Raw genomic sequence first — 62,111 nt, 5'->3', positions numbered from 1 at the left:
TCTTCCATTTTCTCAATATGTTCCTAACTGTGGAAACAGACAGCTTAAATCTCTGAGACAGCTTTCTGTATCCTTCCCCTAAACCATGATGGTGAACAATCTTTGTCTTCAGGTCATTTGAGAGTTGTTTTGAGACCCCCATGTTGCTACTCGTCAGAGAAAATTAAAAGAGGAGGGAAACTTACAATTGACCCCCTTAATTACTCTTTCTCATTATTGGATTCACCTGTGTATGTAGGTCAGGGGTCGCTGAGCTTACCAAGTCAATTTGAGTTCCAATAATTAGCTCTAAAGGTTTTGGAATCAATAAAATGACAGCAGTGCCTAAATTTATGCACCTGCCTGATTTTGTTTAAACAATTATTGCACACTTTCTGCAAATCCAAAATACTTCATTTCACTTCTCAAATATCACTGTGTGTGTCTCATATATGATATATTTAACTGACATTTTTTATTGTAACAACCAACGATTTATACAGGAAAATAATGACTATTAACAAGGCTGCCCAAACTTTTGCATCCTACTGTATATTCATGACTTACAGCTGTGTTCTCATCAGATCTGAACTATCAGACAATTCGTAGACACCTGTCTTAGTTAATTGTATAAATATCCTAAAACGTTTTCAAATGCTAGCAAAGAATGAGAAGTGCTCTTTCTGATGTGCACAATAACAAACTAAACCCAAGTAAATGAGAAAAACTGAGAAGAACTATTTGATGAAAGTGCACCAGACGTGATTTGTGTGGCCAGTAGTTTAAAAAGAAAATCAATATTCTCACATTAATGTGATCATTTCTAAACACATTCTTTTCCCTGACTGCTTTTTTAACCTTCAGAAGCACTTTAATGTTTTCTGTGCTTACTTCTGTACATCTGAACAGAGCGGAGCACTTAGGCTCTTCTGTCTCCGTTTATATAAGGAGATGTTTATTTATCAACCAATGACTTAGAGCACTTCAGCTCTCTTGTTTCTGCCTCACTCGGGAGCAAATTTTGAGCTTCTGGGTGAACACCGTTCTGCTGCACGGCCAACTCATCCTTGACGCTAATACGCTTCTAATCTCGGTGTTTAGCCGATGCTTGCTACTGTCACTGTGCTAAAAGGGTTCTCCGTTTTTTGTTTCTCTTTTCTTTTTGCATAACTGGTCATGTGTCATCTAGCAGTGTTAAATATTACTCAGTGCTAGGCAACTAATAACTTACCCAAGTTACATAGCAGTAGTTTTGTTGTACCTCGATTGAAGTGACTGATATTGAAACAGACTGATCTGATGTGTCGTTGGAGTTTTTCTAAAAGAAAAAAAAGCATTGGATGATTACCTGTATGCTCAAACTATGCTTGTTTTATTGGTGAACCTGTGCCTTTGGACCGTGACTGACAAACCCCTGGTGGTCAGAAGCCAACACACAAGTGCATTAAACCTGCAGTCTTTCTAATGGCCACTAGGGGGTGAAGCCTCTGGTTGCTAGAGGAAGTTTACTTAATAACAGACTACGAGGAAAATCTTCTCATTCATTCATTCGATACACATTTTTCTGATGAGTTCATGGTCTCGGTTGCTAGTTTCAGGGCTTGGTGAATACAACGTGTTGTTCATTTTACGTGAGGGTGAGTGTTCATGTTTCTAAATCATATTAGTTTAAAAACAATGCTGCTTTTCTTGAGGCTTCACAACACGACCTCAGTAACCATGGGTGATGGCGCGCTGTCCGTCTTTTATATACAGTCTAATTCCAGCTAAGTCAAAATCACAGTTTCTGTAACGCAATTACATTTAAAACCACTTTAAAGGTGTTTTTCTTTTGGTTTGTTTTTTAAGAAACAAAAATTCTAATTCTTTTTTTCCCCCCATAAAACAAACAAACAGTGACTGTACCATTACTCAGTTTCATCAAGAACACAAATGAAGCCAAGAAATCTGCAGCGGTTCTCCTTTTAGTACAATAAATCATTAGTCCCACGAGCATTATCCGGTCCATCAAAGCTCCTTGTGCAGCACATTAACTCTATGCTTTTGCTGGTCTGGGAAACAAACCACAATAACTCTTTCATAAATGTTGCAAGAAGAGTAAAACACAACCTGCAGTGCAGCACTTCTTCCCCTCCCCACAAAGTGAAAAGCGTGAGATGAAAGAACTTTTCTTAACATGTCGAAGTCATCGGACCATCACATTCATCACTGGGTCACCCTCCATCAGCAAAGTACTTCCTGCTCCATGGGGAGAAAAATTGATAGCACATTGTCTGTTTGCTCAATGGCTGCCTTCGATTACATGGTAAAACATATAGTTTCTTTTAAAGAGTCATTAAAGCTTCCTCCATGCGGCTCACATTTAAAAGCACCGACGTTTCCTCTTGTTGTACACAGAGTAGAGTAGACATTTCTCAGGTGAGGGATATTTTAATACAAAAATGGAAACGTGGGCCAATTACAGGTTTGGGTGCTTGAAGTGATTTAAAACATGCATGTAATTCATCTTAGGTAGTCTGAAACTTTAGCATCAACACAGATGAAAATGGCATTTTTAATTTCATATATAAGTTAAATAATTGCTAAAACTCCAATGCATTTTTTTGCTGGTTTGAAAAGGTTCATAAACGATTCTACAACTACATGTGGCGACATAAGTGAAGGATTTCAAACTTCACACTTAATTTTTCTAAATAATTTATTTAACATGAACATTTCTTAGCAGTAAGGCGAATCACTTAATTGTCTAAACTTTAACTAAATGCTCCATATGTGCGCCCTAGTCCCTTCTTTCCTTAAGTTTGGTAATATCCAGCTGAGATGCACCTGATACACTTTGGTGGAATACAGCTTTAGTTTAATAATAATTTGATTAGGAGTTTTTGAAAATTCTGGTCACAGATTTTAAATCATTTTTCATCATTTGAGCCTCAGAAACAAATAGATGCTATTTGCAATCTGTTACAGAAACTTTGTTTTGTTTTTAAATGTAAAAAAAAAACAAACAAAAAAACAAAAAAACAAAAAAAAAAACAAAACACCTAAGGTTCAACACTCAAGTTCATACATGACTGAAACTCATTTGCTCTCCAGTATTTAGTCTCTGTCTCCATCTAGTGGCCAGATGATAAACCTAACAATGAATATGTCCTTGGCTGCCTCTGCTTTCAGTTAGAAAAATCCAAACAGGAACATTTTTAGTATTCATTGTCTTTTTATTACTCCTTAATCAATACCAGTTTTTATAAATAACAGACATACGGTTAGAAATTGCTGTGTCAGCCATGGAAAGTAAGATCATAAGAAACTTGACAGAAAACAGGAATCAACAACTGGAATTGCTGCTTGTAAGAATGAAAATCGCAATTTCAAACATTCAATGCAATTTGCATCAAAGTATTTTTTTCCCCAAAGAACTACAATGATAAAACTCATTCCTCCTTAAAAAGGGATGAATGTCAAAGTCCACTGCAGGTCAAAGTCAAACCGGAGCAAAAGAGTCAAATTGTCAATAAAGCCCTAAAAGCTTTTAGCCAGCGAGTTTAATCAGGGCCCTTATTATAGTTTGCCATCAAGAAAAAACTTGTTCTCCAAGAAAAGCAGCAGGATTCAAGTTCAGATATGGCTGTGGAGGCAAAAAAAACCGAACCTAAACCTCTGAGATGCAGATTGAATACATGAACATCATAATGAGGCACAGAGCTGCCACGCTGACAGGAGGACTGACGGCCACAGACGCACACAAGTGTGAAATGATACAATCAAAGCCAAACATGGAAACATTTAGGAGTTCTGATTCTACACTACAAAGACTACAGATTGATGTCTTAAAAATGTAACGTTCACTTCAAAGCCAGTCCCAGGAAGCTTCGACCCTCAACACATCAACAGCATTTTCTCTCGAATGATTTTTGGTTAATGCACGTCTGTATGAGATTGAAACACAGCGAGTTTTACATTAAGTCCAGTAACAATCAAAGCTGCATGTAAAGACTTTATTTACAGTAACACAAGAGACCAGTGAATCATCCTTTTCTCCCTTACTGCAGCTCAACACTGTTCAAACACACCGCCCAGCAACTGTAATTAATACCATAAATAAAAAAAAAAGGTGACACTTATAGTAAAAAAGTTTCCAAACGCCACATATAAAAATCTAAACACTGAAAGTAATGCATCTGAACTGTATAAAATGACGAGCTGATGTATTTAAATGCTTTAAAACAAAAGAAGGCAGGTCGACCCCCTTTGGGAAAAAGTGGGGTCAAGTGTTTCGGGCCTTCCAAGTGCAGTCACCACGCCTGTACCCCTCCTCTGACAGTCTTTTATTATGTGCTCAATCTTTTCAAGTAATTCCATGTATCAGTGGCAAACCCCCCCTCAAAAAAAACCCAACAACTTTCTCTCAGTTTTTTTTTTTGTTTTTTTTTTGATTGTTCCAGTGTTTCCTCTGTCCATCACTGAGAACCAGTGTGTACAAAAAGTGCGAAAATTACAAAGCTCATTGCTGCACAGAACTACAAACCTAACAAAAACATAATCCCAGTTTGGCTCATGAGGAGAGCTTGGAGTAGCTTGGTGGTGAAAATTTGCGCTTCAGGTATTTGATTATGTAGAGAGGAAGACAGCTGACGAGTGTGATGGCGGACACCTTCCACAGGAAAGGCCAAGTCGTGATGAAGGACGAGTCTGGGAGAAGGAAAGAGGACAATCGTCAGAGTTCTGTCATAACTCCACAGGAAATTAGGAAAGGGTAAAGACTTTATCACAGCGACATGATCGCGCTCTAAAATTATGTTGGTGATTGCGTATTGGTCAAAGCATGAAAATAAAAACTTAAAACACGTGAGATGAAAACGACCCACACGACAAAATAAACCCAAGAACATAAGATGATGCAAACATACAGATGCAAGACCAGATACATAATATCAGAGACAGATGAAGGAGAAAGGGGTGTGAATTCACAGGCTGTACACCTACCAAGGAAAGCTCCCAACGACACCCTGCCTATGCCTGTTGCCGACACACAGAAGCAAAAGAAGTGCAGCAGAAACAGTGAGTGCAGTGCAAAAAGTTAGCAGTGAAGAAAGAAATAAAAATAGGACAGACAGAGAGAAGAAAAAGACTGAGGAGGGAATAAAAGCACAGAGCTGAGGGTTTAAACAACAGCGCAACACTTAGGTGCCAAGTAGTGTTACATCAAACTAAACAGAGCGGGCACAGCGAAGAAGAAGGCGGTTCCTTGAAGTACTCAGACCAATCAATACTGGACATATCAAACCACAAGTAAAAGCCTCACATCAACTGTTCAAGCTGTTCACAAGCAGGTTAGTTGACTGTTTAGCAACTGAAAAATAGCATATTAGCATCACTCTTCATGGTTGTTCAGACTAAGGTTTTATTTTAATGACAAAAAAAATTCAGTAGATTAAAGTACAACAATAAGTTCTCATACAAGCTTTCATATAACTATTTGATAGGATTTTTAAATATAAAGATATTCTATTATCTCCTGAAACCTTAAATGTTTAAAAGGTCAGTAAACCAGTAGTGAAAAACTCAGAGGAAAGGTATACCTACCAAAGTACTCGTTGAGGAAGGCGAGTGAGGCGAGGTAGCAACCCAGGCTGAAGAACTCAGCCACCACCATGAGCCAGTGCCAAGTGCGGATCGTCAGCGCCACCATCAGCAGCTCAGTCAGGATGAGCGCCGTGAAGGAGATGGCAACCACGTGAACGAACTCCGACTCAAACAGCACCAGCGCGCCGTACATGAGGATGCCCCCTGGTGGCGCCAAAGGAAACATGCGGACTTTAAAAACTTTTTTGCTCGATTAGGTCTGGTCTAAGTGTCTGGGCTTAACTAAAATTACATTACTCATTATTCATTCAGGACTTGCTGTGCACCAGATCTCCCTTTAAGAAATCACGATTGTTTTCTAAAGATTAACTGGCCCAGTCTATCAGTTTCATCAACAGTGGTCTGGGACACTGAGTTAAGGATTATGGTGTCTGCAGATAAGGACTGATTCAATAACATTATTTATGAGGCTGAAGGATCCACAATGACTTCCAGTGTGTCTCACTCTTGAGTGTCCAGACACACACTCATCTTTGGGCGCCTGCTGTATCTTGATAGCCTTTCATTTTATCATAACACTACACAAATTGAGCTTAATAGCCTATAACTGATCACGTAATTGCTTTTTCATATTGGCTTAATACAGCGCATTCCACCGACTCAACGTCTGTAATAAATTATGCCCGATCAGTTCCTAATATTTTCTTCCTTTCATATTGCTTTTTTTCCTCTCCACATACCGAGTATTGGCCTTTAATTAAAAACCTCGAGCTGTCAGGAAGTCACGCTTGAGCAAGAACATAGATCTTTCTCACTCGCTGCATGGCTTAGCGATTACAGAAATATCGATTTACTGGACAGACAAAAGCTTGCATGTAAAAGCGGATGGCAGTTGGAAACCTTAGATACTGAGAAACGAACTGTGCAAGGGTTTGAAGGGGCCCTGGGACTGTGCTACTAGACAATGCACAAATGATGAAATGGTGGCTGAAGAGTTGCTCTGACAGTTTAAAGATAGAATCACGCTGTAGATGGTTCTGCTATAACTTGAAAGTTGATTTTAGGAAGCAAATGTGAGTGAATGATAAGGAAAAACACACCTTGATAGACACTGATCAAAACCCAAATGAAGAAAGTCTTGAAAGACAATGAACGTCCCTGAAAGAGAGGAAGACATGTTGTTACTTGTTTAAATTCTAACGAAGGAAAGCTGTCAAAAACAAAGATAAAAAAATAAAAAAAAAGGGATTAAACCTTAGTGAGGTCCTTATAAAGCTCTGGGTAGAGCAGGGCCATTTCTGGCTTCACATCTTGGTCCAGGACCAGGGAGAATACAGGAAACATGGTGTAGATAGTCGCATACCTACACACGAAGTATAAAAAATAAAATTAAAAAAAGGGAAAGAAATGAGAGACGAAGACAGCAGAGGCAACAAAACTGAAGGTTATATGATCGAATACTGTAGAAGCTTGCATCAGGGTTATGCTGTTGTGAAGCTGTCCTTACACTGGCCCCATGAGACTTCAGGTACTCACCCGACCATGAGGAAACCCTGGTACAGAGGCACAGAGGCAAAGTAGAAGACGGAGGAGAAGACGGCCTGAGGACAGGACACAAAACTGGTGTCATAAAGTCACCAAATGAGGAATTTTAATGTCCCTGCTGTGGGGAATTTGTAATTTCGTTTTAACCGCAAAACAACTTTCATGATGAAATCATTAGGAACGATCAAAAGCAAAATATAGGCTCAAAATATGTAACAAGAAACATACAGCATTTGTAGTGTTTTGTCTGTGTTTTAATTTAACTATCGCTGTACCTGCATGGTGGAGATGATCATGCCCCTGTGCATGACAAACTGGCCAAGCGCTGCAGAACGCTTGTAGCTGTTCCTGCCGTGAACCATGAGCAGGCGGCCAATGTGCTTAAACTGAGTGATGGAGAAGTCTGCAGCCAGCGACGCCTGCTTCCCTTCCTATGTGAAACAAACAGAATAAAGATGCTAAAGTAGAACAACTGTTTTCTTTTTTCTTCACATTTACAGACATGCCACTTTGTTTTACCAGTTTTATAACTGAGGGATCTGAGTCAAGGTTTTTAGAGTTTTTATGACCAAATTAAGTTACTGGACCTAATCCAGGATAAGACACACAAGGTCTGAACGAAATGCGCAGCAGGCTTTACCTTTCCTTCAATCCCGATGCCACACTCTGCAGCCTGGATCATACTGACATCATTTCCTCCATCACCTGCCACAAAATTACAAATTACATGATGCAGTTTCTAGAAGTAGCAGCTGGAATGGGCATTTTTAAACCTGAGTTTTCACTGCCATCTTGTGGACACATGCAGTAATACTCGGTCTAAGACTACATTAATCTTTCTCTAATCCAACTAAAATCAGTGATGTTAAACCGTCACATCTGGGATGCGACGGTTAAGGGACTGTGAAATTATGCGTTTTTCTCTGAAGCACTTTACAAACCAGTTCAGCTTGTATCCCAAACACGAGTATGAAATCGGTCTGGTTTAATTTGTCTGTTCACCAGAGTTTTATAAATGGTAAACACTTTCCTCTCGAAAAGATGGGGCTAAATTCACACAGATATTTTCTCCCGCTAACAGATTTTCCCAGGCTGTCCGTGGATCGTAGCCAAATGCCTTGTGGGCAAGCAGGTCTGCCGCCCCTATATCTGTCAACGCTTACCTATGGCGCAGGTCCTGTTGGCTGTGTGCTGTTGGAGGAGTCTGACGATCTGAGCTTTCTGAGTTGGAGAGCAGCGACAGCAGACCACCGCCGGACACTGACATGCCAGCTCCACAAACTCGTGCTCATAGTACCTCAGACACACCTGTAGCACCACAAAGGAAGTAGCATACATTAAAAAAAAAAACAACTAACAAAAAAACCAAAAAAACCCCAAAGGTTGTGTGACATAAATTAACTTGTTGACCAGAAAACACAGTGAAAATGTTAAATTCCTGCTTAACTTCTTTTTGTTTGTTTTTTTAAATTCAGCTCAATGTTCCAGTTGTTTTTATTATCTTTCCCTCTCCAACTCCTCCACTTCTTGGGTGAACTCCAAAGTGTTCGTTTTGGCTAAGAAGTACACCCTCAACATCATCGGCTGTGCAAGCGTCACTGCACTGCACTGTGCTGTAGTACCTCTAAGGAGTCTCCTGAGATGACCAGAGCACAGTCATGTTTCCTTCTGAAGGCGTTCAGCTCCAGATGGGCCTCCCCTCTGTTTGAGACCTGCTCGAGAGCCACACAATACAATTATCCACAAGATCATTTAGGCTTTTTGTTGTCGCACATTTAATCTTAGTGAACAGCTATCTGTTTTGGAAAATGCAAAGTGGACAAGACTGCCATAAGCTTTCCATTTACTCTTTGAAGTTTACTTATAGACACATTTCTACTAATCAGGCAGGCAGGCTTCTCTTACATGCAGGTAGACAGTCTGTATAGAGGCAAAATGCAATCGTGAAATGAAGAGCTAACATAATATATATGCTTTTAGAAAAGTGGATAGAAAAGTAGTTTTTAAAACAGCCATACACACCTGCCCACGCCCTTAGGTCTGCCAATCAGCAGCTCTTTAAGGTGCCAAACACCAAGGGTAAATTTAGAGGTAAAGTGCCAAGACACTTCACCTACCGCCTACTGGTGTTGGCCAGAGGGGCCGATATGGCAGCCTCGCTTCTGTCAGTCTGCCCCAGGGCAGCTGTGGCTACAACTGTAGCTTGCCTCCACCAGTGTGTGAATGTGAGAGTGAATGTGAGAGTGAATGAATAGTCAAATTGTAATGTAAAGCACTTTGAGGGTCTCGAAAAGCGCTATATAAATGCAATCCATTATTATTATTATTATTATTACAGCGATTTAAAACAGTAGTTTTATTTTAAACTGCTTTAAAAATAATGGTGGTATGGTAACCATAATCTCTTATCCACCCTCCCTGAAAAACTGAGTTACACCCAGAGTGTGAAGCAGCCAACTAGCCGACAGGTCCTTTTATGCAAACACTTCATGTTTTCAAATAAAACAGCGTACCGGTCTGAAGACGTGGATGTCTTGGTTCCTGGAAACCAAATGAGAGCTTTTAGCGATGCACGTAGCCGTCTCAAGCTTGTCCCCAGTCAGCATCCAGATCTGAGAAGAAAACAACATGAAGAAACACAAAGTGTTACAGAAACAGCACAAAAATGGAGTAAAATTAAACAAATAAGATCTTCAGTTATCTCCAACACTTTATGGTTAATTAACATGAAAATACATCAAATTCTGATTAGGTGTAATATTATAGTTTTCCTGCTTTTTATCCCTCCTGAAGTAATTATTAAGCAACTTTCCTTCAAGGTATCAATATAGTTGTTTAAACATAATGCTAAAAAGCAGCAAAATGAATTTTTCTTCAGTCTCGATTGAGAAAAATTAAGTTGTTGTTTTAATCTTTTAATTATTTCTTCCACCTTTTTCTTTTACTGCCTTGCATTAACACTACCATGTCACTATTACTTTAATCGTTTTGTTGGACTGCAACAAAGTAAATAAATCAAAGTGGAGATGATCTGACGAAAAAAAAAAAAGCATCGGTCTGGCGTCCAGTTTTATTTCTGCACCAACCTTGATGCCAGCATTTCTAAGCAGCTCCAGCGTGGGCCTGACGTCTGCTTGTAGCTGGTCTTCCACACCAGTCAGACACAGAAGCTCCATCTCTCGCTCGAGACTCTCCACCACTGCTGCGACCTTCAGGGTTCGATCGTGGATACTCAGTTTCGCTTGATTGTAGCGATTCTGCACAAAAAAAGGAGAAAGAACAAAAATAACGAATAAAATCGTGAAGCGATTCAGAGCTTCAGAACCGCAAATAGTGGACACGCCTGTTATTCTCCCTTTAGAGTAGTGTGAACTGCAGAGACTACAAAACCAATAAATATATTTACAGGCAAACATGAAAGTGATCTGAGGATTATGATGGGTTTGTGGTTGTTTACTAATGTCAAAGAATTCCTTTTTTTTTTTTAAATGAGTTACTTAAACATTTGTTTCATCTACTCTTCTTTCATTATTTTTTTATGACAGTTATATCAGTAAGTGTAAGTTAAAAGTCCAGAGGAACCACGAACTTCACCCTCAAAAATGACCGTACAGTGAAAACACATATTTAGATTTTCATTTGGAGGGCTGTCAAAGCAGACTGTATTAGATTTAAAGAGGTACACATCGTTCCTTATAAACCAACAACTGATAAACCTGCATACCTCAAAGTCCTGATACTGCTCCTCAGATAAACACTTCTTCGCCACCACCAGAGTCCTCAGGCCCTCTCTGGCCATGTTCCCACACTGAAAGGAAGGAGATCAGAGATCTATTTCAGGGGTGTTTTCAGTCTCAAGTATCTTTCAAAAGCTTCATCGCTCTTGACTGAAGTAGAAGATGTTGTGTATTTACAATAAATGTTTGCGAATGTTTCCCTGAGATGAATTTCAATCAAATCTAGGGCAGATAAGTTCTTTTATTAGAGCAGCTGCTGTGCAAGTACACCGTGCAGACACTACTGTCAATAACAGCATATTGTTACCAACACCAAAAGAAATCAATATTGAATAACATACCCTGTGGTGAAATTCAGAGGACACAGTAAAACAAAGGGATGGATGGCAGTTTATTTTTGATATGAAACACCAATAGGGGCAATCTGTCCACTTGATTGGTTATTGACAAGCTGAGTAACTGCAGCGCGTTGATCTGACAACGGGATATTACGGCCAACAGGACATCATTAGCACCATTGTTCAAGAATATGACATACTGTAATTACTTCAACTTTATCTAGGTCACTAATTAAATCAAAAGCTGCCCCCGGTGCTAAATGACTCAATAATGCCAATATAATTATGAACATATGCGCACAAGACCTTCGACCACCAAACTGGTGTAGGTGGTCTGTTGATCTTTTGATGAAATGTCCCCATTAATAGAGATGCCATAAGCAGCTAAGCTCTCGTATATTTGTTATTCATGTTGGTTATTTTATTACTTCACATAAGTAGAAACAAATGAGAAAAATACTGGCAGAGTTCCCACATGTGACAATGTTTAAGACACTTAAACAGTAGATTCAACATGTATCATCTTTATTATAGAAAGACTACATTTAGTATACATTAAATTAACATGCCTTTTTAAGACATGAAATTGCATAACATATTTTTAAAGTAGGTGTTTTTCAGCATAACTTTTATTTATTTAGTTTGAGTTCAACAACTGTATTTAAAATCTTTTATATTTAAAGCTCCACAATCCCTTAACTATTATGTTATGTGAGAACAGCATGCGTCAACAGTTCACACAAAAATGTTTTGAGGATGCGCACAGACTGATTAGAGCACGATGTTTCTTGTCCCTGCTCCAAAACCTGTAATTATGCTGTCTGCCCATCATTTTACATAGACTGTAATTACAAGTAGCCAAGAAGAAAAACTGGTTACATCAGCCCTAACTCCAATTCTGAGCCAGAGATATTGAGAATTTCGGGCAGTGACAATCTAAAAGATCTACAAATCGGGGACCTATCCGGGAGTCAGTTAAACCAGGTTCCTTCAGCATAAGAAAAGTTATATTCAAGACCTTTTTAATGGTGTTTGGAATGAAACTGAATCTTAGAAAGACCAATCAGGTAACAGTCTTTATCTGGCACTAGCTGAGGCACTAATTTGACAAACTGCACCAATCCAAGCGTGCTGCCTTATAGTAACTGTGTGCAAACACATGGACCACTTAAGAGTGCAGGAATAGTGTCACCAACTCACTGTTGTGATTTTCATCCTGAACCAAAATTTGGTTAAGACTAACTTTAATGGAATTTGCGCTTCTTTGATCCAGTTCTGTCCAAACTATATTTACAGGAAGTATCCAGTAAAATCTTTAATATGACTCAAATTTGTACCTCTTCTTCCAACCAGTCGTTATACTGGACGATGCTCGCCATGGCAACATCAGCACCCTTCATGTAGAAAGTGATATCCCCCGTTGACTCCTCCTAAATAGTTGGAAAATAAAAATAGCTACGTTTCTTCTAAATTTGAAGGCATTACTGTGGAAACTAAGCTAAACAGAAGCAACAATAAACAGAATTACAAGATTAGGTTCAAACCTATCTTAAAAATTAGCCCTCATTATGTGCAGGAATAACAGAAACAGGCATGACTCAGACCACACAACAAGGAGGATATCATTATACACACCCGAACAATGATGCCCATCCTTTTGCTCTCAGAGGTGAAGGGGAAGATCTGCAGGATGTAAAAGGAGAGAATCTGTCCAGAGGGAGTCTTCAGCTGCAGGGAGGTCAGGTCTCTGTTCACCAGGGTCAAACCAACGCTTTCTGTCCACCGCACCAGCGCCACCTGAGGAAGATTCGATGCTTTGACTTTAATAAAACAGCAAGATACAGACAAGATATACTTGTTCACAATGTTTGAGGATCAAATTAAAATACTTAAAATCTTTATTTTAGGATGAATGTTTACTAAAACTAACAGGTTAATGAGAAAATCACTTTATGTAGGAAAGAAAATGATGAAAGTTGACAACATGTAAGCTGATTAAATGTACTTTCACATGCACTTAAAGGATGAGAGTGTGTTACGGCATCTCCAGAGCTGCTGAGCTCTTCCCATTCAGCTCCACATAAGTGTTTTTCTGTTTCTCTTTCCTCTTTTTCCCCTCAGCAGGAACTGCGGCCCCCGAGTGAGTGTTCAGCTGCACACGACTCAATCCTCAATGGGTTCATTTTCAATTTGCTCACTCAAAGGTTGTTATTATACTCTGACCTACAAATTAGAACTTCCTGTTAATACCCCATCATTTCTCCTGCTCCCCCTTTGAGCTCCGTAAAAAGGCTGCCTATATTTACTTAACACACATCTGTGTGCCATTATCCTGTGTGTGTGTGTTCACATAGCTGCACATGGACACACATGAATTGACACACAACATGTGCTGACATTAAACAGAGTCCTTTTAATCTACTTTATCAGCTCTACAAAAACTATTTAAAGCTTTGTCAACTTTGATACAAATTGCATGTGATTCAAACTGCGTGTGTTACAACATTACTAAAAAAAAACAAAAAAAACGACTGCTGCGGACTAGTTTACTGCAATGGCAGACGTTCTTAAACAACACGATCAATCATTTCAACTGTGTTCACTGTGTTTTAGCCGCCATGTAAATCACAATAGCGGCAAGTGGACTCTTAACAGTTAAATTCTTTTTTCTGCTGTAATGTCACTGGTAACATAAAAGGGTGCACCCTGAAGAGCTCAATTTATTTTGGGATCATTTGACACACTTTAGATTTGAAAGAGTAACAGTATCTCAAGACAGAGCAGAAATTGTGCATCTGGATTCATGAGAAACTTCTGTTGGTAACTTGTTTATCCCAAATACAAAACTATAAATCGTCTAGTTTGCGTCTTCTTTTTGCATTTGAGTAAAAGTTCTTGCATAACCAGTTTAACAAACCTTCACAGCCGTCCTGCTATTTGTACACATTTTTAACTGTTATTGATAAGCACACAGGGACACGTGCAAACTTAACGGGAAAGAAAAGTATATTTACTTGATTATCATTGTGGTGTAATCGACACCATTTAATTAGCGAGGAAGCATTGCAGTTTGGTGATTTTAGAACTGAATGAATTGAACCTAAATTCTTTTTTGTAACTTTGGAAATTGGATTTACCTGAGAATCTGCAAAGCTAAATTAAAAAGCAATGTCCCAGCATGTTCATATTGTATCTCACCTTTTTTTGACACAGAGTTATCTTCACAAAGCTTTTGATTTTAGCTCCAAATAAAAATTATCAACACTATGACAGAGTCTAAGAAGTCAAATATTAATAGCCAGTGACCACCAGCTCAGCTGCTTTTCAACTGCAGGAACTGAATGGATCCAACCTGGTGTTTCCCATAACATGAATCTTAGGGGGAATTTCACAAAGATTTCTCTTTTTCTTGGCTTTTCAACAGCATTTTGCAAACTTGGAAGGATGAGGCACTGTCAAATTGATGTGCCTTGCATGTATGCCATTAAAAAAGAAGTAGCAAAAGGAGAAGGAGAATATTAAATGTGAAATAGCAGCTGCTGCAATGCTTTTCTTTTCTTGTATTGGAGATGAAGTGACACAATTTTCCTGATCTTAATGACAGCTGAACAATAATTGTCAACAAACTTCTCAATCCAGAAAGACCAAGTGTGTAATTTAATACGAGCTCCTGAAAGGTGACAAAATGTAGGAAAGAAAAAAAAAGCCACACACATTTAAAGGCGACACTCAAATATTTTTTTCTAATCAGACCACAGGTCGGACGACCTTTGTTCTGATCCCAGTAGCTTCCACTTTATGACTGCTTATGATATCCGAAATGATGAGCGGGCCAAACAAACTAAGAGAAGTATAGCGGCTGAGATCGGATGCTGCATTCAATGAGACGAAGGATTCAAAAGAAGAGGGAAATGAAAGACAGAGAAAGAACAAAGGAGAGAGTGAAAGGGGAAGGGAGAGTTCTACCAACAATCACAGATCTACACCTCTCATCCTCCCAGTGAGAAAATTAAATATTGATCAATCCAAGCAGTGTGAGACAATAGAGGGAGGAGAGACAGAGCAGAAAGAGGGGATATAAATAAATATACCCATCAACTTGGAGGGAGGTAGTGCAGGTAAAACAGAAAAATTAGATTTATCTTTTAATACGCTTTAATCTTTATTTTGATTGCCAAAGGTGGCAGGGGGTAAAAAGAAACTCTGCCAGTCTCACATAGGCTTTACGAACCTTCACATGTCAGTGGTGATAAACATGCCAATAATGCTGCAGTGGGCCTTTAAGGGTAGATTAACTCTCCTCCAATCTGCATTAAACTACTGTTAAAAAAAACAAAACAAAACAAAAGCCTGACTTTTTTGTCGTTTTCCTTCTGTGTTCTCCATGTAATCCAGCTCTCGTGTTACATGGAGAAAGGAAACACTGAGGATCCTCGTGGGGACCGGGCTGCATTCTTCCTTCAGTTACAGCAGTAAATTCTCAGGCAGCTAATATAGACAATTAAAAAGCTTAACCTCTAAAAAGAGTTCACGACCTTTGACTTTCTGCCAGTGAAATGATAATTATGACTAAGCAGGATTATTTAGGATGGCTAATAAATGACACAGAAAGAGATTATAAATATTTTTACAATGAGTGTTTCAAAAGCAAAATCTCATTTTTCTGCATCCTTTTGTTTAGTATATGCATGTTTTCTCCTACAAAAATATTAAAAGGTGCTCAAATAAAGATTTAAGCTGACTTTAAAATATATTATGGGTTTTTCCAAAGACTCTGAATGAGCTGGGAATCACCCAGAAACGTCACCCATGACAAGGGCGGTATTGTGACAATTTGTCACTCACAGATTATTTAAACACATCTGTGTGACTGTAGAAAAAATGGACTCTAAAAGGTAAAGAAAATAATTTTATGTAGTGCACTGTAATGTGTTCAATTCAGACAGTTATTCAATCTTAACAATGTGCTTATTTAATTCATTAGCTTTCTATTTTACGTTCCCTGCCAGCTTCCAACTCCAAATGTAATCTGCATCACAACAAGTTAACCTCTGTTAACCCAAAGTAGTCATAAAATATTGTTTTTGACAAGTGAGGAAAACTGTGACCCACCCAAATTAGATAAGTTTGCTAAATACGAGGTGGAAATAGAGCTATAATCTAATCTTTGACGACCAGGATAACCACTGCGCTTTATATCTACCTCATCTGGGCTGGAGGCTTGATACGTGCGGTTGTCATCACTGAAGTCCTGGTCGGCTTCTGCAGATTCAGTCTCCCCGTTTACTCCGGCATGCGACTCGTACACCGGTGTGACGTTGTGGCACAGGGCGATGGCTTTCACGGCCTCGTGGATCCGGCTGCTAACGCTCTTACGAACCTTTGGGCCTGATGCCTGGGTCTTTCGCGATGGCGTGGCACCAGTGGCACTACCACTGGATGGCTGGGAAGTTGCCTGAAGTAAGAACAAACAGTCTGCAGCTGACAACAGTTTCTGTCCAGACTTGTATTAAATATTTAGTTTTTTAAAAGAACTTTATAGATTTGGGCTCGGCTGTTCCTGTGTTATGGCACTGAGTAATGGAACAATGGCCAGCATAGTGTTGCACAGTTACATGAACCTTTGAGCTGTTGTATACAAAATGTCATCACTTTTTTATCCTTTTAAACATTTTTGTGAAATATTGAAATATCCATGTGAATTCATGAGTTATGGCTAAAAATGTGTTTGCAAGGTACCAGATGCAGTGCCTAAAAGAACTGAATCTGGAGTATATTTATATATATTTATCCCTGCAGACACAGTGAGAAACAGCTAGTTCTTATCAATCTGACACACCTGTTCAAGCTAGATGACACAGCGAGGAGAGGACTGCAGCATAGTCTCCATCATGTTATATTTGGTTTGAGGGCTTTTACATTTTCCTCTCTTTTGACAAGAACCATCAGTTTAAGTGTGCGATTACTGAGCATGACAACAGTCCACAGAGCCAGCTGTAGTTGACAGGAGGACTGCACTCTACTGAGCATTAGACTTTGGTTTATTATTAGACTTGACTCCTGCTGAGCAGAGAAAGGGGCTGACAGGAGTACAGTAAGTACACAAACTTTATCTAAAGGGTCTGAAAGATCTACAGGCAGAGATTATTATGCCATTCAGCCAGATAAACACAGTGTCACAGATATAAATGGAGGATTTCTTCTAAATGTACAACAGATACTTGTAGGCAAAAGTTGTGATTAAATTAAGACCTTTAGGTGGGTTTTTTTTAGACTATATTATAAATGATCCTCTTTAAATTTTACACATCACTGTGACAGTACAGAAAAAAGTATTGTATAGCACAAATGAGAGAGGCACTGCTGATCAGCACTGCTTCAGCTGTTCTGCGCTAAAAAGACTAGTCATTTTTCATTAGCTGAGATTAGACATAAGGGTGCGGGGCAGATGGTTTCAGCCTCGACCAGCTGTTTGGAGCTGGCTGAGAGCGAACAATATAATTCTGTCAAGACTGCAGCCAGATCTGAGCCACCCAGTGAGGAAACACTTGCTTACAGTACAGGGAGTCTCTCAGGGACGCCGCATGATGAATGGACAATATGGGCTTCTTTCCTGGAAAACTTATTCTTAGCTCAATATAAAAATTGATTAAACTGATCCGCAGAGAGGGGCAGGAATAAGCGGGAAAACACTGAGGGAAAAAAAAGTATTAATTTTAACTGGATACACGCCCATGCTGGGCACAAATTTTCAAAAGTCAAGTAAATTGTGTACCCAGTGTCTATCGTTAGGCATATGTGTTATAGTTTTAAAGTAATACTGAGCGAACACTCACACTAAACAATCATTATTCTGAAATTTAGAAAAAAGTCTTTTTTCATAATATGGATGCTAAAAAAATTTGTGCTAAAAATTTCTACATAGATTTTATTTTTAGTGAATTAAAATATTGGACGTTATTTTCATATACACAAATACACTCACACCAATTAATGCACACAAACAAATCAGCATGGAGGTGAGCTGAAGGCAACCAGACTTCTTTTTTAGGTTCATGAAGAGATTTTACCTCTAATCCAAAAGGCTTAAAAGTCCAGATGCCTTTAACTCGGGTGCTTAAGACATACACAGACTAACAGTAGCTGGGTTTTCTCAACCACACGTCATTAAGGTTGCTCACCTGTGCGTATGACTGGACTATATGGCTTTGGATCTCATCCATGGTGTCTGTGCCATAGGATACTGTTCCCAGGTGGAGTCGCTTGAATATCATTTCGTTTTGTGTCAGAGTGCCTGCAGTTCAGAAGATTATTTAGACATTACCATATAAAACAAGCAGAACATCCACAGCACCTGAATCACAATTCAACAAACTCTCACAAGATAATGTTTAAGACCCATCGCAAGTGTAGAATATCAGTACTGTGTTGACTATCATTATGTCATGTGTTTTAACAAGATAAGACATAAATAACATTTTCGGTACAAATCCGCAGTCTTTGTTATTGCTGGTCACAACTGTGATGAAATCCTCCCTGAGAGAAACTGAGCAGCTCCTAATTTGGCATCTCTGAACTCCAGCTTCTTGTATCATCTTACATATACACAGATACCCATCAAGCTACAACAGTATCAGATGCCTTATTTATTGTGCAAGCTCTAATCGCTTCCCAAAATTAATAGCTAAAATCGTCCTTGCTTTAAATGTGCAAGCAATCCCCTTCAAGGTTGACACCTTGTGCTCCCAGCCATCCTGCAAAGTTTGGATCACCACCTAGATCTCCAGAGTCAGGTCTGTGACTACAGCACAGAAAACAATCTGTTTATTTGACTATGCTTCTAAGAACCTTATGTTAGGTTTGTGCTCTATATAAATAAACCATGTCTCCACCTTATATCATCCAGAGTTTTTTATTACACAACTGTATACAATAGCAAAATTAAGAGAAATTCAGCCTTTCTGAAAGCTCTCACACACACACACACACACACACACAGCGGTCGTCTTCATAAGACAGTTTCCAATATATCATGGGACCTGCAGGGTAGTGCATTTGCCTTCTCACTGACCTAATCTCATTACCAGTATGGACTGCGTGTCCTTTCTAACTATCAGACAAGACTGCATACAAAAAGACTGAGCGAATGTTCAGACACTAAAAGCAAAAGAAAAAAGAAAAATCCTTGAAAATGGGGGCAATGGCCTTGTTTAATGGATGTTGGTTGCCAGAACGTGTGCTGATAGAGCGTAAAGCTGATTAGAGGGCATCTAACTTCCAAAAACATTAGAGGCACAGAGTTAACCAATTCTAATGGATTGATTGTTTGTTCTTTTTTCCATGTACTTTAACTACCAACCTGGATAAATAGGCTCTAAAGCTAATCTATTCCTACCTAGATCAGTGGGGGAAGACAAAGAAGCATATTAGGACCCCAGCAGGAGTTTATCACTCTGACACACCGTCTAGAATTAGAAAAGAGCAGCCATTTGTTTATTAGTGAAACACGCCACAATAGGGAAATAAGAAAACTTGAGGACTCCTGAGAAGCACCTGAAAACGCTGGATTTTTCCTCAGTTCTCCGTTTTAACTCACACATGCCCACAGTGTCAAATGTTTCTACTTCAGTTATCATCAAATGTGCTTAATTCATAAAGGAAAAATTAATGTGGCTGCATTAAAGACTCATTCTCAGTTTTTTGTTTTTTTTTTTCCTTTTGGTTAATGTGCTTTGATCAGGTAACATCACTTTCTAATCTGCAAGTAGGGATCTAGACACCTTAAAAATGTTAACATTAAAAACCCATAAATGTGTCACACACTTTGTGTAGACCTTCCACCTTCTTTGGTATGATAAGGCTTCCACAGTCTCTCCCATTTGAAGATGCACAGCCTAAACCAGCATCCAAATCATTTCTCCTCTTGAAGCAAATAATTTCAGTCAAACTCGGATTGTCAGTAAAATCTTAAACACTACCTGTCTTGTCTGTCAGCAGATAGACAAGCCGGCCCAGTTCCTCGGGGATGGTGCTGGTCCTCACAACAGTGCCGGGGATGTTTTCATCTTTCATTATCATCCAACCGTAGGCCGACTTTCCCATGTCCAAGTTTACACGCAAACTAAACAAAAAAAACGAAATTAAATAAAATGACTGTAATCCACCACCAGTAAAACAACAAAACTGTATTAAAGACCAAATAAAAAGAAAAAATGGCTACAAAAAAACAAGAAAAAAAAACAAAAAAAAAACACAAGAAAAGAGAAAGAAAAAGAAAAGGGGGAAAACAGATTATCTCACGAATCACAATAAGGCTACATAAACTATGAAATAGGAAAACACTGGCTAATTCTTTTTTCTTCTTAAATAACTTGTCCTTTTGTCCACTGTTCACTGGTTTTAGTAAACCTTAACTGAAATAAAAAGAGAATACTTTGAATTCAACAACTGAAGCAAAATAAATTCAACATAAAAAAAAATCTATTTAACGTTGAACACAAAGATTTGATAGGAAATCTGTTTTGAATGTACTGTAAGATCAAGCTTCAAAGTATTATTTTTTCTAAAATAATATTATTAAAAATAATATCATCATCATTATATCTATTTTGGTAAGAACATTTACACCTGCCAGTGTGGGAGGATCGTCTTCTGAGGTTTGTATTTGAGACTGTACCTGATGGGGATGATGTAGGAGAAAAGCACAACAAATCGGAAGAGATTGCGGAACCAAGGACCCACAAACCCTTGCAGTGCAACCATCACCACAGAGAGAACCACCTGGGCCAGGAACAGGGCTTTGGTGAGACGGTTCAGCTCCAGGTCCAGCAGGCCAACCTTTGGGGAAAAGATAGACGTCAAAATGGGCCGATTACAACATAGCTGTCATGCTTCATCGATTAGAGAGTAATTTCTGTAAAATCTGATTAAGTGTGGCATTTGTTTTTAGCAATTTTTCTCTACTGTAGGACACTTTTTCAATTAACTTGAAATACAAAGCCAGATAAAACATCTTATTCCTTTTCTGGCAACTTAAAAAGAAAAGAAAAGAAAAGAAAAGAAAAGAAAGGGGTCTTTGCTACTTTCCCATCTGCTACCAAAACCTTACAATATGCGACACATGGGCAAAAACAAAGCCAATCAAACTCTCAGCTGCAGGTTTTTAACATGCAAACTGTGTATACAGCATAAGTAAGTTTATTGGTGCTGCCACTTTGTGCTAAACTTCAAATTGCATTATTGTCATGCTGAAGTATTGTCTTTCAGTGCAACAAATAGAAGGTCAAAAGGCCTCAAAAACAGAGAAAGTTCCCATATTGAGATGGCTCTCAAGAAAAACAGACAAAAAAGGGGGTCAGAATTGTCTTTTATTTTTCGAGTGTATCTCCCAGCCAATGAAGCATGTGGGAAAAAGATGTCAAATAAAGAAGCGCCCTTCCCCTTTCTGGCAGTGCTCGCAGCAAAGCCCTGTACACAGAGGGCTTTCATCTGACGCACCACGCTTACAAAAACAGCAGAACATAACATCTCTCCTCTCTCAAATAAAGGAACTGCTCTGAAAAGGAGGGGAGGGGGCAGGCATATATAAAAAGCAGCAAAATTCCTCCACTGCCTAAACCCCCACCAAAACCATTCCCCTGAGGACTGGGAGAGCTGGGAGACCAGTGTGACTGATTTATCAGTTGGTGTTAAACTCCCAGTAGCAGAGTGGGGAAAGGGGAAGGGGTCCGAGTGAGCGGGTGGGCATCTCCCCACCCCAGTGCCTCACTACATGGTTCATGGTTGAGCTATTGAGAAAAATAGCGGGTTTGGGTGGATTAAAATGAAGAAAAATTAAGACAGAGAGAACAGTGCACGCCTGAAAAGCAAAGGATCGCCTTCTGCTTGAACAATGGCTAGTCTAAATTTTCCAAGCCTTGCCGGGGATCAGATGAAGTCATTATTCATTCAGTCAAGGGGGGAAAAAGGACTCAATTACCTCAACCTAAAGATGCTATCAATGAATAAAAGTGCATATTTTACTCCATTCATCTCCAAGCCATTAAAACTGAAAGGAATGATTCGATCTGCCTGTGTGGCTTGTATTTTAGCATGTGTGTGAAATCTGATGACGGACTGCAGACTTGGGACATGAATATTCATGAAATTAAACCCAAAGAATATCAGAGCTTCAGTCTTAGTGAACGGTTAAAGCTTAGAAATCTGGCCAAGAAGAAAGTCAAGAAAAATAAAATTGATCTTTGAGAAATTAGTAAACAAGTTTAGGTTTCTATTTTTCAAGAGCAACTCGCCCTGAGAGACACACGAGGAGAGCTGAGTATTGGAACTTGGATATAAACTTCAAAGAATCCTTATTGAGAAGTGGCCTCTTGTCAAATGACAATGTTCGGCCTCTTTACTCAGACAGGAGTTTGTAACTATACTGCAACAAAGGGTGAATCTACGCTTGACGTCCTGTCAGATTGATCAAGCGCGGGCATCGTCCTGGTCGGTGTCACAACAGATTATATGAGACCAAAACGTTCTTGTGACTTTAGCCGCACTGTATCGACTTTCTCCCCCAATCTCCAGTCTCCATATTGGCACTTCTGACATCATCTCCTTGAAATATTGAATTCCTCTCAGCTGTCGGGCTTACACAAAACACTGGCCGGCTGTTCGACCGGCCACATCAGCGTTCTAAATAAAAGACACTGGTGTCAAAATGGTGCTGCAGCAGGACGGGGTTATGTTATGCCACGGAGAGCTTTAGTAGGTGACAGCTGGAAGTGACAACTTTGTGTGTTAAAGTCACTGCATGGTAGATTCAGTTTAGCTAGAAAAGGAAAAAAAAAAAAAACCTCTGAGATCTTGTTTATTGCTGCCTCTATCAGATGACCTCTGTCTATCTAGCCAAAACATCTTCCAGGTAAAATCGTATATTTAGCATAAAATTATTCACTTCAATCCGGAGACAAAACGCTCAATGGGGATTCTATGAGATTAACTTGGTGTTGAAAATGTCATTTAAATCCTCAGTTAGTTAATTTCCCTTTTGGTTAATTAGCAAATGGTACTGACCTTTCGCGCTGACAGGCCCAACTTTATCTAGAAAGTCAAGGTTAAAAAACCACCTTGTCGTAGTGATTGATTAGTGATCAGAGGTGAGAGGGAACGAGATGGCATGAGGAGAATTTGGGATAGAAGATACTTTGTTTGAGGTGTTTTATCCACTAGAGCTTTTAAACGTTTATGATGGAAACACCACAAGGGGACTCCATGTTTCTGAGTTATACCTTGTAAGCTGGTTTAAAACCTATAGAGGATATGCTTACAAGAACATTTTATTTTGTCCAAAATTCTGCTGACATCAGCAATGTGACTTTAAAAACAGCCAAAGTAAATCATTATTTGATACAATACAGAAGCACTTAAAACAAAACTGGATCCAGCATTAAAAATTATGATTGTTTCTTCTGCTGCTGGTCTTAATTTTAGTGAGGTAACTAAATCAAATGGGGGAAACAGGAGGATCTTAAGCAAATTTGAGACATTTTTTAACAATAAAGCGTTAAATTGTAACAGTTTAAATATTTATAATTATATTTCTAGTATACGACTTGACATTATTTGTATAGGAAACTAGAAAAAAAAACCCTTAGATTCAAAGCTACAAAAAACAAAAAAAAGCATTCACCTTGTTCTTGGCATAGGACGTGTTCAGTACGCTTCTGGTCTCTTTGCCTGTGTAGATCACCACCCCTATCACCGTGCCTGCCAAAGATAGAGACAAGGAAAGTAATGCTGCTCATTAACTGAACCTCACCCCCACCATCTCACACGCACAGGGACACACAAACACGCACACAACACACACAAATATGCATGCACACACTCATCTTGGTCAAGTAAGACGAACTGCATGAGAGGAAACACAATAAGGCTGAGCTGAGGCAGTTTTGTCTCATTGCCACTCAAGCCAACAGACAGGAGTTTAATATGCTTAGACACTCGGGGCCTTCAGCCACCCTATGGAAGCTCATAAAAGCTGATCAATACTCTGCCATCTTTATTTGCCAATTCATTACAGTGGCCTTATTAAAAAGGATTAATGAGTCATTAATATTAAATGAGCCTAATGGCAGAGCAAAGACACTAATAAACCTAAATACAGGCTCTGAAATCCCCAAACTATAAAAATGGCAAGAAAGTTACAAATGGATAAAAAAAACAAAACAAGGAAAGTAAAGTGCAGGCACAACAGAGACCAGCAGCCACAGGATCAGAGGAGAAAGGTGATGAATTGCTCCTGTTGACTTCTAACTCCAGAAATATTGAGCGGTGTGACAAATGGTCTGTGTGGCTCAGCATGCAGAGGGGCTTCAATCTGAATATGCGAGCAACTAATTCTCCTGTCACAGCTGGACTGAGGCCCGTAACCGTGTGAATACACAGTGATCTGGGCCAGATCAAACGCCCTGAATGCTACTGTAGAGGAGAGAGGTGTCTGTCAGGAAGAGTCTTGTGAGGGACAATGACATTTCTAAGCAGAGATGATGTAACGAGTCCAAGTCAGGCTTTCTGTGCCACTGTGTGTGTTTGCTCTTCTGGTCAAGGTCAGGCCAGAGGGGAGAGCAACACCACAGATCAATGCTGTGGCCATCACTGGGAGCGTCACAAACACTCAACTGACACAACCATTTCTGCCAGAATGGCTTGGCTGAACTGAAGGAGGACCACCTCCACCGTGGGTTTTATTAAGCAAATATCTATTAAATCAAACCGATTGCTCAAGGTTTAAACCCATGAATTCTCTTTGCAAAACTTGAGCACTGCACTCAGGAAGTGTGAGCAACAAATTTAGAAAATGCATAAAATAAGAAAAATGAAATATGAGTCAGTGCATGTTTCTGAAAACATTTACACAGACATGCATTCACATCTTTAGGTTGATGTTTAGCAATAATAAAAAGTGTCAGAAGGTGAAATTAAACTGGACGTTTTTTAAAAAGCAATATTTTTGTGATTCACTTTAATTTTAAAAAAAAAATGAAAAGGCTACAATAGCTTTCATTTACTTACCAGATGCAACTACGGTGCTGGCCCAAAGAGTGTTTTCAATGCTGAGACTCTCATGGATCTGTGGGTCCGTGTCTTCCTGCAAATAAACAAATTGGCATAATTAGGACTTTAAATAACTCTTAACTGGTGGTTTGAAATTAAATTATATTTGGATACAAATTAAATTCTACATATTACTAGTACAAACTTAATATGCTTTTTGTTTCTTCCTTTTTGTGACACTTTGTTGTGTGTGAGAAAAAACAAAGCAAACAAGAATCCTAAGACATGGAAAACTTCAACCAAAGAAGCTTCGAGCTTCAAAGAAATACCTCGACGCAGTGAATTTATTTCTGCAATTAGCCACCTTCTAATTAGTATTTCTCAGTGTGGCCCTCAGGCAAACAAACACAAAAGTAGCACCACAGATGAATTTCACTCCAGTGACTTTAATAGTAAAAGACAATTTACTGCAGTTAAACATTTTATTCTCACCAAAAATAAAATAATGAAGACAAATTTTATTTCAGCTTTTACAAACTGTAAAAAACATTATCGATTTCTAATAATTGAAATCTTTTTTGTTTTGTGCAAGAGGCTCTAAGATCACCACTTTATTTTTTAATAACAATAATGATCTTAGCTTTATTACATAAAAGTGTGTACTATCTGATAACCATTATTTAATAAAATTGCAATGAAAAAACTACATTTCCCAATTGATTGATAGATTTTTTGACAATAATTAAAAGGAAAAAGCTGAAAAGTTTGTTTGGACAGAACAGAAATGGTTAAGAGACCCCAGCTCAGACGGTGCATAGCTTGACCAGGATGGCTGAGCTCTGCTGTGCCATTAATTTTCTCAAGCACCCTGCACAGTTGTGCCGACTATAGCAATACAGTAGTCTTCTTACCTATACTTTCACTAGATTTGGCATGGCGATAGAGGCTCCTTTTAAAAAAAAACAGTATAGAGTGTTCAAGTAGATGAGATTTTAGTGATAAATAAGCCCCTTGAGAGCCTCTTGTTTCACCCTCCCCGTTTCACCCTTCTCTCTTAAATAAAGACAAATGCTGAAAATGGCTTGAGTCAGGAGTGCAGAGTCAAGGCTCCAGTTTCGGCTCAAATTGCCTGCCCGATATGATAATTATGATACCTAAGCACCCACATCCTGTCAATCCACTCAAACATGGGAAGAGGTGCATGAAAAATAAATGGCAGTTTGCAGAATGCTTGACCGCTCTGACATTGGCATCACAGTACGGTGTTCATAACTGCAGAGGGTCTCAATGAAGACCACAGAAACAAAGCCACTATATCCGTCTCAGGAAAAAAAAAGAAAAAAGAAAGAAACTCTCATAAATAGGTAAGTTCATTTGCTGCGGATCTGTGGGAACCCATTTTTTTCCCATCCTGCTCAGACTAAAAGCACACGCTATGCAAAGGAAGGCCGTGGAGGATGAATGAGCGCAGGAAGTGCTCGCTCACTAAGCCTGGTGTGTGGCCAAGAGTGAAGACGGACCACAAAGCCCCCCTTTGTACTGGAGCTCTCCTCTCTGTGGGGGCTGCGCTAATCTGCTATTAATAAAAAAAAAAAAAAAAAGGAAAAAAAAAAATCACTGAGCAACAAGCAAGACAGGATGGATAGAGCTGGAGCTGCAAGAACCTGCCTGTGATGTAAGAGGCATGCCTGCTGGAGATAACAACAGGCCCAGATGGACACACAAGCCCCTATTGTTGTCACTTGTCAACACATTGCGGTGATACACATCTTCTATGTCAATCCACTTTCTATAGAAAAATCTGCATTTCTTTGAGATTTGTTTTACAGGTTATAAATATGTCAACGAGCTACTGTACCCTTGTGAAATTTCCTTCGAAACTGTGGATGTCCAGCTGAGGCTTCTGGGCGTAGACGTAGGCGCTGATAGAGAAGAGATCCTGAGACAAGAAGACACGACAGAGGTGCCATTTAATTAGTTTGAAAATGAGACACAGCCTCATTTAACTAGGTTATATGAGTGAGCAATTCTTCTGAAAACTACAAATGGAAAAGAGACCAGCTGTTTTCAAGGGAGAGTAAAAACTGTGTTAGCATTTCAGTATTTTACAGTCTGTTGCACTCAAACTAAACACCTTATTTGGAAGTGAAAATATGTTAGAAAAATATACTTTAAATTTGAAAATAAAAGCCTCACTAATTCCTATTAGAGCAGAATAATTGGATATTGCAGCAAATATTGTTTAAAATAACATATATTGCTGGAACTTAAGTCTTAGTTAATATATATGTGATGTACTATAAAGTGTGTTGTGTAATAATAACTTTAGCACAGTTGCTCAAATAAATAAGACCGATCTTGCTACACGAGCAAAACCTTTAGTAGGATCTTTTGTTTCTTTGGCAAGATTTAGTAAAACAAACAGAGAATCAACAGAGTCAATGAAGGGAGTACTAAGATAACAGCACTTCCATAAATGTAGGATCTGGCTTATTAACAAAAAAAAAGAAAACAACCTCAGGAAGTCACAACAATCACCACTGAATCACGACCATTCAATCATCTGTTCTCTCAGTCACCCTGACAAATAAGACTGCAGCCTAAGGCCTGTCAAGCACCCAATAGCAGCCTTCCCCCCTCTTAGTGGAACAAAAATTGATTGTAAATATTAAATTATTCAGGCAGGAATGCAGCGCGTGGAGCCTCGGCAGCAGTTAGGCAGGCCTCAGCTGTGCTCGGATAGTGTTCTCCTAGCGAGAACATGGGCAGAGCGGTTAAAGAGGAGCAGGGAAGATTATTTTACTGAACCCCCAATGGAGAGTTATGTTGCTCCAGCATTTTCGAGACAAAAGCACAGAGTTGGTGCAGCGATGATTTAGAGATAGCAAGTGTGGATGGTGATGGAGGAACAATACATGACCCTGATGAAAGTCATTAGTTTAAATATAGAAACAACAGCATAATTAGCAGATGTTTTACTGGAGTTGTGAACATATAAACTATTATACCTTCTCAGTGGGTGTAGACATGATGATAATTTAGTGCTTATATTATAAAAGTTTCTACGTAAGATGGGGGGGACATACTTGATTAGTTAGGACCTCAACTCTTCACAGTCAGCAACCCTTCTTGTTGTGAAAGCGCATCAAACCAATTTACTTTAGCTCCTAATATTCTCTGGCAAATGAACAATCTTTTAATGAAGTATAAAAAGCGAGGCGTGTTAACAACGAGAAAACTGGCTGAACTAAAGACAGCTTGTGCCATCTTCGGGTGCCTTGAAACCCAATACAGAAGCCGTGGCTCAATCATCAAATGACTTGCTGAAACTTTAATTATCTGATTGCATTAAGTGGCAACAAAAAAACAAAAACTCAAATCTGAAGTGTTGGGTATCATCTCCAGTTAAAGGAAGCTGCTGTCAGGTTCAGACTGTTCCTGCTGTCTGTCATCAGTGATTAGGTTTCCATCACAGCACAGACATTCGATGAGCAGCGCTGTTAGTGATAACTCAACACTCATTCACAGACAGTTTGTTACCAGAGATTCACTAACGTATCCATACCCCTACTGCTGGCAGCCGTTGTGTGCAGCCAACAGCAACTTTCAGTTTCCAGTCTGTTTCTCCATCCAGCTGATCTGTTCTGATAAAACACGAACCTGGAAAAACACAAAAGCTCTCAAAGACTGCACAGTTGTTGTGATTGCATACTTTGCATTGCTCTTTCACACTGAAAGTGGGGTACAGATACTTATTCATGTAGCCATGCTTACTGGTTTGTTGTGTTAATTGACCTTCCCATATAAGACAAATAGATTATAACTCAGGTTTAATCCAAAAAGCTTTTCTTCTGAAAATGACAATTTTTCTGTGGCATTTTGCATGCTTTAACACACATTATAATGTTATTACTTATTAGCAATAGACTTTTTTAACATTTGCATTTTTAGAAACCTGACAGTGACCAAAGTTTAAAAAGTATGTCCTGTGGATTAAACAATTAAAGGCCAAAACCATGAGACTGCTTTGTTGAACCAAAAAACATGCTTGAAAAGCATGCTTCCACATTACCATGTGCTAAAGAACGTAAACATATTCGCAGCACATAGAAATGGTCTTAATCTAATAACTTGAGCATTAATACAGAACCTGTAGCACAACAGAAAGCCTCTGTGGTTGCTGTGAACACCGCAAAGCCTGATAAAAATTGAGCAGTGGTGACCTGTATTGATCTGAGGCAATATTACATATGAAACTGATGGATGAGAGCAACTATCTGACAGAGAGGGTAAAAGGGCAACTATAAACCATCCCTGGAGGGTTGAGTATCATGGAAAACATTAACACAAGTGGGATGATTCATGCTTTCCCTCTGCAGTAATGGCAGGTCAGCTTCTCACGTGACACCACTGGGATGTGAGGGTGTATATGAGTATGTGAAAGACAAAATATACGAGCCTGTGTGCGAAAGAGAAATATGTTATTTTATGTGGATGTGTGTGGGCGTGTGAGTTAGAGACAAAGACATCAACAACTTCCTGCCAAGCTTATTGACATATCAAAGATTGATGGAAATGATGCCACTAAGAAAAGAGCCAGGATCTGATGCAGTTCATTGATTAATTAGAATTTGCATCGTCAGTCGCCCGAACAAATCATACGAATCACAGGGTGACTTGTCAAAGGACTAGAAGTGTAGGGAAAAGTCACATTTCTCACCTAAATGCACTTGACTCAGCTGGCTGAACTGCCACAGAGAACACAAAAGTTCAACTGTAAGCATTCTTTGTGTTATTTTTTTGGAAAACATACCGTTACAGGTGTGTACAGGTAATGCTGATCTACTTGCGTCTCCAACATATTTTGTCCTGCTTTACAATGGCTGATTTAAAAAAAATAAAAAAATAAAAAAACCAGACCCGGAGTTCATCTGCTCACCAGTTTTTTCAGATGTCCTCAGGAAAATCATATCTGCAGGAATCCTTTGGTTCTAGGAAAAGAAGAAGAAGAAAGGAGGGAAATGTTAAAGGTGGTGTGTCATTGAGCACTATCCCCTCCAAATCGTCCTGAATAATTAAATATGGTCAATACACTGACGTGAAGTTCACTTTACGTGAATCTAATACACAGCAATGAAAATTTTAAAATGGACTTAGTGTGCTTTTCACCATTTTACTTCACATATATCACTGTAACAATGGTGTATAAGCACAAGTTTCACCCTAAACACTCTGTTTTAGACTGTTTTTTTATACTGTTGGCTGTGTTTGATGTCAGTGAGAGAGGATTTCCCTCAGACAGTTATTTCAGGTGCACAGCTCTGGGGTTTTGAGCACAGAAACAAACTCCTAGTACACAAACCAATTTGTTTGGGAATAGCAGCCAATCAGATGAAAGTGGTCTAGAAAGACAGGGTGGCATTAAAGGAAGAGAAGGAAAAAAAATATTAAGAGTCCAAGAATAAAAATTTGGAGCTGGAATTGACCTAGAACCAAACATCACAAATTGATCATTTTTAATTAAATTTTTAGAATTGAGAATGTATCTTAAGTTTCAAAAAAATAAAACATTTCCCACCGTGCAGAGGCATCTAGAGGTAAAGACAGGAGACATTTACCTTCTCCACGATGATCAGGTCTCCAACTTGTATGTCTGAACTTTTCACTTGAATTTTACCTAAGGAAAAGCACAGAAATTGTGAAAGACTCTAGACTTGTATTCTGAAATACCTTCAAACTAAATTATGTCATGAAATAAAATGCAGATATTGATTTTTGGCCCATGGAAATGATGCCGACTCTTAAAACCACAGCCCACTTTTTGCTATTGCTCTTTTTTCCCCCTTCTCACCTTCTAATTGATTGATTATCTCCAGCTTGATAACGTAATACCCTTTTGTTTTCATCTCTGGTCAGAGTCAGACAAAAACAATGACATAGAAGGTCACTCTCAATTAAACCACCCCAATATCCGCTGAGAACCTTCCTCTTTCACTGCGCTTACATGCAAAAACATGTACATACAGTGGGGCAAAAAAGTATTTAGTCAGTCACCGATTGTGCAAGTTCCCCCACCTAAAATGATGACAGAGGTCAGTAATTTGCACCAGAGGTACACTTCAACTGTGAGAGACAGAATGTGAAAAAAAAAAATCCATGAATCCACATGGTAGGATTTGTAAAGAATTTATTCGTAAATCAGGGTGGAAAATAAGTATTTGGTCAATAACAAAAACACAACTCAATACTTTGTAACATAACCTTTGTTGGCAATAACAGAGGTCAAACGTTTACTATAGGTCTTTACCAGGTTTGCACACACAGTAGCTGGTATTTTGGCCCATTCCTCCATGCAGATCTTCTCGAGAGCAGTGATGTTTTGGGGCTGTCGCCGAGCAACACGGACTTTCAACTCCCGCCACAGATTTTCTATGGGGTTGAGGTCTGGAGACTGGCTAGGCCACTCCAGGACTTTCAAATGCTTCTTACGGAGCCACTCCTTTGTTGCCCGGGCGGTGTGTTTTGGATCATTGTCATGTTGGAAGACCCAGCCTCGTTTCATCTTCAAAGTTCTCACTGATGGAAGGAGGTTTTGGCTCAAAATCTCACGATACATGGCCCCATTCATTCTGTCCTTAACACGGATCAGTCGTCCTGTCCCCTTGGCAGAAAAACAGCCCCATAGCATGATGTTTCCACCCCCATGCTTCACAGTAGGTATGGTGTTCTTGGGATGCAACTCAGTATTCTTCGTCCTCCAAACACGACGAGTTGAGTTTATACCAAAAAGTTCTACTTTGGTTTCATCTGACCACATGACATTCTCCCAATCCTCTGCTGTATCATCCATGTGCTCTCTGGCAAACTTCAGACGGGCCTGGACATGCACTGGCTTCAGCAGCGGAACACGTCTGGCACTGCGGGATTTGATTCCCTGCCGTTGTAGTGTGTTACTGAAGGTGACCTTTGTTACTTTGGTCCCAGCTCTCTGCAGGTCATTCACCAGGTCCCCCCGTGTGGTTCTGGGATCTTTGCTCACCGTTCTCATGATCATTTTGACCCCACGGGATGAGATCTTGCGTGGAGCCCCAGATCGAGGGAGATTATCAGTGGTCTTGTATGTCTTCCATTTTCTGATGATTGCTCCCACGGTTGATTTTTTCACACCAAGCTGCTTGCCTATTGTAGATTCACTCTTCCCAGTCTGGTGCAGGTCTACAATACTTTTCCTGGTGTCCTTCAAAAGCTCTTTGGTCTTGGCCATGGCGGAGTTTGGAGTCTGACTGTTTGAGGCTGTGGACAGGTGTCTTTTATACAGATGATGAGTTCAAACAGGTGCCATTCATACAGGTAACGAGTGGGGGACAGAAAAGCTTCTTACAGAAGACGTTACAGGTCTGTGAGAGCCAGAGATTTTCCTTGTTTGAGGTGACCAAATACTTATTTTCCACCCTGATTTACGAATAAATTCTTTACAAATCCTACCATGTGGATTCATGGATTTTTTATTCACATTCTGTCTCTCACAGTTGAAGTGTACCTCTGGTGCAAATTACTGACCTCTGTCATCATTTTAAGTGGGGGAACTTGCACAATCGGTGGCTGACTAAATACTCTTTTGCCCCACTGTATGTACACGGTGGCTGTGAAGCGCTACAATCAACACAAGGCACAGATCTTAGGTGTTTATAAATTTGAAGGAAAAAAAAAAAAAAAAAAGAGTCAATGCAATTACAGTGAGAATAATGACTTCTGTTGCAAGTGTAAAGCCATCTTTTAATTGCATGGAGCCTCAATCATTGGAATAAGAGTCCTCTTAATGTCAGCAAACAGCTAGACGAATAAGGTGGAAGGTGAATAGGTCTCTTTCAGTTGTCTCACTAACCTCTCACTGTCAGTTTGCTGTAGAGTTGAGAGTTCATCTCTTTGTCTCGCTGATAACGTCTCACTTCGTCCACAGCCTCCCGCACCATTGTGACAGCTAGCACAAAACCCTGAACGACAAAGGAGTGCTTTAAAAACTGAGTTTTATCAATAATAAAATCCATTCATTTAAACTACACTGGCATTTGCTTAACATTAACAAATTGGAGCAGGTTCTCACTTAAAACTGTTGCAATAGTAAAAAGTGGAAAAATATGGGTTTATTCTCTTGCTGAATTCCAACAGTACGACTAATTTGGCTTCACTGTACATTTAATTTAGTTGCAAACAACTTGATAGATCAAAAATAAATACATAAAAACATTTACCAGAGGTGCCCAATATGTGTACAAGTATCCGATTTTCAGTGATGGCACAAACTGCGAGCAGGCCACCACTAGAAAATAAAGATTGAGGAAGAACTTGAACTGCTGGTAGAGAACCTGAGAGGGGACAGAAGACAAAGATTCAGCGAGGTGAGTGAACATGTCAGCAAGGTGAGTCAAAGATGACGACAGCTGCAGACAAGATAAAAGAGGATGCAGCAGCAGAAACAAACCAGACGGGATGGGTTACTGTACACGTTCCAAGAGGGAACAAGATACATGTTAATGCTGTTAACTTTACATTAACCTAATGGAAACTCTGACACTTTGAGAACGTCTGTTTCAAATGGCACGCAGGGTGCAGATTTCACATGTAAGGGCAACTAGGTACGATGTCAGTGCCTAAAACTTTCAAGAATAATCCTGCACTGCGTGACCAAAGCTTCAAATGAAGGAGGAAAACAGGCGCATTGTGTTGATAAATCAACATGAGGTTGACTCAATCAGATACCATTTCAGGTGGAAATCACCAGAGACTCTCTTATATTACACATACCAAAGTAGCTCTTGTGAGCGGCTCAAGCTTCTTTGCTAATGTGCCATCTATCACCAGGGAGATCGCAGGATTCTAGTCATCTAAGGTCAAATTTTGAATAATGTTTGCAATAATGAGAGTCCAGTGTCTAGTCACAGATTATCAGAGACAATGGGATCAATGCACGACGCTCTACAGTTAATGAACCTCCTGACCTTTAGGGGAAAATGCATACTGCTAACTCAATTCGTGTGTATTTAATAATTCAAAGTGGAGGGAGAAAAACAGCCGTTTTGTTCACCGTCGACGAGAATATCTACGTCTCTAATAGACAGTTGACATTTAATGGCCTGGGCTGAAGGCAGCCCTCTTAATCAAGGAACCATTTGCTTTTTAATAAGTAACTCTGATGGATCTCTATTGTTCCCTACAGAGTAAACCCTTAACTTAATGACAGAATAGTTAACAATGAGATCCAGTGAAAGCTCCTGTGCATTACAGTCTGTTAATCAGTGAAAATAAATGACTGATTTCAACTGAAAGGATGAATTTGTACTGTAGACACTATAAAGACTGGGAGCATGGACTCGATAAAAGGAAAAACTGCTGCGTTAAGAGCAAAGATCAGGGCACGAAATGCGAATTAAGTTACCAAAGCAAGACAGTTAATTTGAAGCAGGCTACAGGTTGTGTGGGAGCTACTGCCACTCACCCCAGGCACAAAGGTGATGATGTTGTATTTCTGGTTTTTGATGGCATTTTTGGGGTACTTCTCTTCACACTTCTCAGGGCAGCCGAGCCAAACTGTCCTTGCCTTCAGCTCCTTCTTCCTCCGACAAATATGAGCCAGACAGTCACAGCAGCTTACAAAAGAAGATGTCAATATGATTAAAAACAGACCAAAAAAAAAGCAAAAATTACAACAACTAGACAGCACTGCCTTTATGGCTTTTTGGGGATATTTTTTGTACCAGGGGAGTCAGAAAGTTCCACACTAGGTCACAAAATAAATTTAACAGATGATTAAAAGGAAACATCTTACATATATAAAACAGTTTATTTTTTCAGGTTTTAATGTTAGCATGTGGTGAGCTACACACTGCTTCAAGGGCTTTTTGGAAACCATTATGTATTTTTAAAGAAACATACTGACTGTCAATATTTGTAATATATGGGTTGTGGTAAAGTGATGAAGGAGAAGTAGATGGTGCAAGAAAAGGGCATCCAAGTAATAAAATGTGCTGTAGTGACTTTATTTAAAAAAAAAAAAAAAAAAAAAAAAGGGAGCATAGGTAAGGCAATTGAAAAAATATGCAGCTTGAAAAAGATTGACAAATTAATCATTAAACTTCTCCTTATTTTACTTTTTTACACTTTACTACAACTGCCTGACAGCTTTAGTAACATTTTAACAGATTACCAACCAGAACCTGCGCAGAATATGATTTTTTCAAAATAAGAAAAAAAACAAAAAAACAAACATTTTTGAAAACCTAAAATTCAACTTAATATTTGTCACAGCAACCAGAGTCTAAAACGTATTTTCAGCCTTCTTACATTTCAGTAATCACTCTGTAACTGCGTGAGTTTGTTTTTAAATCATTATTGATGTCACAAATTCTCAAAATTTTCTCCGGACACATAGAGCTTAAAATAATAAAGATAAAAATATATCCAATAAACAGAAAATAAACTCTGTGGTAATACACGACTTTGAGGATCTCTGTCGAGTTTGCACAACACAGGATACAAATTTAAGCAATACATAGAAAAAGCGATTAAAGCAAATCTGTGATTTTGCCCTTCCTTGCTTACAATGTTTAAACAGTGCCAGCTCTAGCACTGTGCAGTAACGCCACTAATAGCTCCCTACTAATTATATCAGTACATGTGGTAATCCATTGGGCTTTTGTAACTGGAGGTGGGGGTTTCCAAAGTAAAGCCAGCTTCTTTGTGGCAACAGTGGTGCACACTGAGTGAATATGTCTATTCAAACATGTTCATTTAAATGAGGGGGTTGTGCAATGGGAGAGGATGGTATGGCTGCTGCTGATACATCGAGACAACACAACTGTCTTCCCTTAAAAATGAAACAAAACTTTACATTAGTAATATAAATGTGAGCGATAGAGAGACTCAACTAGCTCTATAAATATCAATAACTCACAATTCAACAGCAACTGTGTGTGTAAACATATATAAAAAAAAATACTATATATAAAAGAAAAACAATTCTTATCCAAACTGCAAACATGAACCAAACAGCAGGCCATCTTATTCTCTTCATTTATATTCTGCAATAAATAAAGAAGCAGAAAAAAAACATTTTTACTTTTTCCTTAGATTCACCAGTTTTCTTGCATCTTTCACCAGTTTCCTGTTTTTCTGCAACTACAGTGACGCAACCGTGACGTCCACTCCAAATTGGTTTATTCATTCTCATTAACGTTCTCAGCTGTTAAACCATTAGTAGCCATGGAGCCTCACAGCTGTGTTCTGCTGCGTCCTACAGTACTGATGTGATTTATATTCCAGGTCTCATCAGTGTAAATTAGATCTTCAAGGCTTTTTTTTTGACCCACTTGTATAAAGAGGTCCTTTGCTTTTAACGCTATGAATCATCTAAAAAGGTTAGCATCTCTCCTGGTGGGAAATCCCTTGCTAATTATGTTAAAAGTCAGACAAGTTCAGAGCTGGATAATGAATTTAAGCTTAAGAGTCAAACATGTTGCATGTATATAACCAAACTACTGCATGAAATTGGTTGACACACATTAGTTTTGTTAGTTTTACCCAAACAGCAACCTCTGAGGTTACAAAGACGGCAACATAAAAAAAAGCTAAAAACTGCAGTTCTACCAGTGGCCACTTGGGGCTGATTCAAAAAGTGAATCAATTCCCATGATATACATGTTAAAATGCAAGTTTGCAATCTGGTACAATTGGTAATTTCCTCCATCATAACAACTCCACACTGAATAATTTTTGGATACTATCAAGGCTTAAAAATAGTGGTGCGTTGCTTCGACTGACACGCGTGCCTGTGCCTTACTTTTACTGAACTTCCATTTTTAATATTTTATTAGTTTGGTACTGAGCACTGAGAAGCCGATATTTATGTTTATGTGTTGCACCTCCACAGTTAACAAATGCCAACACAGCAGCAGATGTAACAACTTGACTTTTATATGCAGTTTGTAGTTTTACCCCTAGTCCATTTCTGCTTGTATGCACTAACATCGTTACCACCATATTATCAAAACTCAATAACGACAGACGGGTTCAGATTGACATTTACTTTTCAAAAAGTAAGTGACTTTCCATCAACCTGGTAATGACTACAATGGGGGCTTATCTCCCATATCTGATATCAAACGCAAACAGTGGCATAGTGTGCGGGTAAATTTCAATGAGAGCAGCGTGATCTGAGCATGACCTAAACTGGCACCTGGGGGGAAAGAGGGGAGAGTGTCAGTGTATACCGTCATGCTGAACGGCTTGGCTTTTCCACATTTTAAGCAACTTGGCAAAACATGAAACTAAATAAATCAACTTTGGTAAAAAGTCCTGTTTGTATTGGCCTCGACGTTCTCTGTCTCTGTGCACTCTGAGTCCAGATTCATATGAGCGATTATTTGAGCAAATGAATGCTATTCAAATAATATGCCATTTGAACAGTCGGGGCTTATTCACTGTGAATTATTTGTGTTTTATAATCCCACACTATGCACACATAAAATTACTGGAAAGCATCAAACTGGTCAGCTGTGAAAAATCCGATTTGTTCATTAGTGGGGGGATGGGGAGGGGGATCAATATGCAGCTTCAATTGGACACGTACCACTACCAACAAAACTGAACTGAAAACCGAATATGCTATGAAATTGCAGCAGCGGTGAATGTTACGTTTTGGGCACTGGAGTACTACACAAACAAGTGTTTATAAATGTACACAAACAAACAGTCCTCTTAGCCTGAAAGGAGCGTCGTTAGAGGGCAAAACCTGTCAAATAAATCATTAGTCGGATAAACCACCCTGTTCTGTTTGACCTGAAAATCTTTTTGGACTGATGGTGCGCATCGAGGAACCCGACCAAAAAACATGCCCTTATCCTCTCTTTGCACTTCATGCACAGCTACCAGTGCGTTTGAAATCCAAACTGATCATCACAAGCATGCTTGCTGACATTATACAATACGCTTGCATTTACAGAAAGACTCTCGGAAATGTTAAATGTCCAGTTGGACTACTCTAGTCTGTAGATTAAAAATAAGGCGACATCAGTAAAGCATTTGGCAAAACATATCCGAGTATTTTGCTATGAAAATATGTTATTTAGCAAAGACTACTGGGCTACAAGCACAATCCATTTTATATCCCAGAGTGAACTTGCAATCTATTTTTGTGTGTTTACAGATCTGTTATGGACAAGCTTCTATTACAAATATTATTCAAGTAGTCTAATTGCTAGAAACTTATATTACAGGTTCCTTTAAGTTTATTTAGAAAACATACAAGAAGGTGGTGCAGTGTTTGGCAGAAGGTAAAAAATATGTGGTTGCAGCAGAGGTCAGAAATAGAAACTTCACTGAAAACATGGTTAATCTATTTTTGCTTTAAAATGCTTTCATTGAATTTTCCTATTAAAAAATAGCAGGGCTTGAGTGAATAATCAGAAAACACCCAGATACATAAACCCAAAATGTAAACTATCAATATTTTGCCTAAACTGTCACTATAAAAAAAAATCATTAAATCAACATATTAACAACAATGGTGCAGAGGTACCTCCCACACAGGACTTTCCATCCTCCCAGGAGGAACCAGGCGAGGCCACTCTGTCTCTGATTGACTCTGGCCCGGGGTAGAGTCTGGTAGTCGCTCTCGTCATTCTCAAAGCCTTCCTCCGACATCATCAGGGGCATTTCATCCAAGTTAGAGGGCTCATCTTCTAAAGAGTATCTGAAAGAACAGTAAGCTGTGTTAGGAAGACTCAGTTACTTTGAACGAGGGTAAGTATGTGTGTTGGAGAACAATTTTAGAAACATGCTGAAATGGATAAACAATTTAAATATAAAATTATGACAACACGATAAAGCAACTCTTGTGCTTCATTCCTTTTTGTAACAGTGTTTTCATTTGTTTTAGTTGTAAAATTCAGCATCTCATAACTGTGCCAACCACTGCACATGAAGTCTGATGTGTACAACTCAATCTGTGGTCTCAATCTTGTGTTCAGATTGTGTCCAAAAACACAAATTAATAAGGTCATAAGTATTCACATTCTCTGCTGAGACTGTACTAAAAATAAATAAATGAATAGATTTTGGAAAAAAAAATAAAAAATAAAAAAAACTGTCAAAATTCACTTTACTAGGTTAAAAAAAGAAAAAAAGAAAAAAGTACTCTATTCATTACTTTAAGCTCAACCTTTTTAATCTTAAATCGTAAAAACAGTATATCCAAGCAGTGTGAACAAGTAACAGCATCTATGACCAACTTTATACTTAGGGAAATCTCAAGGTAAAAAAAATAAATAAATACTAAAAAAGCACTTCAAAGTACAAGATGTGCAAGATTCAGTGAGAAAAGCCAAGATTAAAGCTAGGTAGAAGGGCAGAGCCAACAGCACTTTCACATAATAAACACTAAAAACACCGTTGAGAAGATATACTACCTTATTCATGAGACGCCCTCTAATAAATGTCTAGATTCTTATAAGAAAAAAAACAAAAAACAAAAAACACATTGTGGTCACGTCAACCCTGCAATGACCTCAATAATATTTATAGTGACGTTGCCAGATTACGTGATGAAAATAAGGATGCCAATTAAATATAGCAGTAAAAGATTCAGAGTCTCATATCAGCAACAGGCAAAATAAAGCTGAAAAAATTTATAACATTTTTCTGATCAATGTCACATACAAGTACTGATCTCCATGTATTATACTGAGGTGGATGTTCTGAGTAAATAAAATTTACTGTACTAAAAAAAAAAAAACCCTAACAAACAAACCTGAATTTAATTCAAATTTAACATCATTCAGTTTTACCATTTGGGGAGGGTTTGTGTTTTGCTTAGATTTCTTTTTTTAATTAAACTTCAAATCTCTTTTTAGAAACCAAAACTTATTTTTATCAAATACATTCAGAAAAAAAAATACAATATAAGCAGACTGAAAGGTCACTCCACTGTACAAGAGTGTCCTTTATTGAAAATAAATAAATAAACGTGGACATGCGTGCAAGCAAACGTAGCATGAGCAGGATTAAGAGCTTAAGGTCCAAACTCACAGATGTGGCCCTCCCCAGCAGTAAAACATTTAGACGCCTGCTGTAGCCTGACTTTGTTTGAGCTGAGAGCGTCTGCAACTTTAGTTGAAGGACCGGAGATAATGCCACTTGGTTACGAGGACTTTCTGCTACAAAACAACCTGTTACCCATTTATAACCCATATGAACAGAAACTCCCAAAGCTCTGTTTCTGAACAGGGGAAGAAGGTGTGCACCACCAGGCTTGGCTGGTTTATACATTCACTTCATTGTCTCCACAAAATCAACACCCTCTATGATGATGGGTTTTATGTTTTCCATAAAATACAACCCTATTAACACAATTCAGCCTCACCACAAATAGAAATAGAAATTTTACAAGAGTACAATTCATCATACAAATCATAAAACAAATATTTGTTTTAATTATTTCTTGTGTAGCAACTACTACCAGTTAATGAATTTGTTTGGTTCCTCACTTCTAAAAATCACAGTTTGGACAGATCACAGTCCAGACCATTCCCCCCCCCCCAATGCTTATAGTATTTGTTTCTTTATTTAAAAATGTATTTTCTGTCAAATAAAAATTGGTAGAACTAATCTTAAAGTTTGTTTCATTTATATGAGATTTTGAACAAATAAAAAAATAAATAAAAATTGCAGCGCTTTTTTTGTAAGTCGAACAACATCTGAGCCAAGAGAAACATGCCGGTAACAAATGCTGTAACTTAGCCAAACAGGAATCTGTCCATGCTTATATCCTGTCATGATACACCCATATTTCTGCACAGCAAAGTGCTTATCATATATAGTTTGGTACGAAAAATAAAGTTCCTCATACAACATCCTGATCATTTTCAAATAACTGAGTCATAATGAGAAGACAGTTCTCCTGAGTTGTTCAAAGTTTTCTTTTGGCACTTTGAGCATCAAAAGGAGGTGCCATTTATTCTAAGGGACTACAACAGGGGGGTTCATGAATATGGCATTTACTTTTTTTAAACACCAAAACGAGTATCCTACTCTTTCTGTTAAATGAAGGTAAGCTAAATAACTCTGTCTCTATATAGTAATGAAGTTCAGCTGCAAGCAATTAATTTTTAATTGTCATATAAATAAGAGTGTAACCCAGTTCATTTTTGTAGCAACAATTTATAGATGTCCACTAAAAACACACAAACACACACCAAGTTATTATTTTAAAAGTCCAGTTACATGCATACACATACCAAATGTGTTTGAGTGATTACGGCTATTGAAAATATAAACTGCTTATTAAAATAACATAAGTGAGTGAAGGTATTTAGTATTGCAGGCCTGCTGATTGATGGATTAAATCCCTAAAGAAGTTTGATAAACTGTAACACCAACAAATGTCCTGGATTTGCAGCATGATCTCAGGAGCCTTTTTATAGCATGAGGCACTAAACTAAATACATTTATGTTCAGCTATATTTGCAAGAACCAGTTTGAGTTTATTACTATCAGAAAGAACAAACCTAAGAAAAGAGATTTTTTTAGGGTTAAAATGTAAGATTTAAGTTGGGATTTTGGCATTTAGTTGTCATGTCCAAAATTAAGGTTCTGACACTTGGGAATGCAAGATTTTCATTCAATATCTTCACAAGCACAGTCAAACACATGGCTGCTGTCACTGTAGGGGAAATACTGACATTCAAGAACAACTTCTAGTGAGAAACAAAAGTAAGACCTGTTCATTCAAATGACTTCACACACTCAGCACTGCACTTCAGTGTCTTGTAAAGGTTGTGTATTGATCCTACACAGAGCTTTGCAGACTAGTATCCGCATGTTGCATCAGTGTGTTGTCATCAATGGTTATGTCAAAAATACAACTACTACTGGCTACTTTTTGTTTGTTTTGGGTGTTTCTTTCGATTACAGAAGTGAAAACATACAAAGAAACCAAATGTTCAAAACCACCAGAACAGTTCACTCCAACCACCATTTGTACTTCTTTATTTTTGACCTTTGATTCTTTTCACACTTTTCCCCCTTCATGGTGAACTCTGCTGTCAATCTATTGTTTGTTCAAGCAAATCTTTCAATCAATCAGCACACATCCTGTGCATAGCATCACCACCTTCAGAGTAAGCAGTGTTTTTTTTGTTTTTTTAGAGGACTGCATCCAAGGACACTTGCATTGGTCACATACCGCAAATCCTTCACTTCATAGCCAAAGACCCAGCTATGCCAAGTCTGAACCTGATGAGCAGAACAGTCGATACAGACACACAGATTTCTCAAGTTATAACTAAACAAACACTGATTGAATGGCAATATGCAGGGAGATGAACTGTTAAAGAGGATAAGAAAAAAAGACTGTTTTAGACAGATCTATAAACATAAAGGTAGTAGTGTTAAACTGTAAATATTGTGCTCAAAGCTTTGAGTCATATGATCTGGGAAATGTTTCACTGTTACCAAAATGTGCGATATGTTTACACACCATTCGAACTTGCTAAAAAAAAAAAAGAAAAGTGGATTATTAGCCACAGTGTTTCTTGCGATGGAACACCCACATCTGATTACATAATAACTCAAACCTGTGGGAAACGTGGGCTGCTTTGTAAAAATGTTTTCTGCCTCTCCGGTGCAGCGTTGACGGTGTTGCCAACAGTTGCTCAGAGTGTCAGTGGGAAAGCATTCTCCATCAGCTTCAGGACAAATGCTTTGGAACAGTTTGAGAAAATCAGCTCTCATCATTCCTCTACAGGGATCAATAAACTGCCACATTAATTTCATCACTATCATGAGAAACGAGTTCAGCGTGGCTGAGGATTTTCCCAGGAAGTCCAAGTTTAAATGTGCTTTTAGCCATAGTAGGAGATATAGTAAAATTAGACACAACTTACAGGTCTTAGAAACAAAGTGGGATTTATTGTCCTGTCCTGAATCCCTGCCCTCGTGGCAACATAGCTGTTTGCGTTTTTACACTGGTGTGCGCTGGTGTTTCTGCTTCGATGCACTTCAAGTGAAACTAAGCTCTTTATTTTAGACTTGGTGCTGACAAATTTAGAGAAATAGACTCAGTCTAACATGAACTGCCAGAGCTACACTGGCAGAATACAAGCCATTTTATCGGCATAATAAGCAAGCTAGATACAACTCTACCATCTTTCTTTCAGTGAGGTACCATCCCCTCACCCTTCGAGTCAGTCACAGCAGATAGATGCCCCTTGCTGGTTCTGCTGGATATCTGTTCCTGTTAAAAAGGAGTTCTACCTTCCTACTGTCGCCAAGTGTTAACCATAAGGGATCTGATTGGTAGGGTTTTATTTGTAATATTATATGGGTTTTACCCTTGAATGTAAATGCCTTGAGGAGATTACTGTTGTGAACTGCAACTATATAAAACTGAATACTTTTGCCTTTTAATATACTGCAGCTGAATTGCACATTACTACCACCCACTACAAAACACCTTTTACAGTTGCTGAGGTCTGTGATTTATGTGTGCACATGGGACAATACAATCCTAAGGTTGTGCCCCCTTCCACAATAATATGGGGTACATATTTTTACATTATAAAAATGTATCATTAATGTGATATCAAGGATAGAGCTGTGCCAGGTGTTTACAATACTTAGTGCGAACAACAACAAGTGTAGCCCAGACATCTCTGACAGCAAGAGCCACATATCAGCCTCTGACGACATTTTAGAAACGAACTACTTCAACAGCCTCCAAAAAAAAAAAAAAAAAAAAGCACAATGCTTTGCAGAATAAGCAAGAAAACTGTCTCTGCTAAAGGTGGAAACAAACTCGTTTCTCCACTTGAAGCAAAAAACACACCATCCAGTAAAACCAGGCTATGAAAGACGAGATAATAGCAGCTGGTGAGGAGTGACCCAAAAGTAAACAAATGACTCACTGGAGCACTCACTAGTTGCACTTCATATGACAGGAAGAGCTAGTGGAAAAGTAGGGTTTTAAGCAACTGGCTGATAAGTCTGACCCAAGACACAACATCCCCAAGTATAAAATAGATTTTAATTTCAATACTGTGGAGGCTCCTGAGATGTTGCATGGTTTATTTGATTTAGTTATTGTTGAACTAAAGGATAAAGCGGTTATGTTATAGTTTGACTTAAAATTCCCATTAAAAACACTACCTAGGCTACTTTTTTTTGTGCTTACAGTTGATTTAAACTGTGTTGCTACATATAATGTTTTGTCACTGTTATTGCATTGTAATGTTAGTGCTGCTGGCACCTCGGAGCAACAAATTTCAGACTTTGATTTAGGCAGTCTGTCATCAATGACTGAAGCTCACTGAAAAAGAAGGCTGGAAAATTCTGTTTACTTTGTTTGATGAATGACTGACCCATTTATGGTTTCACTTAAGTTGTAATCCTTTTCACCACAACTTGATGTTTTTTGTAAAATGTGGTCCCTATTAGTGTAAAAAAAGAATAAGATAAAGATAAAGCAGTCTTTTCACTACAGCATACCTGTCTTGTATTAGCAAGCAGTACCTCTCTGTTTCTCAGCCCATAAGGCATCTTAAACTGCTAAACCATCATGTACTACTAGAAAACCTTTAGTTTAGCTTTAGATTTTTATACAAGTCCCTGTTTTGATTACTTGATTACAGTGGTGTACAGCACTCAAAGTTCTACCATAGGAATTCAACTAGGTTGTAATCTTGTGTTATTAAAACTATAACATTCTAATACTCATTAAACTAACCAGCCAATCCTTGTGCCCTATGGGTGGAGGCATTGTCATCCTAAAGGAGATCACTAGATGTTTTTCACCACAGGAAGAAGATAAATTTTTATTATTTTTGCCGTGACCAAAGGAGACAAGTGGACGTGAAACATACTAGGACATTTTCTACTTAAATCTTAACTTGGCCACCATATTCCAACCCTGCAGGGGTCGAGGTTGTACCTTCCACCTTTAATTAGCCACTTGCCTCTACGTTAACATGACCCAAAGCTATTTGCTGTGGATGCTCTTGAACTACAAGTACCTTGTTATGCGCCTACTTCGCTTCCTGTCCATTCCTCACCCTGAGGACTGTGTTAGTCCATCTTCCTCCATTCTGAAAGATGAGCAAGATGGTGAATCATGACTACAGAAAGTAACTATCTTCATATATCATGTGACGTAGTACGCCAGCACAGCTATCGTGTGACTTTAAATGAAAAGCCCGAGGGAACACAGCAGATAACTATCACTAACATATGCTACACTGACAGGCTGAATTATGGAACTTGTAAAAAAGCAAAAGCACATATTGCGCAGGTTTCTAGCTTTACCTGGGGCGGTGTGATAAAATCAAACAGCTGTCAAAGCAGAAACCGCTAATGAGCTGTCAACAGCACTACTAGCAAAACGAGCTAACAAGCACGACCCCCGTACACAGATCCGAGCCCCGGGAAGCAAAAGCAAAGCAAAAACACATAAACGTGTCAGACAACAAGAATGTCGCTTTAGTGCGAGACAGAAAAAACAGCTCAGCTACCCCGTCCATACCTTGAAAGCCTGGCTGAGTTGTAATACGGGATTCTCTTCGAGTTCTTCCGCACCGGATTTAACGGGATGCTGTCAGCCATCTTGGCTGGGCAGTACCTATGCGATGCCACGCAAAAAGCGTAGGGATTTGTGTTGCATTCACGTGGCATTTAAAAATGTCGTAGTGATGCATGTCAAGCCAAGAAAAAATTGGTTTACTAATTTAAGATTAGAGAGGACAGACTGGGTGGGCGGGGGGTTCATCTCACGCAACAGTTGTTTTGCGCAGCGTATGTGCAAAAAAAACCAATAACAAAAATAAACAAAGTGGGATTTTTCTGAATGTAGCAATGCGAAAACTGCGCTTTCAAGATGTAACCGAAGGTTGCACGCGGATTTAATCAGTGTAGTGAAATAATAAATATAGCTTACGCTAAAATAAGACTTTGGAGGATGATACGAAACCTTTAATAGGTGGTATATTTTGCATTACGCACCATATGATTTTGAAATTATTTGAGAAGCAGCTGTTCTAATCCGAATTTATAGAAACTACTTAACAAAATATACGCCTTTATTTTGTTCCTAAAGTTTTGATTTGAAACTGGCTGACATAGTCTCCCTTTATGAAATCTAGTGTTGACTGCTGACTTACTTTTCTGTTATTTTCTTTGATTTAAATAATTACAGATAACACAACTCATTGACCTGTTTAAATACTACAATTATTATTATTATTATTATTATTATTATTATTATTATTATTACTGATGGTTGTATTTAGATTTAATTGAAAACTTCAGACGTAGCTTTGCAGTTCTACTAAAATGATAAAATATAGTCAAGCTAAAGAATCAATTTGTTAAAGCTGATAGTTTATGAGGGCCATTTTATTGTTTGCCAAAAAAAAAATCCTTGCTGAAAGAGATAAAAGTAAATGAAAAAGCTTATTCTTGGCTGTGATTTCTAAGCAAAAAAAAAGTGCTGTAATAACTAAGGAGTGTCACGTATAGATCTGAACATACAGGTGGTGTGTTCTGATTTTTATTCGGTCCGACTGTTGTTTAAGAAAGACAATTTCTCACCATAACACTGACAACGTATCTTTTCAGTTCATAGATGTGGATGTTTACGAGCATATTTTGTGCTTTGCTCTCACTGTAGCAGCAGCGGGCAGGTGTCCGGAGGAGAAAGCAGACTCTTTGCATTATTGATTATCGGACATATGTTCCCTTCTTCAGAGCAACCATACATCTAAGGAATTGTCAATTACAGTATGAGTTGAACAACTTCTTTACTGTGTAGAAAAACACATTCACAAATGACTGCAAAGTAAAATAGCAAAATGTGAATAACCTACTATTCTCTGTTGAGTCATAAAAAGTTCTTTTTCAAGTCTATATATAATACATAAGAACAAACAAGGTGTTTTACAAATATTTTAATATCCATAATAACTTGCATAATTTCACAACGTTTGTCTTTTTTTCAATTGATTCCAATTTCTTTACTGTCATCAATCAGCAGAGAAAAATGTCTGTTGTTTCCCAGGTCGATGCCTGTCTTGGTTAGACTGGTAATTGGACCTCCTGCGGTGCTCACTCTGTCCATGCCTGCCGAGAGGGGGTGAAGCTGAGGGATGCCTCTGTTCTGGATCACCGAGATCTCGTTGTTCTTCATGGCCAAGCTGTTGGTGATAGCTGTTGCGTAACGGTTCCAGAATCCTGGGTCTACATTCATGGCTCGAGCTGCCAGGTCCTTCTGAAACATCTCTCCAAACTTCACTGCCTCTCCACCCAGCAAGGCCATGGGGTTGTCCACAGAAAGCCGCCGACCTCTCCTTGCCGGTGCATTGTTCCACATGTGCGTTCCCATATGAACCTGAAAATGGCATTTAAAGTGTTATGTGGTAATCTTTTTCAAAATACAAACATAGTTATATATCACCTATAGGACAGCTGACAGTTTATTCATGTTAGATCTTTTGATTTTTTTGAAACACACCCTGATGGTTCAGATTTATTTAAACATCATTTTTAGGCTCTGACAAAATAAAAGTTTGAACAGCAAGTTTTTATTGTTTGATCCAGAATCGATTAGTTGATTAATAATTAATCAGAAACCTTTCTGATTATTCAATACTGTAAAATATTTGTTTGTTTTTGGACAAAAACAAACATTATGAAGGTGCAATCTGGGGTTCTAAGGAATTCTAATGGGAATTACTTGTGATACTTCTTAACATTTAAGAAGTAAAAGTAATAATCAGTTATGATTTTTAAGATCCAAGTGGTGAATAGCAGAGATTTTGTCAGTGTTAGTATGATGTTGCACTAAATGATGAACAAAGTTTTAATCCTACAGAAACCTGTATAGTCTAAGCAGTCTTTTATTTTGAAAGGTGCATGATTTAAGCTTCCTAATTCGCGTTAATGGATTCTTATAAGCAAAGATACCATGTAGAGAAGAATATGTATGCTTGGTAAATGTTCTGTTTTCGTTTAGTTCATCTGTCTCTGTTTTTCAATATGGACCGTTTTACTTGGAGACACATTTGAACAAGAGATCCTCTGAATGCTTTGTTTCTCTAAAACTGAAACCAGGTTCTTGGTCTAAAGGATTCCCGTCTTGCAGGAAGTCTTGTCTTATCCAATATTCAACACAGTAAAATGAGTCCTGGTTCACCTACTGTGCACTTTTTAAAAACTTAATAGCAGTAGGGAACAGTTTTCCTTGATAAGGTCCTAACACAACACAACACAACAGAAAAAACATCCATTTTTATCTACCTTCAGATTGCCTTTTGTGGTGAAAGCTCTACCACAGATCGAGCAGACAAACGGTTTCTCTCCGGTGTGAGTCCGCTCGTGGATCTGCAGGGCGCTGGCTGAGGAGAAGTTCTTCCCACAGACATTGCAGTTGTGCTGCTTTGGGGTTCGCCGAGGAGGCGCAGGGCCTAGCAGGGAGGTCATACCTGGGCTACCAACTGACGGATACGCTGGGGTGATGTGGATGCTAAACGGAGGATGGTGCCCTTCCATCGGGGTGCTCGGTTGACTGTGGCCATTCACCTCAGTTTTTATCAAGCCCGATGAAGTGCTGGTAATCAGGCTTGGAATACCTGCAGTATAAAGTTATCTTTACAAAACTAAACTGTTTTTTAAGGTTATTATAATAAACATTTACATGGCATTTTTAGCTTACCTCTCTCTCTGCTCAGCTGGAATGACATACTGTAAGGCATCTCCTCTTTCACACATAGTTTGCCGGGCTGTGTTCCTCTCGGCTCTTGGGCAGCTGCTGGTGCAGAGGCAGGAGACTCAAATTGCTCTCTCTTCACTGAGGCTGCCAAAGGCTCCTGGGATTCTGGCCTGCTGTTGTCAACTGCCGGTGATTTGATCGTCATGCTTTCTGAGTTGCTTTGAAAGGGAGACGCTGATACACAAGGCGAACAGGAGGACTCGGACACATGTGGGCTGTTTTCACTACAGTTCTCCACCCTTTTCTCTGATAAAGCGCCTTCAATATTGAGCTGGCTGCTGTCTTTAAAACCATTAGTTAGGGGTTTTGTACCAAATGACTGGTTTAGGCTTACAGCAGAGTCAATCATTCTCATTTGTCTCTCCAGAGCTGCTATACTTGACACAATGGCTAAAGACTTGGGGGGAGAATTACAATCAGAGATTAAGGGTTTAGATGTATATACGCCTTCCTCCGTATTTTCCACTTCCTCTTCACCATCCTCATTATCCTCTTCCATTGAAATATCATCAATGAGGTCATTGCCATTGCTGCTCAGGCTGTCAAAGTTGTTCTCATTGAAAGACACGTTGCTGTCCACCTCCTGCAGCCCGTCCACCGCGGCTGACTCTGAAATCTGCCCAACCATGTGCATGCGGATATGCTGCTGAAGAACAACAGCGTTGGTGAACTTCTTCTGACAAATGGGACACGAGTGTTGCACCTGCACTGGGAGATTTTCTCGGTGAACGCCAATGTGAGTCTTCAGGTTTCCTTTGGTGGTGAAAGCCCTGCCGCACACTTTGCATTTAAAGGGTCTTTCGCCTGTGTGGATGCGATAGTGCATCTTGAGCGCGCTCTGACAGCTGAGGACACGGTGACAGAGGACACACTGGTTGGGATCTGTAATCTTTTTGTCAATATTCTCCACCAGCTGCTGAAGCTTTGAGGTCTCAGATGTTTGCATAGAATCCAGGAGGCCACACGATGGGAGTCTTATTTCGTCTGAGTTTAATGAGAGAGAAGGAGAGTTGGAGGCAGGAGATGCTGAGGCGATGGGTTCAGGTGTGGTGGTCACAGATGGGATGGTGGTGCTGGTTGTTTCAGAGGCAAGGTTGGGTCTCAGATTACTGGTGCAGCTCTGGGGCAGGTGCACCCCCTCTGTTTTCAGCACACTGGAGGCTTCTAAAACGGGAGAGAAACGAGCCTCGCTGCCTCTGTGGTTAGGTGACACAGATACACATTCACCAGGAGCTGGCTCATAGGAAGATTTAACAGATGGTGTTACGCTTACAGGGTCATTTGAGCCGCCGATACTAGTAATAGTGGAGGAAAGCGGAAGACCCAGAGTGGCTGGCAGAGTTGCTACAACCGGCTTGCTATCCAGCCAGGAGGAGACAGGTTTTTCTGGAGGGATGGACATTCCATAGGGAATCCCAGAACTTGTTGGCACATTATCCAGATATTCTGGCACTGGGAAGGGGTTCATCTGAATATGAGGATACTTCTCTTTGTGCCGTTGAAAGTGCACCTTTAAGTTCCCCTTTGTAGAAAATCGGTTGCCGCAGATGTTGCATTTGAAGGGCCGCTCTCCTGTATGGGAGCGCAGGTGGATCTGCAGAGCACTGTCGCTGCCAAACACTTTGGCACAGAACCTGCATTTATGCTTGAAGAAGGGCTCCTCTGGGCTGGGCTTCGTTTCGAACAAGGACACATTGGGCAGTTTCGCTTTCCTGTGCTTCATCAAGGCTGCGAGAGGGTCAAGTGCATTAGCTGTGGCGGCAATGCTAGCCAGGGGATTGGGAAAAATGACGCTGCTGGGGGGGCTCTGAGGTAGAAATGGCAGGCTAGAAGAAGAACTGAGTAGACTGCTCTGTGCCAGCGAAATGGGGCTGGAGGAGCTCAGTGTCTGAGTACTGCTAACACTGCTGGTGTGTGAGCCTGTGTAAGGAGGCAGCAACGTGGAGATGCTGCTGCTGCTGCAGCTGGAGAGAGATGGGGTGGTGTTTTCTGAGGAGGCTGAGGTACATGTGACATCCTTAAATGTGGGCTGTCCACATATAGTTTGTGAGGGCAGGGTTTGCGACTTTTCAAGCACAGAAGACAAAGAAACAGCCGCCTGTCCGTTAATGGCGGAGGGAATCGTTCCTGACAGTGGCAGGACGGGAGGAGGGATGATGCCTTGTGAGGGGAAAGGGTTAGGAGCCAGAGACAGGGACCTGGAGACTGGGTTTAATGCTGCTTGTGTTGGTTGTCTGTTCATGACAGCTACCTGGCTGCAGATCTGCTCTATAAGCTGCAGCTGGTGGACCTGTTGTTGCTGCAGAGCTAGCAGGTGTTCCAGGATCACCGGGATAGCTGCTGAAGCGGCCTTCCCTCCTGGAGCGCTGCTGTTGATCCCCTGGGAAAACTGGGCAACAGCCACCCTGGTGCTGTGAAGGATCTCAAGTGTCACGTTGGTGCTCGGCATGCTGTAGCTGGCAGCTGCAGACATCTGGGAAGGAGTGGACTCAGCTGAATCCGGGGGATGGGGGCTAGGCGTTGTAGTGTATTTGTCCTGTGGGCAATGTTCAAGCTCCATAGCTTCATCCCGCTCCCTCCCTTCCTCCAAATTATCCAGACTGTCGTTGTCATTCACCAGTGTTTCTCCCAGCTCAAAGCCGGCATCCGTGGACTCTGCAGCAGATGAGTCACTGGACGCTACGCTGGGAACTGGAGACGGCCCGACAGGAGATTCCTCCGGTGCAGGCATCCCCTCGCTGTCCTTGACTATCAGCACCAAGGGATCCTCAGTGCAGACTTTGTGGTGCTCTAACAGTTCGGTCCAAGTGAAGAACTGAGCACAGCATTTATCACAGATGTGTGTTTCCTCACTGTCTTCATTGGCCTTCTCTCGCTCCATGCCAGCCAAAATCCCTGAGAAGGAAAAAAAACAAGAGTAGAATGGGAAACTGATAACTGAATGTCCCGATGTTTCGTCGGTGGGACGAATTTTCTCTATATCACCTTTCACCTATGGTCCCTTCCCCCTCTCACTCGTGCGTGCACACACACACACACACACACACACACACACACACACACACACACACACACACACACACACACACACACAGCGGTGAGTCCATCTTTCCAATCTTGTGTTGTGCGGACAACCATTGTTTAACTCCACTGAACGTTGAAATCCACAAGACACCCTGCAGCGTCCAAAGATAACAAACATGTCAAGCTGAAACGGGACGGTTTGTCAAGGAATTATCTAAAACAAATTTAGATTAAACTGCATATGTGCCGTAAACGTTATGCACACACGTGCATTTGTATGTGAGAACAAATTATGAACCACAGGAGGAAAGGTTTGGAGGATTTTAAGGTTTATTTTTAATATAAAAAACTGCATTGTAGAACCAAAGACCATTCTCAGCTACTTCAAAGTTTACAGCTGTGGAGTGTGTGTTCATTTTTAATGAGACGTGACTCTAAAAGACTTAATTCAACCGGCTTTGTAAAAAAATTGCTTTTAAGTGTCTGACAGAAGTTTTCAACTCACACTTAAAGTAAAATTAAAGTAAAAGTAAAAGTAAAGAGTGTGTGAAAACACATATTTGTCAAAATTTCTATTTGGAAAAAGTGAAGTGAATTAACCTAAACTTAAAAAAACTGTTGTAACATTTAATAATCTACACAACCTGAAACACATGTTATACCCTGATTGTTATTAAAACATCGTGTTCGCTCTCAGGGTCTGATAAATTTCATTGTCTTCTCAAATTTCTTCAGGAACACATCTGTGAATCTGCATCAGCAACACATATCTCTTTTTTATTTTTGTATTTCATGCATCTAAATACCAAAAATACAAAATACATATAAAAATAAAAATACTGAAAAAATACCCTGACGTGAACAGGACGTAAGAGCGTGCCTTGTCGTCCTCGTTTCCAGACTTTTCCTGATGTATTTTCTCATATTTTAGCACAATTCTTTATTTTGAAATCTTCATTTCATTTTGCCCCGTTTCAGTAGCTGATATGTGACATTCCTTATGACAGGATTTCACACTTTATGATCACTGTTGCATCTGTTCAGGTTTTGCCCCATTAGGAAACAGACAGTAATGCCAGATGGGAAGTTTTGGGGAAATCACTACTGAATTATTGCACATATATCCGGGTATTGCTACACTAATTTAAGGATAACAATTTTTAAAAACTGACTATTTAGACGGATGGATATTTTCAGGGATTAGGAACGACTGTAATTGGATTTTGTTAACTGAGTATCTTTACAAACTTCCATTCTTGTAAGCATCACACGTTAAAGACACGTTCACAGGGGCTGTCAGCGTTTTTTCCTTAAGCAAACTAAATGTGAATTTTAAATAATTTTAGATTGAAAGATGCGTGTTTGTGCTAAATTTGACACGAACGTGTGTCTGTGTGGCCCCATATGTGCACATAATTCGTGTGTGTGTGCACACGCGTGTGTGTTTGTGTTTCCGACTTAAATCAATAAACTCCAATTATCACATTTCACCACCTAAAAGAATTACTCCCAGTGTGCTGGAGCTAAAAGCAGCCGGAGACGTCTGTTATATTTACAATTATACGAACACACTGAACAAATCCTCACGCAAACATGCAGAACAATGTCTGCATTAAGGAGGAAATTAGTTCACTAACCTATTATAGACATGTAGCTCCAAATGCTGCACGTCAGAGATTCAATAAAAAGAATTTTTTACAGACTTTTTTTTTCAGTTTAAGAAGTAAGAGTGTAACCAGAGCAGAGTAGAAAAATCTATTTGAAAGTCAAACTTGTCATGGGTAAATAATCAGAGTCCTTGCCTCACAAAGTGGGTGGTCTGAGGATCACCAGGGCGATTCAGCAAACACAGGAGTGAAAACACTTCCACTGTTTTAGCACAGGATTTTGTCTGCTCTCTGTAAGATTTACTTCCAATGAAAACAAAGAAAAGATCGGATTTGATTTAAACCTTTAAATATATTTCCAAATGTAATAACACGTGATGGGAATTTATTTAAAAATGTCACCCTCACTCAATCCATAATGTCAGGAACAGTAAACAGATTTATGTTGGTTTCTTGTGTGGTTTGGCGATGAGAGGAGAGAGGGGGAAAAAAAATCATGAAGCTGCAGCTGAAAAGCAAACAGATTCGCAGCCCAGCATTAATGCTTCTGTGACTCTCTGCGCGACCTCTGGGTCGCAGAGGTCAATGGTTCAGATGTACTAATTGTATTGTGATCCAGACATGGACCACTTGCCCCTCTCAGGGTGATGCTGCCAAAGGTTAAGTCAGCAGGCTCAATCAAAGCCCAGCTCATAGTGGCGGAGCCCCCTGCTTGGCTGGAGGGCGGTGGGAGGGCCCGAGTCAGGAGGGCCTCTTCCACACTCGACACCTTTTCACAGCCACGCATAAAAACAAAGTCACATATAATTCAATGAAAAATACGCAACAAAAACGGCGATGATGATAAAAATTGCGATTCCACCAGTGAAGCTGATTTTTTCATTTACAGGCCTTTTACTTTTCAGGGTTATGCAAACAATAATAAAAAACCCTCCATCAACATTAACATAATTAAAATAAGTCAAATGAATGATATTACATCAGCATTATTTGGATGAATTTATATTTACGTCCCTGGTGGAATGTAAAAGTATTTCAGCTGATTCTGCACCAAATTGAGAGGCCAAAGATTAATTTTAAAATTGTGTTAAATTTCAGTAAACATTTTGGCCTCTTCCAGCAGTTTAAAGGTTGATTTACACTTAAAATATTAATGCTGATACAATTTAATGCTCAGCTTCTTTGTTGATTAAAAGGTTGAATAGGGATTTCCTGCAAGCACACCAGATTAAATCCTGACACTGAAAATATACAAGATAGGACTTATAGTGTACTCTAACATGAGATGGTCATATGTTTTAATGATTTTGTTCTGTTTACAAATGATATGAAATGCACTGATAATCCCTAGTCATTATTTTATTCATGGACTTCCCTAATGTTATAATTAAAAACTTTAAATCAATATACATATATATTTAAAAAAGGGTCTTGACTTACTTAAACGTCTTACTTTATTAAGAAGCTTCTTCTAAGACTATTTCTATTTGATTTATAATATGAATGTTTATCATTAAAAGTTTAATAGTTGGCAGGAGGACTTTGCCCCCCAAATTAAAAAAATAGAATAAAATAAAATAGGAACATAATGTGAAACAAAATATAAGATTTCCGTGCGTTTCTTGCTTCATGTGGGGGTTTTGTTTCGGCGCAGTCCTTCACAGCAGGTCCTGTTTCTTCAACATTTAAACACCAAGCAAATAAACTATTACATTGAACTTGGTTCATGAAGAAAAATGTTAAAAGATTTCAGTCTACAGTTGCCACTCCATATTGTGTCAACATATTCTCCAGCTGTTAAATCTCGACCTGCACGAGTCAAAGTAAAGTTAAAACTAAATGAAAAAAGCTTCCTTGTGATCAAATCATGAACTTTTTCGGATTTTATCTTTAAAAAGTTTCCCTAATGAGACTTGAAAGCTAAAAAGTGTGATACAGAAATGATGCTAAAATAATAGGTGTGTTTCCGCAGAAAATGGTAAGTAAAATTGTTTAAAGTAATTTGCATTCTATTTTATTTTACAAATTGCCTAAAAAGTTTTTTTTGTAACAGAATAAATCATTTTGAATAAACCGTCTAAGACGACAGCTCTTCTTCACGCAGCAGCCTAAAACCCCCCTGAAAAGTCGTCCAAAGCTCCCCGGACACTTACCATTATTGCAGAGCAGTCCGGTCTGTATCGCCTCCTCATCTGACTTGAGGTGCTGCGGCTTGGCTTGCTTTCGCCGGGACATGTTGATCTGTTTGTGCGCCTCGCTGCTGCCTTTCGCCGAATCATCTACAAGCAGCGAATGGGACGCTTCGTGGAGAGCGGGTTCGGTGAAATAAGAGATCGGAGGATGGTGTTGATGCCCGAGTGCAGATTGCGCATGTCAGTGTAATTATGATGGAGGAAGGATAATGCTTTTACGACTCTAGCTGCCTTTCGATGGGTGATTGGCTGCCGTCCAGCCAACTCACGGTAGATATGGAAATGAGGGATGGTGTTTAATAATAATTAGTTCACTTCCTGTCCGGTGTGCGGCTGATTTTACGCACATCTCCGAGCAGCCAACATGGTTTAGTCCGATCTGAACTCCTGAGAGTCTTAAGCGTTTTGGAACGGTCTTGGTTTTAACTCTGTGGTCAAATGCTGCATCTTTAGATAGTCCGTTTGAGTCTAAGATTGTTTTATTTCCTTTCTCAGCTCTTGGATTGGCTTAGACATTCCACTTTGAGTTGACTCCTCGGGAGGTGGATGGCTCGATGTCCCAGCTGAATCCCTCACACACACTCGCGGCAAAAGCGTAACACTAGCAGGAGCACCCTCAGAGAAAATAGGCTGAACACCTAAAACTGCCTCAAGCCCAGAATCAACGCGACGGAAGAGGTAACTCCCTAACAGATCAGATTTCGCAGGATTGGATACGTGCGTAAAGTCAAACTTTGTGCGCAAAAATCTCACTCAGGTCGTACGTAGATCCGATCTTACACTGGTGACTGTCGGAAGTGAGACTCCCTGGTTTATCCGAGCTACCGGCGCTCTCCTTGTTGCCTCCGCCTCCGGTCCATCATTAGATGCCCTTCAGCCGCCTGCGATAGGCTACTGCCAGGATACCACAGGAGGTGTTGGAGCCCTTGCTTCATTTGTTACGACCTCCCACAATTTGGCGCCATAATAGACTGAAAAATGTGTCGGAGAAGAAATCCTCCCTCGAGTGAGCATCAGGGAAGTGTGTAAGATAAACCCAGATGAGCTCAGTTTGAAAATAAAACTAGGCTGAATACACCTTTTTTGTAGCTTGTATATATGTTTTACCGGTTGGTTGACATAATAGCAGCCAATACAGACCAGAGTTTAAACTTAAATCCAGCTCAGTTATCGATAAATTTAAAAATCCTTTAAAAAAAAAGAAAGTATGCAAGAGTATGAGGTGTATAATAAAATGTGTTTGAAACCCTTCCACAGACTGTAGCTATTTCAAAGCCTGGAGAAGAATGAAGCATACTTCAGCAAAGCTGTAATCCCCTTTCACCAGACATTGTCCCCAAACTTGTAATTATGTGGTATTAAAAGATGCAGCTGGGGGACGACAGAATCAGCTGTTGATAATTGCAAGTACTACACAACAGCCTGGTATTGATCGGCATGTCTCCTATTCCCCTGCTATAGAGAGATAAGGAGGCCCCACTCTTGCTCGAATATAATTTCTTCTGACCTATCAGGTTTCTACAGACTTATGATGAATAGCCAGAGTGGCCGAGAACGCTTATCTAGAAACTCAACCCTCCTTGATTCGATATTGATTCTTTGTAACCAGCGTCAGCACACAAAATCAAACTAGCAACTACTTGACCATGATCTCTTCCAGATTCTAACTTGGCCTCCACCCGTGCAGACTCCACTCTATGCCCGAAGCACCACTTGATTTTAATCATTGTGAACATCTGTTAGACAAACAAATGTATCAGTTTATATTGTTTAATATGAGGAGGAAAGGTAATCCAGCTGAGCCACTTAAATAAATTATATTCATTAATAAATAAGTGCTGAAAGTAAGCAATTACACTAAAAATACACAAATCACTTAATTAATAATGAAACAAAAAAGGCACTTGGGAGTTATTCATGATGCTATTTTGGCGACCTATGCTGCTAAAACTGCTTCGCTTTTTTTCAGCAGGGCAGAAGAAGTCTCCAGTTAATTTTGGGGCAGCAGAAAGTGGAGTTGTGGTGTTAGATTGCAATACAAACACTGGCTTAATTTAAGAAACAAAGAGGTCCTGAATCCTGGATGAAGCTATTACACAGGATTTCAGTAGAATTTTTGTTTTCAGTGGTTTTGTTGGAAAAACAACTGACCAGTAGTATTCCAGGCTATTTAATGAAGAGAAGTCTAAAAATAACTTTTAAAGCTGTAAATACTGCAAAAATACAGCAATAGCATATAAGGATGGGTAAAGAAGAAAACAACATAAAGTACCTTTGTTTTGGTTTGGACCACAGCATCAGTGAGTACCTTTTAAAAATGACTTTAAAGGCCATATCACATGATTCACAACACTTTTAAGCCACTATTGATTCATGCGGATGAAGGCATTGTTGTTCTGGAAGAGAACACAGTTAAAAGTGATCTTTCAGAACAAGTATGTATTGATGTGCGCTCAACCTTAATTTCCTTCTGCAACCTTTTTTTCCACCAATCCAGTACCAGTGCCAAATCTAGAACCAGCTGTTTGCATTTCCAGTAAAAAAAAAAAGACCTGCGCTGGTGCCAAAAAGCTGGCACAAGTACTGCACCACAAAATTGCTGGGCCCAGATTTGGACCCACTGAAGTAAGTAACTAAGGGAGGGGTTATGGCAAGAAACTCACAGATGATTTGCAGATTTTGTCCACTATAATTTTCATCACATGGATTTATGAACATGACGTTTTGCCACTTAATTCAATGTTATACTCAGTTCTTAAACCTGCAGAAATGTGGGCTGGTACAACCAGGCACCAGCATCACATCTGTAGAAACCAGGCATCATGGCACAAAGGACCCAAACCATTACCACCGGATGCCTCGCTGTCAGGGCCAGTGACTCATGGTTTTCTTTTTTTGTGTCATGCTTCCTTGTGTTACATAATGTTCATTTTGTTGTACAAATCAAACCGTACCCGCCTATAATTATATGCCAAAATATCTGATATAAAGGAGGAAGAGGATTAAATTTCCAAACATGGGCTGTTATAGTCAGTAATAATCATTCTAGCCTGATATCCACTAACAGCTGAAAAAACACAGGAAATGTGATATCAGTGGCTATGGCATGAATAACATAGAAGGTATTTCTTTTCTTTCAGGAGCCTGGAAATGATAAATACCAACAAATCAACAAGCACATCTCCTAAAAACAACATCACATTTAATACAGATTACATTCATTCATGTTTTGTCCACTCCACAAGAACTTGGAAAAGATATCAATTAATATAACAAAGTGTTTGCGTGTCTGAAAATAGGCCAAATACACTATTATGTTTGAATTAATATGAAATGAAAGTTAAAATCTGTCATTTGTAATGTTTAAGTTCTTTGCACATTTGCGTATCAGTCATTTCTGAGCAAGAAATTGACAGTGAGGTTGGCGTACTCGCCAAGATTACAATTTGATGCTTCAGAATTGAGAAGCTTCTCTGCAGCCACATTTTGTCTGTATGAAAATTACAGTAGGCAGCGATTTACTAGCAACTAAAAGGAGGAGCAGATACACCAGCGGCTCATCAGCCGGTGCCAACTGAGGAATGCGAAGGCTGCTGTACAGAGCATGAGGCCACAGATGGAGATATGACAAGCTAATGGCCCCTGAAGACAGTGATCAGCCACGAGAAAAATGCAAAACTTTCCAGAGATATATCAGGCTGAAAGACACGGCAAGACTTTGAAACTATCTATTCATACTGAGGTATTTACTGACTAACAGGAAAAGCCTCGCAGAGAATCTGCAGGGAATAATAAAAATGTTTATGCACAGATTTTTACCTAAAGAGCTTCAATGTGTTCACTGAAACTTGACTGGCCTACGTGGTGGTGATTGTGGAGCCAAAAACTGGTTAAACTCACTAAAATGTTTTTAAAATGTTCTTTTTAATGGTCCTAATATGAGCAGAAGATTTACAGTGAGCTTTAAAGTGAAGTTGATAGACTGTTAGATCGTCTTAAAATAATTTAATACATGCTAAGGAGGACATTGGTGTTAAATTCTTCAAATATTATTTTATTTTTAGCTAAGCCTGATTTCCTAAGAAGTTCATTGATAATGGACAAATCTACAGATCAAATTACATTCTGTGCTAATAAGGAAAGTAAGAGCCACATATGTGCTGTGGTATGATAAATATGTGAGGATGTAACCAGAGGATGCTATTGTTTGCCTTTTTTGACTTATTGTAGTGACTAAAATGACAGAGTGAGGTGATTTATTAGCTTTTTATATTTTATATAAGAACTGATATAAGACTGATATTCTAAAATAAGCCATTATTATTGTTTTTGCAATACTTTTTGTTATGCATGAAGAGGTTACTCTGACTCAGTAGAGCCGTTTTCATTGTCAGGCATTTGTATTTGCCTCCTGTCTTCTCTTACATCTGTTAGCCATGGCTCAGAGAAAAACATTAAAACGTGGTAATTACAAGGGAACGATTGTGTTAAAATAAAGCTTATGATGTTAAAAAAACCAAAACTTGATGCCTACATAACTTTCCATTATCCTCACCATACCAATGGGACAATTCCTTTAAAAATTATAAAAAGTTAAAGCAGAAATGGACTGAAAAAATTGTGGTACAGTAGAAAACATCTTTTATTGTTAGAAATATCAGCTGGGGTCATAAACTACCTCACTTGGTTACTTGAAGGTTAAACATATCACAGCTGCCCAGCAAATACAGTGGAAAAACTGGACTGTACAGTTTCTGGAGAAATTGCTGTTGCATTGTTGCTACGCACAGAGATCGTTGCTTTGTCTCCTGTAGGTTGAGGTTAAAGTTTGGTAGGGTGTATGTACCCAATAAAATGGCACACGGTGTACCTAATAAAGTGACCACAGGTGTAACTAATAAAGGGGACAGCCATTTAATTAAGCACATAAGTGTACCAAATAAAGCGGTCCCAGATGTACCTAATTAAGTGGCCAGCCACCTTTTCAGGCACACAGGTGTACGTAGTAAAACGGTCAGCATCTTTACAGAGCTCCAGGATGTCACAGCATCGATACCTGACCCACAAAATCACAAACAGCCAGGGACACTAACAGAAAAATAAATAGTAGCTTTAAATCAGTTCCTGTGTGAAAATGAAGGTTTAGTTTAAAAATTCTGAAATTTTACATCATATTGGTCTTTGATTAAAAAAAAAGGTTTGTTTGTGAATGACAGTATTTTCAGTGTATTTTGGAACAAGCAGCATTGTGCTGCAAGTAGTTAACGTATGACATCATGAAAATGTTTGTCCAAGCGGCTTATTTCACTCAATCATTGTCAGTTTTACAGCCTTCTTGCTGACAAAGTCATCGCATATGGCTCGCCATAGCACACTGAAGTAAGGTGGTTCAGCTCAGGAGGCATGCCAGAGAGTTTCTTTGATTTATGACTGTAGTGTTTCTTCACAGTGACAGCGCACTGACTCAGTGTGGAAATATTGTTCTTTACTTTTAAGGTTTTTGTTTTGTAAATGACAGATTTGTTAAATGTTAAAGTTTTCAGATCACACTTGCACGTCTTTAAACTAAAAGAAGGGGAAAAATTGGAGGTGTTTTGTAGGTAATTATGCAATGTTTTTACCCACGAGCGAGAATGAGTTTTAAAAGTATATTTTGGGAATGTAGTCAAGCTCATTAATAGGGCGGGATTTCTAAATTACCCACATTATCTAAGAGGTGCAATGTTGAAAGCCACAGGCAGCAGCCGCAGTTTGTAACTCATGAGTGTGTAGAGCCAGCTGCTTCCTTTGATTTACTTTTCATTGAAACCAACAGGATCATAACAATTTTTCTAGTTGAAAATATCTCTCCTGTGAGGGGCTTCAGGGTGGCAGTCTGTTTAGCCCTCCACCACTGGCACTGTGCTCTATAATATCTCTAAAAGAATTGCACTCACTCAGGCTCTGTTTCCTCATATAATCACACAAAGGGATTTTTCTAGAAAATGATCGTAAATCACAGGCTGGATCAATACAGCAAGCCCAGGCTGCACTAGCCTGATAACACAATCAATAGGGGTATTTGGATTTTAATTAATACATGGCGGCACCTCAGCCCTGAAACAGTGAAATATGACCCCAAACCCTTTTGAAATACACCCTTCAGAGCATCACATACAACCCTGATATCTGCTACAACTCATCAGTTGTCGATGTGATCTGGTACCTGAGGAGCTGAAGGAACAGAGGGCTGCGGGAAAGAGGGGATGGGGGTGAAA

At 39.3% G+C, this 62,111-nt stretch overlaps 2 protein-coding genes across 5 annotated transcripts; both read right to left on the bottom strand.

Moving 5' to 3' along the window:
* Positions 1-3,173: 3,173 nt before the first annotated feature.
* atp9b (ATPase phospholipid transporting 9B) lies at positions 3,174-45,897 on the bottom strand. 4 transcript variants are annotated; one of them, XM_005739764.1, is made up of 30 exons: positions 45,792-45,897; positions 38,799-38,972; positions 34,722-34,872; positions 33,478-33,591; positions 33,111-33,219; positions 30,844-30,902; positions 30,165-30,216; positions 28,791-28,885; positions 27,084-27,164; positions 25,244-25,319; positions 23,859-23,935; positions 20,859-21,019; positions 20,161-20,303; positions 18,364-18,476; positions 16,386-16,637; positions 12,818-12,979; positions 12,520-12,612; positions 10,832-10,915; positions 10,194-10,364; positions 9,621-9,719; positions 8,730-8,819; positions 8,271-8,415; positions 7,748-7,812; positions 7,383-7,538; positions 7,099-7,163; positions 6,817-6,925; positions 6,663-6,720; positions 5,563-5,766; positions 4,963-4,995; positions 3,174-4,668 (listed from the first exon to the last, which is right to left on the bottom strand). In XM_005739764.1, the coding sequence occupies exons 1-30, from the start codon at positions 45,869-45,871 to the stop codon at positions 4,532-4,534; spliced, it is 3,408 nt and encodes a 1,135-aa protein (XP_005739821.1). In that variant the 5' UTR covers positions 45,872-45,897; the 3' UTR covers positions 3,174-4,531. The 4 variants fall into 4 exon arrangements, with proteins under 4 accessions (XP_005739821.1, XP_013768040.1, XP_013768041.1 ...); XM_013912586.1 differs by lacking the exon at positions 4,963-4,995 and adding an exon at positions 45,286-45,357 and having other exon boundaries at positions 45,792-45,851; XM_013912587.1 differs by lacking the exons at positions 4,963-4,995; positions 45,792-45,897 and adding exons at positions 45,286-45,357; positions 45,575-45,597.
* Positions 45,898-47,182: 1,285 nt separating this feature from the next.
* sall3b (spalt-like transcription factor 3b) lies at positions 47,183-56,696 on the bottom strand. Its single transcript, XM_005739763.2, has 4 exons — positions 55,816-56,696; positions 48,975-51,926; positions 48,560-48,891; positions 47,183-47,651 (listed from the first exon to the last, which is right to left on the bottom strand). The coding sequence occupies exons 1-4, from the start codon at positions 55,895-55,897 to the stop codon at positions 47,259-47,261; spliced, it is 3,759 nt and encodes a 1,252-aa protein (XP_005739820.1). The 5' UTR covers positions 55,898-56,696; the 3' UTR covers positions 47,183-47,258.
* Positions 56,697-62,111: the final 5,415 nt, after the last annotated feature.

Source organism: Pundamilia nyererei, unplaced genomic scaffold (assembly GCF_000239375.1).
Source record: "Pundamilia nyererei isolate P.nyererei 1_Seehausen unplaced genomic scaffold, PunNye1.0 scaffold00093, whole genome shotgun sequence".
Taxonomy (NCBI): Eukaryota; Metazoa; Chordata; class Actinopteri; order Cichliformes; family Cichlidae; genus Pundamilia; species Pundamilia nyererei.
The sequence above is the reverse complement of the archived record's forward strand: the minus strand, read 5'-3'. Positions and strand labels throughout refer to the sequence as shown.

What these genes read in the sequence shown, in the direction of transcription:
- atp9b (XM_005739764.1), bottom strand. Translation starts at nt 45,871, where the DNA reads ATGGCTGACAGCATCCCGTTAAATCCGGTGCGGAAGAACTCGAAGAGA. An exon ending in TCGAAGGAAATTTCACAAGG is followed by an intron (nt 25,320 to 27,083) that starts GTACAGTAGCTC and finishes GTTTATTTGCAG; the next exon opens with GAAGACACGGACCCACAGAT. An exon ending in CAGCACCGTAGTTGCATCTG is followed by an intron (nt 23,936 to 25,243) that starts GTAAGTAAATGA and finishes TATCTTTGGCAG; the next exon opens with GCACGGTGATAGGGGTGGTG.
- sall3b (XM_005739763.2), bottom strand. Translation starts at nt 55,897, where the DNA reads ATGTCCCGGCGAAAGCAAGCCAAGCCGCAGCACCTCAAGTCAGATGAG. An exon ending in CGGACTGCTCTGCAATAATG is followed by an intron (nt 51,927 to 55,815) that starts GTAAGTGTCCGG and finishes TTTCCTTCTCAG; the next exon opens with GGATTTTGGCTGGCATGGAG. An exon ending in CCACAAAAGGCAATCTGAAG is followed by an intron (nt 47,652 to 48,559) that starts GTAGATAAAAAT and finishes TGCCATTTTCAG; the next exon opens with GTTCATATGGGAACGCACAT.